We start from the raw sequence: 65723 nt of genomic DNA, 5'->3' as shown, positions 1-65723 counted from the left end.
TTTATCCATTTTAAAAGGTAAAAAAAAGAGAGAGAGAAAGGAAGGAAGGAAGGAAGGAAGGAAGGAAAGAAAGAAAGACCTCAGGTAGGACATATACAGAATGTTCATTAATTAAAAGACAAGCCTGTACCTGTAAGTAATAAAGTTTAGGCAAATTCAAACTGCAGCTGCTTCAAGAAAAGACAAAACTGTTCCAACAGAGTGTTTAATTGTTTGACGTAGGCCTACACCTTTCACCTTTGTTCACCCACCTTCACTCCTCCACAGCAGGGGACAAACGCACGAGACGACCTTGACCTTACGGTGACCCTGCGCACGCGGCGGATCTGGACACCTGCGCAAACCCAAAGGCCGGGCTTCAGTTTCTCGGGAAAGCAGCGTGGCGTTAGGAGAACGGCCTGAAAAGGATCCCGTCTGAAATAAGAGGACGCTGGTGTCATTTACAGAGGTGGCTTGCGTTCCAATCAGTGAGGTCAGTCAGGTGTGATTTACCTTCACATTAGTCAGAGTTTCTTTTCCTGAGCACGTAATACAATATTTCCTCACACAATAAAGGTCTAATTTCCTTTTTTCGTTTAGTTGAAATTATATTCGGATCTCACAAAAGGTTTTCTCAAGCATGAGCCAGTTTAAAGGGACCCCGCTCCTCACAGTCTCTGAGCAGCTCGACCTCACTTGTAGTTTCACTTTTGTCCACATGATGTCTCTTTTAACCAACATATCAGTTTGCCAGCCCCTTTAACCGCTATCGTCATCATTGCCCACAAAATGGATGACAGGCTTTAGAAATACCAGGGTGCGTCACGACTCTGAGGTGCACGCTGTGCCATTTATGTTCCACCTGTTTTCAAACCTCAGCAACTTAAAGCGGAGTGATCGCGCCCGCAGGAGCGCAGCACCCTTTACTTCAGACGCAACTTACTCCTCCTCCCCAGATAGCCAATATTTATTTGAGGCTCGAGGTATATTATTTTAAGATGAGTCATAACTTTTCAAAGGTTCTATAGAGGTCATCTGTGAGAGTGCTGTTGCCCTGTGGTTAAAGTAAATAACCAACCCTTTTGTTTAGTTTGATGTCCCATCTTCATTTTGCTCACATTAATGCTTTTCTTTCACCATTTGACTGTGACCAAACTTGTTTCTACAAACGTTTATAACAGAACTTGAATAGGTCTACTGCCTTATATATGTTTATTAAAACTTTTCCAAGTAAATATGGGTTTGGTCCGGATGAAAAACATAATTTACAGTAGCAGAGCAAACATTGTCTGGGCGCTTTATCTCAAGAGCCCTCCTTGTATAAATAGGAAATTATATAATTAAAACAAGACAACTATCACTGCAGTTTAGGCCTATCAGCACTTCAGCTTGATACCACTTAGTTTACACACTGCTCTGTCCAGTTGTTTAATTGACATTATGACATTAACAGAATGAATTGGATTTAGCATTGTTTAGCTGCCCTGGGGCAGAGTAACCGAAGCGAGGCAGCAAATTTGCACCTTTGGCTCCTTAGGCCACCTCCAACACTCATTCACACACCGTGTTAACTAAGCTTAGGACATAATGACAGTTTGCACCAGAGACACTGCTGCCCCCGCATCCTCCCATCCAAACACTGACCAGTCTGAGGTCAGACGAGCCTGGCCATGCAACATACTGATCTGACTTAAGAAATGCTGAAATAATAAACATGAACCTAATGAACCTAATCGGAATGTTAAGAGATTGGGCATTCTCAAGGTGGTATGGCATAGAACAAATAGGGCTATTAAAAGCCTGAACAGCTCACTGTCCTAACTCCTAAGTGTCTTTGTCCCTCCTCTGTGCAGCACTGCAGTGGAGCTCTGCACATGCCCAGACTGAAGAGAGCCACAGCCAGCCTGGACTCACTGAAGAAGCTCACATCCTGCACAAGGTCACTGTTTATCACGTGTAACATATCATTTATTACTAAATTATATAAATTCTATCATATGTACATTCAAAGAGCTGAAACACATAATTTCGACGGTTCCTCGCGTTGTATTTGACTTTATAAGACGCAGTGGATGCCCAGCAGGCTCAAATGGCACGCACCACTGACTGGGAAAATCCTTGGCTGTTACGACTGCAGGTTAAGGAGCAGTTTTCTGCTGTCATCTCTTGGGGAGAAGGATTTTGCCCACTGCCTGTCACTGCACCTCTGTGTCTGCTCAGCAGCACCAGCAGTTCAAAGGTTCAGTGGCGACTTGTGGGAGGTGCAAGAACATTCATGGACATTCTTTCTTCTCAGGCTCAAAATGTGCAATGTGTATTCCAGGAAAGTCAGTGCAATATGAGTTTAGAAATTAACATGTCATGAGCCTCTGCCAAACATATAATTTATCACACAATGAGAAATATGCTACATAGTTTGGCTTTTCATGTCTTTAAAAATACTAATACATTCAAACGGTGGTCATGGTGAATTGAGGTGCTTAAACATTGTGGAATCTATGGCACTGTCTGTCCTCCAAATATTGTGATCAATAAAAAACACCTCAGTGAGTGTCCTTGAGGTGGCCCCACCCCACCATTCATTAAGCCCTCGTGAATCTACTGCTCTCTGTGGCCTGACCCCAGACATACAGTCCTCTTTCAATTTGCTGTTCTATCCCACCTTTCTCTTTCTTATGCCTAAATAGAGAAATGAAGGAGTTTATGTCTGAGCGACTCAACTCGAGTGATTGCCAATCTCTCCAAGCAGAAAGCAATTACTGGAGTCAAAGATACCACTATAAAAGAAACATTCTTATAAGAGTTTTTTATCTGTTTTTTATTATTATACTGTACTTACTCTGTGTTGCAACACTGGAATTCCCCCATTGTGGAACAAATAAAGGCTTATATTAGCTTATTCAGAATCCCATCAGTGGAGTGCCCATTTGAAATAGGGAATACATGATGAACATTTCTTGGTTTATACCAGATGGTTTGTGGTCATTCATGCAGAAATGAGGCTTTCTTCAACTGCTGTGGTCCTCTACACTCCTGTGATATTATCTAAACCATATTAAATCAGATCCATTATGTAACTGCATTTTGCACCACATTTTATATGTCCAAACCAGTTTTAAATAAGAACATATTTTTCATTTTTTATCTGCTTCAGCGGTTTTACCTTACTTGAACTATCATACATACATATACTATTCATCCAGTTGGGTCTAACCCATTTATTGCTCATTACTATTTAAATGAGTTCTGCAACATTAGGCAGATTGGGTCCTGTGCATATGTGGATTTATAGCCAAGTTATGCTCAGATGTTCAACACTTGATGAAATACAGTGTGTTTGCTGGGGATTTCCAGGCATTTCAGATTTTGTATTAAATGCGGTGAGTGTATGCTCTCACATCTGCCATGACATTTGGGCAATGTTTCTTAAAGTACACAAATACAAAATTCAAAAACGTAAAAAAGGATTGGCTATTAATGTTGCTGTTTTATGTGTCGGTCTCGCATAACCTGCAGCTTGCCACGGTTCCTCGTTGATTGATTTCCTTTCAGAAATGTCACTGATTGGTTAGTCACGCTCCTGAAATGCCAGGACCATGACAACACAAAGTCAAACTCGGTGTGTAGTTGGTGACAACAGCTCAGATGAATCTGGATTAGCTGGTATCAGGCACGTTCTGCAAAACTATGTAACACGAGTAAAGCAAGTAATGTTATGGTTTTTTTAGGGTGTTTATTATTTATCCCAAATAATACAACATATGAATACATACAAAATAAACATAAACATCATTGCATTGTCAAATACCAGTATGCCCTAAAGTTCTTTTGAGTTACAGTTTTATGGCCCACAACACTTACAGTTAAAGCATTATAAATAACACTATCTTCTATTATTCATTTTTGGGGGCTTTACATATTGCATTAGGCATCCCTATGAGACAAGAGTAAATGCAGCATTCATGTATGCCCGCTATAAGTGGGGCAGAAGATGTTCGGGCCGCTGGGCTCTCTCTCACACCTCAGCATCGGCCATTTGAATATGTCTTGCATCCACACTCTTTATGCACAAGTCGCCCCTAAACTGAATATAAGGAGGGCTCTCATTACATACCACTCTGGCAGCTGCTGCATTATCATTTATTAATGCCTCCTCCAATGGCATCATTCACTGGGCCATGTGTAGGACAGCAATAATTCAGATGATATGCTAAAACATTAAGGAGAGAGGTGAAGTGGTGAGGACCCAGTCTACATGCCGTCTACACGGACCATGCAACGACAAAAATGTATTCAATACTTTTTATATTGTACAGAAATATATTTTGACTGATATTTTTTACATTCCAGTGAACCGTGTCAGCTCAAAGAGGGAATAGCAGAGAAGATATACATTAGAATATATTTTCATTGCCTTCACAAGTTGATTTATAGCAGCCATGTGCAGATGTGTAAGTCATGGTCGGTGCTACAGATGACAAATGTATCGGACAGAATACATAGAGTCTCAGGACTGCTTCATCCAATATGCGGCTGCCTCAAAGGTGGGTTCAACCAAAGAAGCTAAAATAAGGACAGGTAAAAAAAAACAAAAAAACAAAGCAAAAACCAAATGGGCAGGTAAATACAAGTTATTATTAGCCAGCTTCATTTTGAGAAATACAACTGCTGAAGAGAAGATGGTTCTCTACAAACATCGACACATAAACATTCAAACATTGGGCGAGTTTTTCTGAGTAGGCCTAATTCTTTTGTTGCACATGATGATTATATTGTGTCCATGAAGTTCCTGAGTTCATCTTCACGTATTTGCTGTTGAAACAATTCTTGTGTATTCTTGTATCTGAAATACTGCAAATGTACAATTTTAAGCCAAACCAAGAACTGTTTCCGTTCTTTGATGGCTGAATGGACTATTACTGATTCACTTTTGACAAGAGGTGAAATGTAAGCAAAAACATAATACATTGTTGCCTTATATAATGTATGCTTTATGGTTTGATTTAGCTTGTCTTTACTATGTCTAGGTCATCTAAGGTTGTAGCTTATACCTCACTGTACCATTTGTGAATGACCTTGGGGCTGTACATCTCAGTTAACCTTAATGTCCCCTCCCAAAATAGTTTCCCTAATGCCAGGACGGCACAGGGAACTTTCTAAAGCAGAGCACAGAATAGAGCTTTAAAAAAATGCAAACAATGCCACTGTACAAAATCAACATATGTTTAAGTTTTTTTCTATTTCCACAAAAACAAAAAGAGAAATATTTAGCGGAAGCTGTTTTAGATTTAGATGAAGCAGCTGTGCCATCAACCTCCTCAGCCTCTCCATTTTCTCTTTTCTACGTCGTCCTCTCTTTTCTACGTCTTCTTGACGTCCAGCCTCGAGAAGGATATACTGTATTTTCCCTCTTGATCACGGTCAGCGTCCAAGGTTCAACAAAAAAGATCAGTCCAGCGCATAACTTTGCTAATCTTTGACACAAACAAAATGCATTCGCTTAACGAGTAGGCAATGTCAAAAACATGTAGAAAGAAAGTGAAAATAGGATGAGGCTGTGCAGCGCGTGCCATTAGACCTTCAGCTGGTCATGGACGCTGCGCCGTACGGGAACGCTGCCTTATGTCATTAAGGGACAGAGTCTGAGCAACAAGGACATGACAAGGCCCATGTCGGCAACAACATACATTTATATAGGATGCCATTAAGATGATTATTTTCTATGCTGTACCCTTAAGTTGTTGTATGGCATGACATTGCAGATAACTTGAACTATGGTCCTAATTGTTTACTTCAGGTCAGATATCTGCCATAATGCATGCCTGATTATGTGGGATTAGCAAACATCTGTCTGACAGGTGGCTGAGTAAACTCGTTTAACTTAAGAAATTCATTTCGTGGCGGCAGGGGATGTTAAAATGTCAGTGATTGCTGTTAGTTGTTGGATGAAATATGCATTATTTGAAGGACACTGTGATATTATGGCACACAGTTGTCAGTGATTGCTGTTAGTTGTTGGATGAAATATGCATTATTTGAAGGACACTGTGATATTATGGCATTGGCCATGAGTGTATTAGACACAGAACTATATCATATAACCTCTCAAATAACACTGTGCTTTTTCCCTGAAAGCTGAGTCTGCAACCTTTCTGTGAGGACATCAGAACAATTAAAAAACTGCACATGTCAAAACCAAATTTAATAATAATAATAATAATTGTATTCATGTGGTTAAAATACATATTATAATTACATCAGATCACTTTCATATAACATTTAAAAAATAAAAATAAGAGCTTATTGCAGCGAACAGACTGTTGGGATTCCACGGCTTAACCTCAAAAGGCTACAACAGGTCATGCATCGTCAATCCAATAAATTACATATTTTAGGTTTAACTGTGCTTTATCGGTGCAGGGACATTGCTCTTTATTTGGTCAGGATTATACACATGGAACTGCTTGTATATACTTTAAAATATGAATATCAATTAAACAAAAGAAGTGTGAAGACAATTTTGTTAAGAGAACCACGCTGAGGGAACATTGTTTGTCTAGTAAAGGAGTTAAATTATGGAACAATTGTTGCGATGAATTATAAAATGCCATTTCTTTATTTCAGTTTAAAATGATCTTTAAGAAAATAATCATAGAAAAATATTTAGCAGAATAAAAATGCAGTGTTGTTGTTGTAAACTTGGAATGCTTGTGGAGGATACTTGTGAACATACTGTCCAGTGTTAGGTAGTGTTGTTTTTGTTGATGAACTGTCCCCTTGTGTACTATAAAATGACAAATGTCCACCAATGTTGAGAGTTTGAGAGAAGGGAAGCCACGATAAGCCTTGGCCTCTGCCTACACCTGGTCAAAAAACATGTATCTCTAATTTTGTTTTGTGCTTGAATGTTGAGTGCCTTTTGTTTTTGACCAAACCACAATAAATAAAAAAAATTATATTTATGGAAAGTACAACAAAATAGTTAATTCATAAGAGATTTGCTTTAATCTGGCTGGATTTAACGATGGTAGGATTATTTACTTTTACGCCGAAGGCTTTAGGTGTCACATGTCCACAGAGTCTGGGCCAGAGACTGACCGATCAAACTTTGGGAACAGTTTGACCTCCAGATAAACAGTTCAATGGACAAGCAGATTATGTGAAGTCAGACAAATGCACATACAGCACAGATGGAACAGTCCTGCCTGTGTGTCACTGCACTGCTGTAATATATTGCATGTTAATGGGAGTTCATAGCAGTTCACTGAATGACAAATACTACTCACATTGATTCACTAATGTATATAATTCCTTGCATTATGATTGTGTAATCCTCGAGCTATTCCCGATATTGAATTCAAAATTCTCATGCAACAGCACAAGTTAAAAAGTAATTGCAATCACATTTTGAATCATAAACCAATGACAATCTACCTTTTCATAGTGGTGTTTTGACATAGTTTAAGGGGAGTGTCTACAGAGCCGCGGCGCGCGGCCGAAACTGCCATGTTATTTTGTGCCGCGGCTTCTGAAACTGATGGGCTATTTGACCGCACCGTTTAAGACTGCGCCGGGTTAGGGTTAAGGTTAGGGTTAAGGTTAGGGTTAAGGTTAGGGTTAGGGTTAGGGTTAAGGTTAGGGTTAAGGTTAGGGTTAGGGTTAGGGTTAAGGTTAAGGTTAGGGTTAGGGTTAGGGTTAGGGTTAGGGTTAAGGTTAGGGTTAGGGTTAGGGTTAAGGTTAAGGTTAGGGTTAGGGTTAGGGTTAGGGTTAGGGTTAGGGTTAGAGTTAGGGTTAGGGTTAGCCATGAGGCCATTTGACCGCGCCGCGGCTCAGCAGCCACGGCCTAGTTTAAGACTGTTGATCTGTTATTTACTGTAGTCAATGGCTTTGGAACAATTTAAATAAGGTAATTTCAATACTTTGTTTTTTCACTTTCTTTAGTGATCATATGTATTCCCATATTATAATTATATAATGTAAAGACCATCATGATTGAATACATTTTGATGTACACAAGTAATGCCATTATGAGGAATGATCTGATCATAAATAATCCTGATTAAACAGAATACAGGAGTCAAGTGACGCATTCTGCCATTTATCAATACAATTAGGAACATAGGAATCTGCTGATAATTGGAATATGATGTTCAATTTCATTTATGTAGTTTATTATTTAAATCAGTGGTGTCCAAACCTTTTTTGAAATATATGTATGAAGCAATGAAGAGAATATTTCAAAAATGTTACATCTGACGTATGGGTTGACTGAGCCACCACACCTTTAAGACTTGGAACATTAATGTTAGGTCCATATACCGGTAACATCAAAATGCTTGTGGTTTAAGTTATGATAGCAGAATTTGTCAAAATCTTCATTAAGCAATCATAGTTTTGTTCATTTGGGTCAGTTTATTTAGCATGATCTCTGCTCTACATGCAGCTCATGAAACTCTCAACTTATGGCCGCGATTCTATACTTTTTGCCCACCTCTTGTCACATAACACACTTATACTTGATACTTACATATTTCAATAATTGATTTGATATGAGCCTAGACTCATTATACTATGTATGTGCAGGTAAAGAAGAGTCAGGACCACAACCTCCCGCAGTAAGTCACCCATCAATCAGCCTTTATTTATTCAGCTCTTTAGAACACTAGTGTGACCAAAGTGCTTCACAAAAAAAAAAAAAAGGTAATTCAAAAGCATAAAACTATGTAGAAATAAATATAAAACAAACTATAAACTATGTCGCTACATTATAAAGTGTTAAAAGCCAGTCTGAATGAATATGTTTTCAGCCGAGATCTATAAAGGCTAAAGTCTGGGATGGTGTGCATGTTGGAGGGCAGTTTGTTCCAGAGTCTGGGGTCAGCGACAAAGAAAGCTCCATCAAGTGTTTGTGAATACTGTTACTTGTTACTTATAATACTGACAGAAATATGCAGGATACAGTCTGTAGCCCTGACCAAGCCAGGTGCAGTTGGGGTAGGAGTGTTATCCACAGGTATTATTTACAGGATATTATGTAAGAGCCCTGGCTATAAGCAGAACATTGTTGTCAGATAACCCTATGCTGTGTGCTGTATATGATCTTATTCATCTGTGCATTGTACTTCTACACTGCCTTCTAGCCATAATATGGTACGATGTACTTTAATTGTACAGAGACACTGCACAACAAGGCATTGACTGTGTTGATATAGACCATATCCAGTTATGTCCTTCAAATAACACTCTAAATCCTCCAGTCTTACACGCACACATCCAATGCTGCAACACATCATGTCCACCTTTTAGAAAACAATGACAGCCCTCTCTCTTTCTCCTACATCTGCTGTTCATGTCCATCTCTGGACAAAATAAAAGCTGCTTCCAAAAAGAACTCTGTCCTCCTTCTGTGAGCAGCACCAAGACCCTCAAGGACGTGATCACACTTTATGTTCCCAGAATTCATCTGGCTCTCGTTTGTGATGTCTGTGATGTCCAGGACCGCCCTGGACATCACAGACATCTCAGAGTCTGTTACCCGTCTCAAAAAGACTGCCCTGAGGTGAAAGCCTGACTCCTCCTTCCTGATTCTGACCCATCCTGTTCAACAAGTATTATTATTATTATAATAATATATTATTATCATTATCATTATCATCTACATACATATTTATGAATACTGTATTACATATTTTTATATCAAACGTGTATTACTGCTGTGCCATATGTTCTGTTGGAGATTAGTACTGATTTTTTTATTCTTTATATTACGTTTTAGATTTATAATTGAATTATGCCAAATGCCTCTACTATATATTAAATAATACATTATATATATATATATATATATATATATATATATATATATATATATATATATATATATATATATATATATATATATATATATATATATATATATATATATATATATATAAATAAAACCTTTTTTTTTTTTCGATCCCGTTGTCCGTGCTGTCACTTCCTGTCTGGACATAAACAACCCTGATAAGTTAAACTCGTTTTTGTGAAGCATGAGGCTGTTATCATCAGAAAAGAGTTTTTTCCTGGATCTATTATACAAACTGGACATAAGTCTGGAACCACTGGAACTCGTGGTAAGTCCCATTTTTCACGTCTTGATTGATGTGTAATTTAGACCTGCAGGGGCGCTGTTTTGAGCTCGAACTTTGGATTTGGAGAACTTGTTGGTTTAATCATGAACAATGTAACAAAACCTATATTTCACTTGCTTCACTTCACTTATGTTTATAACAGATCGACTGAAAGCAACAAGCTTGATAAGCGTTTTGTGTAGATGAGTATGAAAACCAATCTAAAGGGTCCTCTATGTAGGTTTTAGCCTTTCGTGTGCGAATTGTTGACTCTTAGTTTATTTGTGAATCATACACTTAGAATTTATATAGGCTCCACTCACAATATGAAACAAGAATAATTGGCAGAAAAAGGAATTACTGCAGCCATGTGGAGAACACGCTGTGTGTGCCTCCTGATTGTGTTATTGTTGTAATAATGGTGATGAGGATGTACTGGTGATGCTGAATAAACATGTTAAACTTTGTTCTAATTTCACTTGACCAAAAAGTTGAAGTGATGGCAGTAACAATGTATTCTGATTGCCCATGTATTACCATTTTCAGTGATGTGTGTGCTCCTTCTTTCTACCTAGGAGTTTACAATGTTGCAACAAATGTGTATGTGGCAGTAGGCCCTCATAACCCCTGACAGCCTATGGCCTGTGACCTGGGCCTTTAAAAGGAGGCTTCCTCACCTGCGCTGGCCCTTCTCGCCTCTGACGTCACCCGCCACCTGGGAGCAATGCAAGCGGCACGAGGACCGGAGCATTCGCTCTGATCGCCCCAAAAACACCCCAAAGTTTAGGCTTAAAGCCAGCGATCACACCAGCGTGTTAACCAGGTTGGTTTGCGCATCGTGCGCTCACCAAACCCTGCTCAAACCTTGTATGACTCGTGCCGCACGCTCCCCAGGTTTAACGCCCCGGTAAGCTGTCTCTTCCATAGATTTATATTATTATATTATATTTATATTTATATTGCTCTAATTTAGCACCGTTTGTAGTGCGTGACGTTACGTGCAGGCTTTGTGCGCCGGGATTCCTCCCAGCCGCGGCGCGCATAGTGCACAGATTCGAGCACTGGTATGTATCTCTTTTCCTCTCTCCCTCCCTTGTTGCGCACGGTTCTGGACATCATCTGAGAGTTAATTTCCCAAAATATTGTACATTATAGGATTGGTAACCCCGCGGGTCTCTCCTCCGACCCAGAACGTCTCTCCTCCGACCCCAAACCCAGAACTTCCCTCCAAGTGCCCTTGGTGGGTTTGGGCACGTTCGCACCGGCCCCATTCTACATTGACAGACTGTAACATATCAAAGTTTGGAGTTTTTGAGTGTCGGCTCTGGCCCCCAGCTGGACTGTGGGACTGTACCGGGTCCCAGGCCTGCTGCTAAGGACCAGCGCCACCTCCTGGTAGGGTAATTGGGCTAAGTGCCTTAAGGGACAATCTGGGCTGCTGTTTTATTTTTCTCTTGTTATTTCGGTGAATTGTTTAAATGTGTCTACTGTTTTAGAGGTGTGAATGTGTGAATGAGAGTAGTAGTAGTTTTATTATTAAAAATACCAATGTTTCATTTATCCTGTCTTTAGATTTAATAAATTGTGAACTGCTTTCCTATATCTGAGTCTCCTGGTCCACTCAAAGAATTTGCGCTTGCCTTACTTGTGTATGTGTCCCTGGCACCAATCCAGGGTGGCGTTGTTGGAAACTAATAGTCAATAATTATTCATTTAACCCATAAATTGGAATTCATGTGGAAGACATCCACCTAAACATCATAGCCCTATCGTAGCCACGACATGTACACTGTTGTTTTTCAGCAGGATTTCCAACATGTACTCGCCGTGTTTCCTGGAACCACATTTGATTGTAATCCATGCAGGACACAGTGGATGCTCAGCTCTATATCGTTTGTCAGCAATATCTCTTGTAAGGCCTTGACCTGAGGTGGATCAGGGGAAGAGGCCACAGTCGCTCTTCATAACATGGACGGCCCTTTCTGGGAGGCATTAATCCCAGCCAGACAGATTAATATTGGACAGCGGGAGAGTGGGACTTCTACTCTACTTCTGCTTGATATTATATGTGCTTCTTGTTCGGTTATGAGAATCTGATCGCTGTTGTGTGTGTGTGTGTGTCAGGACAGCGGAGCACTTGACAAGGCGCTGTGTCCGGAAAGGAGACAAATATGTGCTGATTTAAAAAATAAGTAGAAATAGATATTAATAATAACAATAACAAGATATTTGAACAGTGTTAGCTCTGCCGTGGCCTAACATGCATGTTTGTTGCTTGACAAAGTGAAAAAGTGGTACTGTTTCAGACACTGCTGATGCTCCAGTGGCGACTGCGTCTCACCTCTCTGACCTGTAGATCTCGATGCTCCTCGACTGCTGCTGTGGCTCTGGGCATTACAAAATAAATTGAATTGAAAATGTATTGGCTTACACAGTATTCTTTTTTACATTGCACATACGAGGAATAGGGTTGTTTACTGAGGGGTAATTCTTACAGTACATTATGATTTTCTATTTGCTTCTATTTGTATTTGAACGACTGACAATCTGCTCTTGATATTAAAATACAGCGTAAGACGAGAAAGGCCAGTAAGTTGTACAATGAGAATAAAATGTAATGACATGCACAGTATTTTTCTGTGTTTTATTTTGTATGCTTTTGTTAGTCATTTGTCCATTTTCCAATACATTTATTTGCTTTTATAGTTTTTGGAGCATCTTACAGAAAACATGAGTCACCTTTTGGCTATGAAACACCAATTACGGTGTGTGAGAAGGTGTGTGCTACCTGCTCAGGGCCGGCCCAAGCCTTCAGGGGGCCCTAAGCGAAAACATTTTTGGGGGCCCCTCACCATGTCATCAGAATCAGTTTTATTGCCATTGTCGGTGAACAATTCACATATGGGAACTTTCTTCAACGCAAACAAAGCACCAAAACTCCAGGGCATCCAGGGCATCCGTTTGCCAGTTAGTTTATTCTCAACACCTCACAGGGTCAAATATTAACTTAAATCCCACAATGCAACTTGGTATTCCGCTGACATCACCTCTACTCCCTGTACAAATAACACCCGTCCCAGATATGTTTTTGGGCGTATTTGTGGGCGTTGAGGGTCTACAGCCACATTAGCACATTAGTTTAAATTAATGAACAGGGGGGTCTGGGGGAGATTTTCAGACCTTTTGTGTGTCTTCTGCTGCATTTTAATGTGGTCCAGCCGGCTAAAGTAAGAGTAAAATGTTGGTTGTAATGCTATAAAATGATGTGATGAAACTGTGCCAGGAGAAAATGACTAAAGCCAGTTATTAATACATTAGTGTGCTTAATTACTCAATACAATATTGGCTATGAAAAATAATTATGGTCAAATTGATTAATTTTAACTGAAAATGTAAAAGTAATTATCCTTACTAATTTATCTTTTACAGCTCCCAACTGTTCCTTCTTGCCAAAGTGACAAAACAAGATATATTAAATTAAATGGCATAAGCATTGCTTGATTAACAATTAACACTGATAAAACAGTGCAAACATGTTATTCCCAGAGAATGAACAGAACTAGAAGTGAAGGTCCAAACCTCGCTATTGTGAAGAGACTGCGTTTCTGCAACTTTGCCACTTTTGTATAAAAATATATAGTATTATTCTATAACAGACGTAATCATAATATGTCTGGTTATTTTTCACTATCAATTTATTATAATTTATAACATAGTCTAATGATGCTTTTTAAATAAATTTAAATGTTTTATTGCTCTATTAAAAGTTAATTACAATATAAATGTTTGTTCTGATCAGAACACCACACACTGGACTCCTGCATGAAACAATGCTGCGATGTGATTGGCTGATGGACCTTACGTGCATAAACCTTTACGTTCCTCTCATTGCACTTTAAGAAGTCAAAGTAAAACAGACATCAAGAGTCACGACTGATCTCACACATGGTGATGTGAGAGAGGGACGCAAACTCAAACCCGCTCATCTCTAACTGAGGCTGCACAGGGGCCCGGGACAGGGGCCCGGGACAGGGCCCTGTCCCGGGACAGGGGCCGCACACTGTTCACTCCAAAGTCTCACGTCAGAGGTTCTGGACGAGACGGCGCTCGTCCGGACCGGATCTCCGCCTCTTAGTGACCGGGGCACAGACGCCCCTCACCGGCCTCACCTGCAGCTAACACTACGGGGCTGGTGTAAATGTGAAGCTTATTATCTTTCATTCAGACACATATTATGCGCGGGGCAGAGCTCTCGTCGCCTCCAGCCTGAGCGAACTAACGTGACAGAATCGTGTTGTTTCAAACAGCAGCATTAACCGTCTCTTTGTAAGAGAAGTTCAATACCTGGAGAGTGTTGTTGAGTTTGCAGTTTCTTTACATCGTCAAGAAGTTTCTTCTTTCGTTTTTCGGCACCGGGAGATATATTCCTCTGGACATGAGGACCACGCAGGGACCACGTTGTGTTGTGTTTATGTTTTGCTCTTCTCCTCGCGCACATTGAAGTTGCCCAATCAGCGCAGGTTTGATGTCTCGGTTGCCAGATTGTCATTACAAATAAATGCGGTTTGTGCGTTATGTTACCGCTGTGTGCGCTGCCGCGCCAGCAGCGCTCCTACACTAGTGGCTCACGCTGCGCTTGCACTTCTCATAAGACGGGTTGCCAGATTGGGGGCCCTATTAAAGCCTCGGGGCCCTACGCGGCTGCTTAGTTCGCTTATAGGCTGGGCCGGCCCTGTACCTGCTAACAAAAGAGCACAACCTGTGAGCTGAGGCCATGGGGATGTCCAACAGTCATGTGTGAGGTTAAATGCTGTGTGAAGGCCAAGAGCAGCAGAGCTTAGAGTCACACTGTGCACATCTGAGGCCCACATAATATCAACACGACCGTATCGGACACAATAAGCTTCAGGCTGTTCTCTTCAGAGGGACAATAAAACAAATATATACTCAGTCAAAGTAGGTAAAGTCTATTGAATTTTATACTTTTAATGTCCTTATATTTTATGCATGACTTTTTTAATCTTATTTTATATTTTACTATTATTATTAATTTTCGTGTTGCACCATATCACCAAAGCATGTTCCTAATGAGAATTATGTTGAAATGTATTGTATATAGTTTGTAAATTTTGTATTGTTTTAATTCTAAAAGCCTCCTATGGACAGGTGTTGAAAATTAGAATATTTTGCTATAACATTTAAAACATTGCATCTGGTTCGTTAAATGGCTATGTCCATATTAATAAAAATAAGAAATAAATAAAAAATGTTGACACTAACAATGGCAATACAATTTCTGATTCTGATTGAATATTCATTGTCTTGAGTATTAGGCTATGGAAATGATATTGTCTGAAATGATTATGTAAGGATTAAATAAGGAGGAGCAGCATGTTGCACTGTTTTAACAAAGCAGTGTAATAAAGTATGGAACGCAAAGCTCTGAGTGGTTTAATCCACTTAAACCATGGCCATAGCCAACTGGTGATTGAATACAACACACAGTTTGTTGTCCGTTTGCTCTACGACCGAATTGTTATCTCTTTTAGTTGAAATAGTCCGCCCTAATAGCAGCTCCTTTGATTACCTGTTGCTATAGTGATGACCACAGCATAGTATAGATCTATTGTTAAATTGACTTTGACTTTCTGAATTCCACTGGTGAAAGACATTTTTTTCAATAATACATTCTTCCGTTTAAGTCCTTACCTTGCTACGTTTCATTGTTCAAAAGTGCAATAGAAGTTGTGTGGTTGTGTGCGCTTGAGCTCAAGAGGCCGTCCAGACAGAAACCTAGGCAAAGCAGCAGCCTTACATATTGTGCATTCAAATGCAGGCCAGAACATTGTGTGTCGGCTGTGCTCAAAGATACACAAAAACCCTCTCTGCCAGTGGTGCACATAGGCAAGACAAAGGACAAAGTAATCTGTCTGAAGAGCATTCTAGGACTCCTGTTTGATTAATCCCCAATCAGAGACGTAGTCAATGTTTCTCCTTGAAATTATTCATGATGAGGTTGTCATTGCACTGTGACTGTCCTCTGTAAAGTAAAAAGCAATGGAACGCACTGACACTTGGAGGACAGACAAGACATAAACAGATCTGTTAGATTATTATACATTAAGAGTCTGTGGTCTCAAACGATAGTATGTGAAAAACAACTGGTTCCCTTGGTGGAATTGGACTTCATACGAGTGACCTCAATATGTAATCCAGAACTAATTTAATCCATAGGATAACACTATCCTGAAGCACATATAAGGATAAAGGCTACAGAACCATGTCCTGCTGACCCAGGCATTTAAACTAGTACACAGATAGTGTACACATTATTTGCATTTAGCTTGTACCAATATAATAACCTTTGTCATAAAGACAAACAAAAACAGCTACATGGTACACTTGTGTGTGTATACATTAGTATACATTTGTAGAGGCGTAATCTTTGCCGTTCTATTGGGCAGGTCAAATTTTCCTGAGACTCATATCTACTGTGGTTCTTATTGTGTAAACATGGTAAAATGGTATTCATTCATGCCATTAGGTTAAGCTTTCTATATAATTAAGCACAAGATAAGCAATTTTACCATCCTAATGGAGGATGAATGGATTTGTTTTGTCTGGCTCTTGCGTGACTTAATCAAGAGCATCTAAGCTGTGCTCAGCAGAGCTCCCAGTGGCTGCTGAAGCAGGTAAGACATGCCAGTGTATCAAAAGGCTTTTACATGTTTGACCAGGATCACATCTCTCATCCACCTTGTGTATCATTACATGAATGTTAGACAGCCATATAACGAGGCCGATGTGGAGCTGATAACATTTCTTCACAACATGTGGAGCGTGTCTCACCCTGATCTGACCCTTGACTGAGGCTGCAAAGGAAACCTCAAACCACCTCTGCAACACGAGCTGGGTCCGACCTCTGTTTCAATTACACACTGCTGTCCAATCACCCATTCTGCCTTTCAGGATTAAACAAATACAATTCCAAATAAATATCTCTTCATTAACCATTCATTTTTCCTGTAGAAAGATGACTTGATTTAGCAGCTGAATTAACGTCTCCAGTGGCACACTTTAACAAATGTTGGTGATGTAAAAAGTAGTACAACCAAGTAGTTTCTGACCCTAAATTTGATAAATGAATCCATCAAAATTTCAATAAGCCCTGTAAAACATTTACAAAGCACGACACACATACTTAAATGACAATATGTCCTTTATTTTCTATATTTTAAAGGTTTATTATTTACAAACAAAAAATAAACAAAAATCAAAAAAAGGATTTTTTGACAAACACTGTTTGTCTGCATATTGTTGTAAGAAAGTTTACATTTACCCATCTTTCATCTGTCTCAAGTAACCAGCTAGTTAGTGTTTTCTAAGCATTGGTACATGAATGAGTTGCTAAACAATGACTGTGTGAGTGGTGAGTACCAGAGGATCAAACCCCTCTCCTCACTGCGCATCATCAGTAAACATTTGAAACCAGTTATCTTCAAAATCCAGTTTGGGCATTAATCTCAGTCCATTTGCATCACTTGTTTTCTCCGCTCAGATACAGAACAAACAAAGAAATATACAAATGTTGGGTGCTGGTTTGTTGAGAGTCTATATACTGCTTCATATGTAAGCTCATTGTATTGTACGTCACTAATAATGCCCATTCCAGTATGTTAGTGATTGGTACAGTGAAAAAAGCACATAGTTGGGAAGCTCTCCCTCTGAAGGCAAGTATAAAAAACAGCACAAACCAACAGTGCTGATATCCATCTCACTGTGTACGAATTCCTATACACTATGGCATATTCATGAGTAAGCGCTCTCTGTTAAATAGAACATCTCCGCCCTCTTTTAGAACTTTGTACAGGACCAGGACGATGCCCGCTCCTATGGATATTGCTCCCTTCAACATGTAACCTAATTGCAACATTTAGTTATTAGATTGGAAAGTGCAATTCAAAACAAGACTATGACTCAGTATGTTTGCTTTGGCCAGTTTCCTTCCACGCATCAAAAAAAAAAAAAAAACAACAACTCCAAACACTGGTGTCTAGCTATAAAGAAAGACAGAAAAGTGCTGCGATTTTATACAATGACTCACTGAATGTGTTATTACGGCAAAGATTGCACTTCTTTTAACTGTACATATAATGAGAAAATAAAACTTCCCCTTGAACTTAGCTTTGTTATATTGTTAAATGAGCTGAGATATTTGGCCATCATCACTGCATCCTCATTTCCAGTCTACATCACAGAGACACAGAGAACACACAGAGTATAGTAAGGATGAATGCGTAGTTGTGTGCAGACGTGCCTTCCCATTCACACAGCAGATCGCACTCATAACAAAGTGTGGAACATGGCTATAGTTTAGGCACAAATACTTAAGAACGTCATTGTGAAAAGTCAATGCTTCTGTTCCACACACAGATAACGTCTATAGGCAGACAGACAATGAACAACAGAATCTAACATTACATTTATCGTCAACATTGGAGATAGTATCTTTTAAGTAGTATCTGTGACAGCGCATGCTCTCATGACAGTGGCGGGTGACTGTACCGGTACAACAGTGACAAAGTCTGAACACGTACTGTATTCTTTTTGTGTCGTGATCGCCATAGCCACTTAAAAGAGGTTCACTCTAAAATTGAAATGAGCTTTTTGTTTTATTGTTGTTAATTTGCTGAACTTTGGTGGTCGAGTTATTGTACTTTTTTCAGACCAGTTTTAAGTGGCTGAGTGCACACTATCGAATTTGATGCAACAAACCTTAATGCAGCGATCACTGAACAAAGGCAGCACAATTCAGTAATCCTATATTATTTATGCAGAGTATCACATTTCAAAACTGCAAAAACATCCACCTTGATGTTGCAGAAAAAGGTAGTATCAAATATTTCCCCATAATATCCATATACAAAGTACTAAGCAGCAGAATATCCATTTTGATAATTTATGGGGTGGCTGGACTTTGATATGTCAGATTTTCAAGCTTTGATAAATATTCAAACAGAATACGGAAAAGGAAACGGCACTGAATATACAGAACACTTGCATGAAGGTTTGTTGATCACGTTTTGAGTGTTTTGTCACACAACATCAGTCACATATGATGACCCATGATAACCAGACTGCTGATAGAAGTAAGACATTGTTATGATAGAGAATGCACCACACAGTATCTGTAAATACTACATTAGATCTACAAAACTATTTACACACACATATAGGTATCTTTATGTCACAGTCTATTGCATAATGGTGGTAATCTTGACTTTATAAATATTATAAATATACAGATTTTTTAAGCATCATTACTTAACATCTCAGCCATTGGAAATCAGAAATACAAAACAATAGCATCCATCCTCGTGTCTCCACACTTGATTCACCTCAAAAATAAACCAAAAAAAGCAGCATTTTATTATCTATTCCCTTTGGGCCCATAACACTGTCATGGTTTGAATGTGAGCCTTTGTGGAGTATAGAGGCTCTGTAGACTATATTTCCATTGATGAGAAACAAAACACTTACACACGGACAGTATTCATGTGGACTTCTGACTGGATTCACTGATAGTTCTTCTAGCAGCGTGTGCTATGTTTGTCCCATCATTTTCTTGCATGTAATCTCCCACAGTGATATCTAAAGCTGCTAAGTAGGATAAGAAACTATTCCTCATCCTAAATGGTAAAAACGTTTCCCTCACATCCACAATGCATCTACCGGTAATAAAAAAACAACCATTGAAGCCATAATGAAAGCTAATGAAAAAACAAAAAACATACATTGTGTATATTAGTTTGAAAGGAAGACTCATGTTTATAATACAGCTTCAATTGCTGTTGCCATACAGTTTATTGTAGATTTATTTTGCACACACGCACTCTCTCTCAGGCTCACACATTCATACTTCATGTATATGGCGATAAAGAAAAGAAATGTAACTGTATAATATACATTCTTAAGTTTAGGGAGACAATCTGTCTAAAATATAATACAAGAACTGTATGTACAGGTTTTCTATGAGGTTATTGTAGACGAACGTCAGAGAGAAACAAACTTGTTAAGTTCAGTGTATTTTTCTCTTTTGTTTGATCTCCATCATTAAAAATGAATTGAATATAGTTCAAAAAATAAAAAAAAAGGATCATAAATTTGATGCAAAGCGCATTTTGTCCTGCTCCATCTCTGCACTGCTAAGAACAGAATCTCTTCTAGAGCCAGGAGACTCCCTGTGTTGGGCGGTGGCTGAAGGTGTGGTTGGAGCAGCTGCTGCTGCTGCAGCCGCCGCTACCGCTGCTGCAGCCGCTGCAGATGACGTGCGCACCGGAGGCAAGGCTCCGGACGACATCTGCCGGAACAGACTGACCCGCTGGGGCATGGTGGTGCGGATGCCCTGCAGACTCATTCCCTGGATGGTTGCTGCCGCTGTTGGTGGCACTCCGGAGACCAGTGAGTCTCCTGAAGCTAGGTGTGCTCTAGGCCCCAGGGATGTGTCGTGTGGCAGTGACGGTTGGGACGCTGATAAGTGTCGGAGGTCCCGACTCAAGCTGCCCGACTGAAGAGCCTGTGTGCTCTTGTGGATGTCCCCCCTCTGAGGGGAGGGGGCCTGCTGCTGCAGCGGCTGCTGTGCTGCAGGGGACACACTAGGCTGCTGAGGGAGCTGAGGCTGTGAGGGGAGTGAAGGTGCGGCAGGCTGACTGGGCTGCTGGATGAGGGAAAGCTGGGAGGCAGTGGGAGAACTGTACTGGAAGCTCCGACCTGCGAGGGGGGTCTGTACAGGAGGACTGCACATGGCAGCGGTAAAGGAGCAGGGCGACATGATGGACCCTGGCTGCTGCAGTGGTGTCTGAGGGTTGATGTTCAGGTTTCCCTGGGAAATACTGGGAGCAGGGAAAACCCCCTGTGCAGCAGCAGCCGCGGCGGCTGCAGCCACGGGCAGGATGCGGCCGGCGGAGGCATTGGCAATAGCTGAAGCACTATAGGTCAGAGGTACTGAGGACTGCTGGAGCTGACTGGTACCGAAGGCAGTGGAGTATGGCGGTTGAGCTGGTGAGTTAATGATGGAGTTTCCTGACATTGGAGTTGAGTTCATCCCGGTAACTGACTGCTTGCGATCCACCATCATCACCATCTCCCTGTCCTGACGAATGATCTGCTTCAAGATCTCGTTCTCCTGGGTGTTGAACACGCCGGCGTTCAGGTCCTTCTGAAACTTCTGCAGCAGCAAGGAATTCTTCTTCCCTGGAAACGCAGTCAGACAGGGTCAGTACAGACATTTGTGGTAGAACCAGACTAAATACTGACATTTTATGAAGATTCAGCTTGTATGTTTGTCTCAAAAGCCTCAGGTGGGGGTATGAATAGGAAAGCTTCAAATGGCTGGTGGTATTACGTTTTTTTGGACCTTACAAGCTGGATCTTTTTAATTCAGTAAAACTATTTAAGTTGTAAATAACATTCAATGGAAATGTCTATGGAGATGAAGACAGGTGAGGAACACAGACATAGAGATTAATGTGATTTGTGAGTCTATGCAGGTGCAGATGTGGACAGTGAAACACAGAAAATTCTAATGAGGTGGACAAATGTCACACCACTAGACACCAACAGTATTAATCTGCAATGTCTAAACTCTAAGGAGAAAGACACTTTGAAAACTGCCAAAACTAATCACACATCTTTATATCTAAAACAAAATTTACTGAAAGAATGTTGTTATTATTGTCACCTTATGTTTATTTTTCTACAGTGGAAGAACAAATCCCAGAGATGGTTTAGGTTAAGGCCAAACAAAAGTGCAACCCTTGTTGTGGTAAAAATATATTTTTGTGGAAAATGTTCAGTTGTAAAGTTGTATGCTAAGGACATGTCAATACTGTTGAACCAGTGTATTGACAGAGCGAGTGCACTAGAGGTTCAGCTACAGTCAGTTATTGACTGCAACTGTCATTCAAGCCAGAGGAGTTCTCCTGGTCTTACCTTTTATTAACTGTATGTCTCCATAATCTAGTATTTCTCAATGGCGGCACATATTTTAAGTATATTTTTTACTTGAGTTCACAATAATTTCTACAGGGATTACAGGAATTCTATTCTATCTATCATCACATACAAACCATTATTACGTTCCACTTACAAGGATGCTTTCATTGCATTTTTGAAGGTGACAAGGTTAAATTCTGTAGAGTGAAAATTCATTATAGACTTTTTGAGACTTGTTTACTGTATAAACACTTCCATTTTATTATCACACTAAACATAATAGTAATCACCGCTGTTACTTATATCATTTCTGGCACAAGAACGTCAGAAAACAATGTGTTTTTAGATGGAATTAAAAACATCTCAATCATGGATTTCACCCAACTAAGGTTTTTATTTTTTTGTACATATAATTGTAAATAAAGTATTCCTTGACACTTGTGTTCTAGATTTAAAAATGAACACAAAACAAATTGACCCTTTTATCATATTATTGTATATTGTTACTGTAAAAAAGAACTTGAATATTGTGATTGAAAAAATATCCTTTTTTTAAAAACAGACAATCAGAAACAAATGTTCTTGACTGGTGGAAACACAAATAAATACATAAACAAAAATGACATTTTGTGACATTACATTCGTAAGATCTTAAAAATGAATTACTTTGTGAATGCACTTTAAACAAAATATTAAAATTATCTAGTTGTGTGCATAAATAATCAGTATGATTATTCTGTGAAGTCAGTGAGACAAAACAAGATGAAGCCTTTGTTTCCTTGATTGTCTTGTATGGGTTGAAGTTATGTGTCACTGATGCAGTAGTTAAACAGTTAAAATAACATTGTGCGTAAGACTCTGGATGAATTTAAGACCAGATCCATTAGCTGAAGGTCACTTTGCCCCGTTGGAACACTAGAGTTGGAATAAAGTGTTTACCTGATGCCTACTCGTCGGCCAGGACACTCTTGAAAACGAGATGTGCTCGTCTCAAGACGGACTCCTGGTCAAATAATTTTTAGATAGATAAAAGATAGTGTCAAATGTGCAATATGTCATTTGCTTCAAAGCATGGTTACGTTTTTTTCTTTTAGTTTGTTGCAAGACAAGCATGTAACCAAATGCATTTCCAGAAATAGAAACGATACAACCAGCACTGATCATGACAAAGTATCTTCCCTTGTATGAGACAAAAACCCCAGCACAATTAGTCTCAAAAAGGGCATATGTTTCTGTTCAAGGGCATTAATGAAAAGATACAAAGAAAACAAATGTATGGCAATGTTATAATACTTAAACTTAGCTATATTAAGGGGTGTACTTATGGTAATAAATAAGGCATTTATAGAAGCAGTATAATAAGCTTGGTTATATCTTAGAAAAAATCATATTGGTGATTTTTGACACAATGACTGCAAAGCAAAGGCAAACTGCTACAAAAATAAAACCATGGCAAAACAACCACAACAAATGAACCAATTTTTTTTTTTTTTCTTCTTTTTTTTTTGCATAGATATAGATCTTGATAAACACAAATTACTCTCATTACTCTCTAAGCTACATTGTACAGGTATCTTACTGATTGACTTCTCTGATGACTATACATACAACAATTCTACGGGTCTTATACTGGTTATTCCAAATCTGTAACAGAAAATACAAGACCTGAACAAGCCTTTGAGTTGTACTGTAACAGGTACTGTACTGTTACATTGGGTAACTCTATTTTATATTAATTTGTCCAACAATTATTATTATTATTATTATTTTTTCACTGCTCAAGTGTGACACTGACATTTTGATAATACATAACCAAAAATAAAAATCATTATAAAAAAAATGTTTTAGGGATGTTAATAGTTATTGCCCTTTTGGTGCTCCATACATGTGCCCCTTTTAAAAAATATCAAGTTTAAAAAAATATATATATAAAATTATTTTTGAAACTTTGTTGTGTGGGATGGCCATTGCAGATGACAGACTTTAGTGGTGTGCTTGAAACCACTCTGGCATCTTTGACCTGCTAAGTTGCCTGAAATGGGGTGCTGCTCATACCCAGGATTGCAGATGAGTGGAAGAAGGCTGACAAACATGCATGTTAGATTAGCTTCTAACCACTCGCTGGTATCCAGTGGGGGGTCAACACCAAACCGACGAGGGGGCGGCCTGACTCCCTCCCGGACAGGAACATGCACTGCCTTCCAGTTAATCCAACCACAAAAACGCTGCTTTGGTTCTTTAGAAGGATTAATGCTGGTTTCAACAAATTCAGAGGCTACAGGATAAATATTGAGTTGCATACAGGTCATGCAGCACAGAATGGCAGACACAATGCTTGTGTACAGAATGAAGGCAAACAAATATTGATAAGGACAAAAAAAAAAAAAAGCAAAACAACAGGCTATCAGACAGTGAGGAGGAGGAGAAGGTCTTACCAATTCTGTCCAGCCGGTCAATGGCAACAGTTTCAAATGCCCTTCTCATCATTGGGTACTCCTCCAACACCTCATTGAAATGGTCCACAGACAGGGAGAAGAGACGGCAGTAAGTGTCTGCACGCACACTGGCTGTGCGCCTGCCCTTGGTCAGCAGACAGATCTCTGTAAGGCAAGGATTAACAAGGTATAAGATGTGATTAAACTTCATGATTAAAACATGGAGCAATAAAAGCAATAAACAGAAATGACAAAAACATTCTAACAGAAATGAACTATGATCTGAAGAGTGACTGCTGCCACTTCTGGTACGCTGAGATGATCTATCAGAGAGTGAACTCACTTATTAAAACATATTTCAGCTCTACATTAGACTGTGGAGTATATGGAGTGGCAATGGAAGGTTTCTGGCAAATTGTACCTTTCATATATAACTGAAGATAGAATCATCACATATTGTGAACATGCAAACATGTTTGAAATTAGAATGTAAAGTGACAGCTCTCTTAACACTTCCCTTGATGCAGTTTGACACGTGTCTGTCTCCCTGTCACAGACAATCACTGCTGACTTCAGGACCATTACTGCCCATAACAGCCATCTTAAACTTGTAGATCAATGTGTCCGTATAAAACATTTAAGATAACAAGTATTCTCAAGACTATGACTCTTGTGTTCATTTCCAACAAGCAACAAACAAATGTCTGTTTTTTAAGCATTAAAAAAAAGTCTTAACAATTTCCCCATGTGGGACAATAAAGGATTATCTTATCTTATCTTAAAGGAATAAACACTCGTTGATTTGCTCCGATCAAGAGGCTGCCATAAGAACAATAAGATACTATATACTAATGTTATTAAAAACACATTGAACTCTTGGTAAAAAAATAAATCTTAATAATAGCATCCAACTCAATTTTAAGTAAACATGCACAGCCTCTGTTGGCTTGTGCCAAGAGAGCACAGAGCATACTGCTCCATACTGTACTGTATCCTGGGTGGGGGAGGGACCTCCAAGCTTCCTCAGGGATGCCTGCTCTAAGCCTTGGCCTACCCCAACTACCAGATGATAGCTTATATAATCACAGGAGCTGACTAATGTCCAACACTGATAATGAGAATCTACACTGACAACAACTAAACAAAAAGCACCAAGCACTAAACCACAGAATAAAGTTTGTTAAAGAGACATTAGACCAGTGCAGGAAGGTGCATTTGTTTATCTTACCTCCAAAATAAGAGCCGTCCGTGAGCTTCATCTCCTTGCTAAACTTGGTGATGACACTGGCCACTCCATGTTGAATAAAATACATCTTCTTCCCCACTGTGCCTTCCCTTATTATGTAGTCATTAGGTTGAAAAACTTCAAACTTTAATTTGCTCAGCATTGCTGTCACAAAGTTGGGGTCAGCGTTGGCAAACAATGGCATGGTGGCTACGAGCTTACGACAGTTGAAGTTGACAATTTCCTGGTGGAAGACATGAACATTTTTAAAATTAGAATTACATTAGATAGCACAGTTTAGCACATAATGAGTTATCCCCATGGCGACACTGCAGGCCAAATCAGAGAGAACAACAGAGAGAGAGAGAGAGAGACCCTCAAAATAAGGTTACATAGAAGTTTTCAGGTTGAAAAGGAAAAGTTAAACAAGATTACTACTGTATGTATTCCCTTCAAGAAATGCTACACATTTCTTTCATTTTGACTTTGCTTTTTTGGGTCACCGCACAAATAATCTACAGAGATTTAATGAACACACAGAGGACATTCTTGACTCTGGAACTATAATCTTTCAGATGGGACAGGTTGGAATGGAAGTGTGAACCACCAGGTGTTTTTCCCCACACTTTCTGGGCATGTCCTTGTTCACACAATGCATTCACAAAGCAGATTCTAGCTCTGCGTGCTGTGAAGTCTGAGCTATGCTGGGAGCATTCTTTGTGTGTGAAGTAAGTCATCCTAAAATACCCTGCAACCTGTGAACGTCTACAGCAGCGGCAGCAACATCCCACACCTCAGCGTTTCAACACTGCAGTCTGACTTAATGGGGCTGCGTGAGAAATGGTCATGATTACTGTGCCTGTCTGCCTCTGAGAGCGCTCCTCCTAGTTTCCTATTTGCAATTATTAATGTCATGCAAGTTAATCTGCTTAAACCGGGAGGTCAGCTGAGTGGAAATGGCATGTTTTTGTCACAACTCACTACACATGGTACTTTATTTTGAGTCTCAATTCAATGGTTAAAATAAATATAAGTAGTTAGTTGAGTCTTTGTACTATGTTTGAATCAAGGACAGATCAGAACAACACAGCCAGATGTTGGGTTTGGCCATGCGTACATTTAGCCACTTTTGTCCTTGACCTAATGCGATAACATAACAGCTGTTTCACTTGTACTTGTGTTACATGATGGTTTTGAACTACTTTGTCAAAAGTAGCAAAGAGCAGTAATATGCTGAAATGTTAGATTAAAAAAGGGAAATAATTTACAACAAAATACAATTTTATTTCATTTTTTGAAAAAAAATACAATTCCAGACCTACACTCAACAATCTTTTAGTTCAGTCCCTGAAAAACAGACGACCTGGAACTGTAATCTGGTAAACTTCTAATTAGTCACTTTGGCCTATTGAGTTTTTTCAAATGGAATTATTAAGTTCTGAATCTACAATAGCTTTCTCAGAAATGTACACTCCACAAAAGTACCACACAGTGACAGTAAAATTAGTTCCGATAAGCTTTGAAAGCCTCACCTCTTTGAGCGGGTCATTGAGCTCACTCAAGATGTTCTCCTCGTCAAAAATCTTCCCTTGGTACCGGTGCTCGTAATAGTCGTGGATTTTCTGCCGCATGTCTGCTGGAAGCTTGTGGAAGGACATGTATTGCTCCACTTGTTTGTACTGCAAAGAAAATGTACAAAATATTTGTCATCAAATTTGAGAATCATACAGGATTGATACGTCGATTTAAATAGCTTTTAGCTAATAAGGAACAGCGAGTAATGCATTCATGGCCTGTTTGTGCCACTGCTGAGGACAAAGCGAGCATCCTGCGCTGTGGCCTGTCCCGGTTGTGTGTGTGTTGGTATGCAGAAGGCAGGTGGTGAAGGAAAGTAGGAACAAGCACAAGCCCTGGGCTATGTCAGACCAAGGTAGCAGCGCTGATTATCTCATAGGTCCAATAGGAAAAACAAGTCATGATCTGATATGAATCACAACATACAAGAGCAATGACCACAAGCCAAAATGTGTGAGATGGTGGTGGAAGAAGGATTGTTTACTGTGATTCACAAACTTGGCAGTATTAAATATGAAATCTGATGTAAATTTGAGTTATCTAATATGCTTCAAACGATGGACTGTCATGTTGTTTGTGTGCGTTACATAAACTGAATTTGAATTAAAAAAAACAACAACACAAATATCATGTACAGATAATGTACAGAAGATATTCTACAGTAGCTTATTGTTTCTAATTGAGTCACACACACATTCTCATGGCTCGCTACAGCTAAAGCCTTTGTTTTTGTTCAGAGAATTCCCGCACTTCTAGATGTTGTCTAACCTTTTACATTACATATATATAATAATAATTATCATCAAGAGTTTAGAATGTTCTGAATGTTTTTTGTTTTGTTTACTTTGTTAAAGGCATACGTCTTCCTGCACTTCACATCGGTCATATTATTCCAAGAGCCACAGTTGATGTTTTTTCTCCTGTTGTTTTTACACGTTGTTCAGGCACTAAATACATATTTTGTTATTCAATTGTGACTTTATTGTGTTCTGTGATTAAAACATAAAATGAATGTCCTCATATGTGCACATTATTTTTTTCTAAACTACATAATGTAAAAAGATAATTCTTTGTTTTACAATCATCAGCCCAAATAACAAAGATAAATAAATACATCATGCCATGCAAGAGGTTGGGTCCTAGGAGGCTATCTACAATTTACTTTAATGAGAAAAATGTATACAAAATGTTTGATTACATCTGTATAAGTGGGAGAGCACATTTATCAGAAAACAAGCTATGATTCACATGAACATGGAAAACATGTTGAGCTCATCTACATTGATCCCTGATGTGCTCCAGACTCAAAGCTGAACACCAGTCGACACCTAGACGAACACCTGCAAGGATCTGAGTCCGGCATTGCCTTTGGTAATCAGCAGTATCTGAGAGCCCACTGCACCTGCGAGGGCCGGGGCCCAGAGGACAGCTCTTGGGCCCACTAAATGGAAATTGTCAGCGAGAGGAGAGACTCTGGACTCACAATGGCTCTATCATTGATTCTCCGGCTGGCTGCAGAAAGGTGATAAGAGGAGAGGTTTTGTTTGCGGGAAATTGATTTATTTTGAGCAGTTGGGCAGCGTCTCGAGCAGAGTATCCAAGACATCTACAGAGGTCAAGGTTTTCTGAGCCAGAAGTGACATATTCTAATTTAAAACATTTTAAAGAGATGTGCCGTGCCAAAAGCTTTATTGGACAGAGCAAATCTAGCAAAAAATGGGGAGAGAGGGCCAAGACATTCAGCAAATGTTCGAGGCTGGGAAGCGAACCCACAAAGACGAGGTGGTAACAAACAGACGTGTAATTAGTAGACGTGGAACTATGGAGTCAATCCCCTGTATTTTTGCGGGAATTCAAGTTATGAATAATCAAGCAGGGTTTGTCTCTTAAAAGTCATTGTTGCATGTGTAAACCTTTTGTTTTTTTATTTTAGATAGTTAGCCTTTAGCTCATTGACTTAAGATTTCTGATCTTGTGTGCTTCTGGTGAGAATTCAGTGACCACTGGACTTCCTCTTTTGTTCGTTATGAATGAGGAGACAAATAAGCTACATAAACATAATGAAATAAACATCTATGTGTATGTGAAGAATTGTTTGATTTGACATGACTCCAGTTAACATCAATCAAGTGAGCGAGTCTGAGAAACGGACAGAGAAAGGAGAATTTCACGTCAATAAATAAATATATTCTATGGTAACAACAACCTATGTGCAAAGCCAAACCACTACACCACCAGAGAGCACATGGAGGCCTTTTTGAGGACTTTTGACCATTTAAAAGACTGAATATTTAGTTGAATTGTCAATTGCTATGACAAACCAATACTAAATAACCTTTTATTATAATCCACCAAACTTCATTCTTTGAAGAAACATTTCAAAATTAAAGGAATGGCATAGAGATCTAACAAAAAAATTGAAAAGAACAACATATGACAGTGATGAGTGTCCAATACAAAAATGAGTAATGAGCAGGGACCTTCTTTGTCACCTAATATTAACCCAGACCTTATGATTTATGATTTATGATAACCCAGGATTTATGATCAGCTTGTGTGGCTGCAGCCTCCACTATCATTGGGCATCACTAAATGACTCCTGAACATCAGTATGTGACAGAGCCCACAGATTAATGTCAGCGGGTACACATGCTCGACAGACAGGTAATCAATAAAAGAAGATCGTTCTACTTTATTCAAACGCAGCATGCAGACAGGCTAACTCGAACAAACTCAGAGTTCTGAAATGGTACCCGAGTTTGCCAAGTAGGAATTCCGAGATTTGAGGGTGTTCAAATGTGAATTTAAATGCCGAAACTCTGAAAATCCGACCTCCGAAGACGACTGAAACGCAGCATTGTATCCTCGCTGTTATTGATTGCTTGTTGCTGTCTTCAAAGCACAACATATAACACACAACAAACAGTAACAGAATATCTAGCTAAAATGTTTTAATGACATTTTAGCAAGATATTCTGTTGCAGTTTATTTTCTGCTTTGATCACAAACATAGGAACATGCTTTGGTGATTTGATGCAACATAAAACAATGAACAATGATAAAACAATCTATATAAAATCAAGAAGGGCATGCGTTAAAGAAAAACAATTTAAATCTGCTTTGTGACAAAAATAGGTTTACTATACACACAAAATGTACAGTTAAATTTGCAGATATTGTGCAGAAAGTGATCAGTGCAGTGACTGATTAAATTGGTCAAAGTGAAAGGTGTTTAAGAAGTGTTAATGAGTCCAACGGCAGAGGAAAAGAAACTGTTCTTGTGGTGGGAGGTTCTGGTCCGGATGGACCGTGGCCTCCTGTCTGAGGGGAGTGGCCTCCGGCTCAAATAGTCACTGGGTGAGAAGGGTCGGCTGTGGGTCTCACTGGGTGAGAAGGGTGTGATCCGACCAGCTCGTTCCAGTCCTGGAAACGTATGGGTCCTGTGGAGAGATCACCTTCTCAGCAGAGCGCACAATGCGCTGTAGTCTGTTTGTCCCTGGCTCCAGTGTAACACACGATGATGGAGGAGGTGAGAATGGACTGGGTTAGAACTGCACCATCATCTGTCGCAGGAATAAAATAGAGTTACCCAATGTACATCCTCTGCTGGGCCTTCTTGATGAGGAAGCTGATGGTGGGCTCCCACTTGAGGTCTTGGGTGATGATGCCGAGGAAGTGAAAGGAGTCATCTCTACTGTCTTCTGGGCATTGAGCTCCAGGTTGTTACAAGGGTTGTGTATAAAATATCAATACGGCGATATATCGTCACGGACTCCGTATCAATACGAGTCCCAGTATCAATATATATATATATATATATATATATATATATTTTAAGATTATTGTGGCCCATAGGCTTTAAACGAGGTGGAATAGTACTTTTGATATGCTGTTTGTGCTGCGCTCCTCTGGGTCGAGGTGAGAAGGAGCTGTGGACCTGATCAGAAGCTGATCTGTGCTGAAGATGCTGCTGCAGCATGTTCAGACCATTAAACATGCAATACTTTACTAGAATGTGTTCCTTATATTTCTATTTGGATCAGTTGGTTGGATGTATGAAGTTATTAGAGCAGAATGGATTTATAAATACGTGCTTTGTGGAAAAACATGAAGTTTCATACATTTTCTTATCCAGAGTAAATTATCCATTTGGACCTTTTTTTCAAAAATGTATCCGGATACGTATCATAATGAGGTAATTGTATCGGAATATACCAGAATATACGTGACCCTGTATCAGGATACGTATCGTATCGCGAGGATCTTGGCAATATCCAGCCCTAGTTGTTACTGCTGCACCAGGACACCAGCCAGTCCACCTTCCTCCTGTAGACAGACTCATCCCCGTCCGAGATGAGCCCGATGAGGCTAGATGCACTCTGCATCTAATTATTGAGCGTTTTATTCTCCGTGAAGCAGAAAGTGCACTGTTAAACTGCTAGTTTCTGTTAGCTTTATCATGACAACAAAACTTGCCATTTGTCATTAATATAATGCACTAATAAAGGATTAATAGGCGGCTCCCTGTTACATGTTGTTCTCATGCTCTGTCCTTAGATAACTCATATCCCCTGCAGCCACATGTCCCACCCTCTGGCCCCCTCACCACTACCAGCTGTGACTGATGTACAGACTCCAGGCTGAGTATGTTCCATCCATCCCTGCTGCTGCTCAGGCTGTTCTGCACAACCAGCAACCATACATTCACCATTCTGGCTCCTCTCTGGGGCTCTGTTACCACATGCAAAACAAATGCAAAACAAAGGCACTGTATTTCTGTTACCTTTTTAAATCACTTTATACAGAAATAGAATATTTTAATATTTCTAAGGGTGGCTCAAATTTTCTAATGTTTTTAATTTTCAAAATATGAATTTAGTAACTAATATTTAATTGCTGTCTTAAAATAGATTTTAATCAATAAACTAATTTAGTTTTTAATGAATAAATAAATACATTGTTTTAGTAGTTTTATCATTTGGTCTGGATGAATGGAACCTAAATAAAGTAGATCGATCTAAATGGTCTTTAAGGTTAAATAACTATTTAAATTTGTATTGTTATTAATTAGGGTAAATCACCACATTACAGCACTTAACTACAAGCCTATCAATTATACAATTTGATGATTTTACTAAAACGTAAGATGAGGTCAACTTATCATGACTTTAATCTCCTACAGATAGAAACTATGTAACTGCCCCCAGCCAACTTATACTAACTAAATACACTGCCTAGGGCTCTAATATTGTTTTGGACAGGTTTAATGAAACGAAAACTATTTTTACAGATAAATCCACTCAGCGGTGCATCTTTGTGTTTTCCTGTGCCCTGCTCACCTGTATACCTGAGCCAAATTTGTGCTGCAGCTTAACCTGCCCAGGGCCACATCTGCTAGCTAGATTGGAGAAAGCCTATGGACTAGGAATGAATTTAAAATAAATAGGAGACTAAACCCTGCGACGAGCTGGCCCCTGTCTAAAGTCACTGGGATAGGCTCAAGCCACCCGCCACCCCTGATGGGAACAAGCGGTAGAAAATGAATGAATTAATAAATAGGAGAGGAGAAGAGAAGAGTGTGAAGAAAGACATGAGAAGTAGGGCAGGGCTGTTAGCCTTAACAGTGTGGAGCCTACAGGGATGTTGAATGTGTAGAGAGGGATGTGGATTAAGCAGATTTGCTGTGAAACAGCTGTATAGTACATCACATCCTGAGCAAGAGGCATGTGTCGCTAATAAAAATGTCGCTCATGTTTGCTGTGGGCTACTTCATGACATTCATTTCCCCAGGGCTGTCTTGTGACATTTAGGTGTCTGCTTGTGCATGTTCAATCATAACATTATTTTAGCAATTAAAAGAATACTGCACCATGTAACAAAACATTTCCTACTGTTCATCAATTACCAAGCTCCTGAGTCCCTGACATTTGATAAACTTGATGATGGTTGTTGATCTAAATATATTATTCATGACTTTTACAGCCATGTTAAGTGTTTAACAGCTTAGTGAGAATATACATTTTCCCTAGCATTAATGCACTGTACACAAATATATTCATAGTCCATATGTACATAACCATGGTCAGGTCCACTTATTGTACATAGAAAGTGCTGTTGCCTTGTATTTTGATTGATGATTGCATGTTTCTATTCTCCTGCTCTTTGTATTGTAGCACTTAACATTTTGAAATAGTGGGACAAAAAAGGTTCTCTTATTCAAACTTATAAAACGGCTCTGCACCTCCACTGCACAGAACAAGTGGAGGTTGTGTGTCTAAATGACTTCGACCATGAGACGGATGGGCAAGGTCATCAGAGTAATGGTGTGGACAGAAGCACGGTGTAAATTAATAAACTGGTATTTATGTGTGTCCTGTAATGGTGAAGGTGACTTGCCTGACGCCATGATCATTAAAGATGTCCAGAATATAATAAATGTGTTTCCGTATATGGAAAACAACACTACTATGTCTACTATTACCATAACTAGACTTCATTATTATCATATAGTAAGTTTATTAAAAGATAAGTATGTTTTGCTTTACATTTGTATGTAGTCAAATGTAACTGTATACGTTTATTGTCATTATTCTAATCATTACACATTATTCTGAAGTTGATCATAAAGTACAGTATCTAACTATAGTGTCCAGCACCACACTTACAAGGATGTAACAATAGTCACAAATCTCTCAGTAATATTGTCACAATATATTAAATTGTAAGCTGCTTTGCTTAAATGCATTGCTTTGTTGTAGCAGCAACTAAAGAAACAGAGATAACTGCATAGACCATGATCCTTTGCCCTATTTTATCATGAAAATATAAGTTATTGAGTACTGTTGTATTCCAAATAATTAAGAAATAAAAGTAATGAGTCACAGCAAAGTCTTGTCAAGGCATTTTAAAAGGAAAAAAGGCACCATATCTGCTATTCAGTTTCCACAATATCGCAATAAATATGGTACCGTGAAATTAATATCGTGATAATATGGTACCGTGAGATTTACATATAGGTACAGCCCTACTTTATACACAATCAGATCTTCACAAAAGGTGGGGAAAAGGTTTGATGCTTATAAACGGCTGCTTGCGTGCAAACGTCGAGCGCATCAGTCATTCTCTGTTATGGGAATAGCCCTGCGCGCTCAACGGAAACACAGATGGTGGCCTGTCTGAAACACTGGATAATCACCCTCTGTGTAGAAAACAAAATTATGTAATAGAGCTTTAACTGAAAAGGAAGAGTAAAAATGTAACCGATGGCAGCACAGACACATGTCACGGATCTTTTCAACCCGGTGGCCCTATGTGATTGGATGTGTGCTGGGAGAGGAAATCCTCTTTCCCTCTCATCAGCCGGATATTGTGATGTGAGAGAACCCAATAGTTCAAAGGGCCAGCAAGAAAAGAACTAATTTAAGTATAAGTCAAGCTGAATAAGCAGGATTCTGTGTTGTCAGAAAGAGCAATCATCACTATCGACTCTAGAATAGCGGTTAGTTTTAAGATATAGAAACTGGGCATTTCCCATTTGAATTTTCCTCCGTGTCATGATGTGGTCTGAGGAAGCAAAGGATACAAGTGAGACTTGGCCAGAGGTCTCCAACCTTTTTCCCCTGGAAAGCTGATTTTACAAAACTAAAGTGGCACAGCTATACTTCTTTCAGCAGTTGCAAGGAATTGAGTCTAAATTGAGTCCTGTTGTACCCGATCTAAGAGCAAGCCTTAGATCGGGTACAACTAGATTCTTCATGTATTAGTGCACAAATAGAGTAAAGCATTTTAAGTATACATTTACAAATTTACACTTTTCATTTCATTGGGTGCACTTTACAGACCCAATGACCCAAAGATGCCAGAACCCTTTGAGAGCTTAACAGGAATACGTGGAATAAGATGAACAATTACCTATGTTCTCACCAGTTCATTCACAACACGACAACATACCATATCTATAGTGTTCTCACCTTCTCTTGGTATTGTCTGCGTGAGGAATCCAGTGATTGGATTAGTGCTGTTGCGTGGCCCACAAACATGGCGTAGCATGTGGCTCCGACAATCATACTGAGCATGGTGATCCACAGGTCGGACATGCTAACGGGAGCCCGAGCACCGTACCCAATGCACAACATGTGGCTCATGGCTTTGAAGAGGGCGTAGGAGTACTGCTTACCCCAGGAAACGTTCTGAAAAAAACACACAACAAAAAGGGGGAGGAGAGCAAAGAGACAAGGGGGGTTACTGCCAGGCAAAGCAAAAGAAACTGCTCTTCAATGCGCAGAATGGAGACAGGCTTTCCTTTGATGGATCACTGAACCTCCAGCACTCATGCTGCTTGTGCCCTCGCTGCCTAATGCCCCGTGCTTAGAGCTGTGCCCTCTCGATGTGCTGTTCTCGTCTCCATTTTACCATTTGCCAGTGGGAGAGAGTTTAGACAGTGACAAATAAAAGCTAAAACCTGCATTATTTACAGACGTTCGAGGATTCGTCTTTCTTCCTTACTCAGAACACAAACTCAAGCCCAGGATCTGTCTGAATTTAAAATTGTGAAATAGCTTTTTTTCATCAATACATTTAAGGGAGTGCAAGGCTAATTAATAAAATAAAGACAGTTTCTCATGTTGTTGTGCTGTTATTTGCCTCAGGATATAAGGGTGACAGTCTGGTTTTGTTAACACACCACATGTCCGTCCAGGGTCGGAGTAATCCCACTGAGGCTGGGGCTGGAGAGGGTTCGTACCATTGTCCTTTTAGCTGAGTCCCTAACCTGTCAAATCTCTTCACCTCTGCACAAATAAGCACAAAAGCTGCACTCATGTTACACTGTAGTATATACGTAGACTTCCAGTGAAAACATGTTTCTCCCTATTGTTTATCAAAGTTAGTTCAGTAAATTCAGGAAAATTATAATGGAGATTAAGAGTTCTTGTTGAGTTGCCTAAAGGTACCTCTAAGTGAAGCAGTCTCAATCTATTCAAAGTAAAAACCATATTTCTGAATTATCTTTATTCATGTCACTTTTGTATCGCAATTGGTCAACTGTGTATGAGCACAAGTCAAAGCATAGCTCAGTCAAACTACTGCATTAATAATGTGATTACTCGATCATATAACGCTAAAACCCAACCAGCTGTTCCATGGAAAGAAATGTGATTCACAAAATTCATTTTGAGTTATATAATCTAACTACAAGCTGTTCTTCTTGTGACAGAAGGGACGCGATCCTTACATCATGCGTCCTATGGACCCAAGGCCATATTGACCAGAACTGCGCACGTTTTCATTTGTTTTGTTAAATCCAATCTATAGCCTCTCACATTCCTAGTGCATTTTTAACATGCAGAACGTACAGTGCATTACATCCTGATAACAATGACTCATATGGCCTTATTAAGTTTGCTTGCACATACAAAAATAATACAAAAATGTCTCATTCTTACATTCGATGTTGATTATGTCTTTTAACATGAGCAAATAATCCATGAAATAACATTTTACGGTAGTCAGTTCAAAAAATTAAGATGAAAATTATATGTAAACAACAGAATTATTTTTGATTATGATCTCTCTGATTACTCACATCAAATTTGGCATTTTTCCTGTCATTTATATAAAGTAATAATCAGATTTTGGTGTCGATGTATACATGGCCACTGATGACTGATATCCCTTGTTCATGCTCAGTGGATATGTGATTCATGTTGAGCAAACCACAGAGTAAGAGTTCAAACTGTGGTTGTATAACCATCATTTAATCAATGTATGAGAAGTCTGCATGGGAAAGTGGTGGGCGGTCCCAGGCCTAACCCTTCTGTGTCTGTCTACCTGCTCAAGCACCTACTCCACATGCCAGTCTGAGACACCATCACACATGTAAAGTCACATATATCCTTCACTGCAGAGAGGTAGTGAGTGTCTCCATTGTCAGCGTGCGGCAGTGCGTCAGTCTCTCACCAACACTAACATCGTGACAGCCCCGCTATCTCAGCGGCTGATTAAGTAAATGCTGCACCAAAGAGTAAGAAGCCTCTCAGGCCATTAGTCGAGCAGATAAACAGGCCTTCTCCATGTACTGTGCCACTCAGCAGTATATCTACAACCTCTGTTTGCCCCACGCTCTCATTTACCAAGGCAACAACAGGAAAATATCTAACACAATTTGAATGCCGAAGTCATCACTGATGCATCTTGCAGCTGAATGTGCTTCCCAGGAAATACACGGATCACATTATGCATTTATTACCTGGGATGGTGAACACTAATGCATTGTGATGGCGCGAGAGAATCACACGAGGGCTGGGCTTTTCACTTTAGATTTATCAAAAGGCATTTAATACACAGGCATCTGTTTCTGGAGAGCCCATAAAGGGCCTTCATGTGGACTTGTGCTGCACATATTGTTTATGGTTTGGGGCTAAACTAATAATAGTGGTTCACATTAATTTAACTTTCATGCCTTTTCCCCTGGATATGTAGTATTAAACTATAACATACTTGGGTCATTATTTCATGTAGCATCAAATTTAGTTTTAAATTTAGTTTTAGGTTAGGTTTATTTATTTTACATTTTACATTTTCTGTAACGTTTTTGATGCATTCATCACTGCTGTTGTATCATTGTATTGTTATATAATTTTATTAATGATTAAATGAAATTGTCCAAAGACATGCATGTGTTAGGTAAAATTGGTGACTCTAAATTAGCCTTAGGGAATGAACGTGAGAGTGAACTGTCTGTAATGTCTATGTCTCTGTGTTGGCCCTGCAACGAGTTGGCCACTGTCCAGGATGTACCCCGCCTAAGGCCCGAAGTCACTGGGATAGGCTCCAGTCACCCGCGACCCCGAAAGGGAACAAGCGGTAGAAAATGGATGGATGGATGGATGGATGAAATTGTATGGGATATGATTGTTTTTTAATAAATTAATTAATAGTCCTTTGGCTAATTCTAATACATTTATAAATATTTATAAATAAATACATTCTGTCCATTGTAATTACAAAGCAGTGGGAAGAATATTTCAAAGCACCCAAACCTCAAATACAGGACAAATGAGGAAAACAACCATGTGTATTTATCTAGCTTTGAGTGACTAATGATGAGGGATCATTGTTATAACAAGTGTATTTTACATATTTGTCCCCACTATTCATCTCGACGACAGGACACTCCCAGATGTTTATGTTTATGCCCTTGGAGTCCTGCCTGCTAAGAGCTTAGCTACTGTTTACTGTTTCTCTCAGAGCCAACTGTGATTGACAAGATTATGTGCCCTCTGTGGGGCAGACAAGCCTCAACAGGGACTTACTTTAGTCTTCTAATGGAATGTAGAATTGTGGTCCAACCAATCAAGCATATAGTTCCTAAATCATCTCTTTCACTTTCAATGAATGAGCAGCTTTTTTTTGCTCTTAGTAAGAATGAGTTGTGACAGCAATGTGAGAAATTATATCCTTTTAGCACAAACACTTCTCGGTAATGTCTGTTTACATGAATACCACATGGTTGCTGGGATAGCCTGCAAGTAAAAATAAGATTAGGACAGTGCTTCGTGATGATGAGCGGAGCTGACATTTGCACCTCAAGCCTGATGCCCTGCGTGTGCATGTGGCAAATGTGCGTCAGAGAAAAAATGAGAAAAGTTCATTGTTCATTGTTTTATGTTGCAAGTTCCTATGTTTATGAATTCTGTTCATTAGCAATGGCAATACACCTTTTCTGATTCTGAGAAATGTTCCAGAGGTGAAAAATTACAACAGACTTTACTCTGTACACTGTAGTGTCGTGATACTGGGAGACTTGCACATTCCATTTGACCAACGCACCAAGAATTGACTGACGAGGCCCACTAGCAAACAGGACTGTTATTAATGGTTCTCTGTTCGTAGTATTTGTGTTTTTTTCATGTTGCTCTAATGAATAACACAACCTACCAGTGTTTTCACAGCAAATATACCTATTAATGCATAAATCCATGCATCACTTTAAGTTTAATGTCAAATCACAAATACCAACACAAAAAAATATGAAATAAAAATATGCAATACTTACAACCATACCGTTTAGGGACACCCAGCAGTCAGGGGGAAACTCTTGTAGGAGAGGCACCAAATACTGCAGACAGCCATCCCAGTGACATAGAAGCAGCATCATTCCTATCAAATTAAATATTCTTACCACAGCACTAGCCAGGTCATAGGTCATATGGAAAATCTGTGGAGAGAGAAAAAGAAAGACAGTTGGGTTGGACCACATAGGTATCACTTACTTTTAATTCTAGTACAGTAGCTTCTATGATCAGTAGCACACGATGGGACAAAGGAGACCAAACAGAAAGAAAAACCAGGGACTGTTCGCAGAAAGTCACCTTTGAAGTGGACAACATAGTGTGTCTGTGTGGCCCACTGGAAGTCTGTGTGTTCGTGTTTGAGGCACTCACAGATGCCGAGTGGTTCATAATTTATCATGGCTTCTATCCAAAGCAAACAAACACAGAGCAGGGTACACAGACCGAGCTGTAGTGGTCAGTGCTCACACATTTATAGAGTTAAAAGGTAATCATGTGTGGCTACAGTGGAATTGCACTGAATAAGTGGTTAAGGTTTCAGGGGTAGAAAGTCGTTAGTGAAGTAGCCACAATGAGAAGCAGTTTTGGGATTGATGGGATTTGGAGTCAATATATCTTTTTGCCCATTACTGTTTTCTGAAAGAGAAAAATCGAATGAGTAATGCTCGAATCAAAGGAACACTTTTAAAGCACATTGAGGGGGAATGCTGCATAAGCTACAGGGTGGTTTTGAGGTATGTCCTCCCAGTTTTCTATTGACTTCAGACCAGGGCGCATGGATGGTGGTCTGTTGAACCAGTTTCCTCATCCTCCTTGAACTACCTGCATTCTCTCACCACATACTGTCACCAGAAGGTACCAGGAACTCACTTCTCCAGCGTAAGACCTAACAATGTGTCTGAGGATTTTTGTGTAGCGCCTCATGCAACAGTGATACTAAACTACTTCAAGAGTATAGTCCGTTTCATCACCAACCAATTTTTAGTCAAGATATATTCAATTCGTATATCTAGTTTTAGTTGACAAAAATGTCATGCTTAGTCGACTAAATCCGTTATAGTTTTAGTCAACCATTTATTCAAGCATCCATGAATTGTTTGGTCCATAGACAATATACTACTCAAGACAACAATAATAATCAAATCTGCAGCAATGCTGCCTGGGACATGTATGTGTTCCCTGCACGTTGAGTTTGTATATGGCTCTAGGTTGGAAAATGTTTAGTTTTTATTTTTTGACGGAAATATAAGTACTTTCAGTCGACTTATAGTCATAGTTGACAGAAATGTGTATGACAATTTCATTTAGTTTTACTCAGAAATAATGAACACTGATCTGAGCAAGTTGTCTTTCTGTTTATGCTTCCTTTTGTTCGATTTTACTAAACATTTCCAATAAGGATTTTCATTCATCATTATGTAAAACATGCCAATATCAAGGATGGAAGAGTTTTGCCCAAATAGTCATAGAATGGTGTTCTTTGCCTGCTTTGTTTGCATTTAAAAATAAAGGTTCAGGACAAAAAAATAAAAAAAAATAAACCCCAGGCCAGATGATGAATCACACATTTCTGTAAGTTGAAGGACATACTCTGTTTTAATGCACTTTACTTGCCAATCACTGCATCCACATTGTTCATAGCAATATTATCATGCACACAACCAGTGTGTGTACAGGCTGTACCAGCTGTGTCGCACTCATCTCTCTCAAACCACAGTGAACCCAGGTGTGTTAGAAGTGCTTTGAATGAACACAACTCCACCCAGGCCCATTGTAAGTGGCCTGCAACCTTTCTGCTCAAAAGACAGAGTCCACCCACAAAGAGGCAGAGAACAAGAGGCAGAGCAGGAGCTCGTGTGCAGCACCGGGACGTCCAGAGCACTGCCCTGAGAGGCTAAAATTAGAGGCATCTTACAGGACGGCTGTCTCAGTGCACTCACTCCTCCGCCGCTTCCCATTAGCATGAATGTAGCAAGTGCAAGTCTACTTACTAATCAATAACTGTATGAAAATGATCACAAGTAGAATGCATAGATTCTTAAATTTAGACTTAATTTCAACGTATGCTGTATTTAAAAAAAGAACATTATGAATACATAATACAAATACATGCCTCATTCCATAATCATTTAGTTTTACCAACTATTTAACATGTGTAGGGTTGATTTTTCAGGTGTTTTCATCATTTAGTTTACTTGCAGACAGTTCAAGTAGAAACTTCATGTTACTAGAAAGACTGTGTAACCTTTGGGTCACACTGAGTCGGAGACTACAGAGAAAACACTTGTTATTGTAATTGGATTTAGAGCAAAGGCTATACTGTACCAGGCAGCTAATGAGATAGTATTAAATGCCTTTGTCTTTGTCTTTTTCAACCGAGTTTTTCAAGATTCAGGGTCGTATTCAGGGATTGCACTGGATAATCTGCATTACAAAGCGGAACACTGGGACCTTGTGTTTGCTTTATCACTGTACAAAACATTCAAATGTGATGTCACCAAAATACATGCCTGTAAATATTAGTAAATGATGGAAGTAATCAGATTCACTCACATGTGAGTGTGAATGAGGCAAGTGAAAAGGTCATGAGCAGCATGAAATCCCTGCCATCCATCTACAGTTGTGGTGTCGATTACAGTTTTCCTTTTTCATAATCCAATTTGATTTGGTAACTAAATATATTTTTGGTTGCATTCACTTAGTTTACTGTTGTGTCCTTTGCCAAACACCCTTGACAACTATGAGTGTGGTATGTGAATGGTTGGTGGTGGTCAGAAAGGGCTGATGGCACGGATTGACAATCTCACTTCTGACAGTCTGCCTCGGAGCAGTTGTGGCAACATAAGTAATCTACCATGAGCAGGAGTGGAGAGAATGAATTGTACCTTTTTTGTCTTTAATGTTTTGCCTGTTTCTTTTTCAAACTTTGTACCAAAAAACGATTCCACCAAATTGTGTATGTGGTCATTGGTAAAGATTCTGAAATTCTAAGACGTAAAGCATCTTTGAGTGCATTAGTATAATACATAAAACCTATACACTTGGTCTGATTCAGAAATTACTTTTCTTCAAAATACAATACAAGCAAAAGCACTAAAATCATTATATTATGGTCAGCAAATAGTCACAGCATAGGTACCGAAAGTCTCTCAGCAGGCACCGGCACGATGCACCACAATTAAACATATTACGCTTAGATTTGAGCAGAGACAGGGGTATAGGTCAGCATAATCCTTTAATACGAGGGACAACAAGCCAAGAAGTGATGTGATAGTGGCACAGGTCACACGCTGCAGTATCCGGCCAGCTGGGTGTGCACATTATCTGTTCAGAATGCAGTAGAAGGGAGGATGAACCCCAATTTACAGCAATACAGTACATTTATCAGATAAAAGATCACCCAGACAGGTGAAGTGAGGTGACCTCTTCCTAAAAGCAGATGTAAATTGGGGAGACATACTGTATTTGACTCAGATCATCAGATCATGGCTGACAGGTAATTTTCATGGTGTGCCTTGGTAACAAACCTTGGTTATATATGGTTTGAAGTATAAGGTGTCTGTGGAATATGGAGTTTTAAAATTTGCTTTTGATAAAGTTGGACTAGTCTGGTCTGGTGTATGAGCTGAGTGCTTGTCCTTCAGGCGTGTGCTTAGTTGACATTTGGAACAAAACCAAAACGCACACAAGAGAATTACACTACATCAAACATGAAGATACAACATGTTCTTTATACATATATACATATATATATATATATATATATATATATATATATATATATATATATATATATATATATATATATATATATTCAAATTGAACACAGTGACCTCTGCATGAGGTTAGCCAGGATTAGTGAGCGACTAATTTGAGGGGATTAAATAAACCACTGACTATTACATTGAAGGATGACAAACTGCTTCCAGGAAAATCTGGAGTTTTCCTGCTTAACGGCGTCTTCCTAATCTCTTTTTGGATCTTTTTTAGGGGTTTAGTTAATGGGGACGTTGAAGTTAAAAATGTTCTTTTAGTTGTACTTTAGTTTGTCCTTTTGCGAGAAAATGAGTGCAATACAAGATTATATAATAACTTATTTGGTCGTGCTTTATGTGCTCCCATATTCATAATGCAACAACAATACCATCCTTACTTCCCCAAGAAAGGCAGCCAGCTGGAAATAATACGAATTCATGCAACCGTACTCATGCTGATAGATGAATAGTTCAGCAATAAATAAACATAAATCGAGTTGGCATTGTTTCAAAGCTACAGGCAACATACTGTATGCTCCAAAACACTAATCAGCCAGCAGAGCAGATTAGAATGGGCCAGAGGAGGAGAAGGAAACTATAACAATCTAGAAATATATTCATTATTCAAAGAGAAAACATCCAGGCCATTGGTTTACCTGCACCAATATAATGGATCCAGGTTGTGCAGCTGAACGACAGCACATTTAGGTAATGAGGCCCAACAGTAATTTGTAGCCAGAGACTTAATTAAATACAAGAGGTGATCGATGGGATCTTTACCCAGACAGAAAACCAGTGGAGATCCCAATGTAACAAGGGATGCTTTAAAGACAAGATCATCATTGTTTCAAAGCACACACTCCTGCCTTTTGCTCGGTGTGATATCCATACATACATCTGACGGCTAATCCATCAGAGAAAACAAAGAATGTCGGCTGGCTCCTCCCACAGACCGCCACCTTATCTGCTCTGGTTAACGGCGCTATATTGTTGCCTTGCACAAACTCCAAAAACACTGCTATCTTCATCATTCTGAGTCAAAGAATCACAGTATTAAGAGGAGGACTTTGCTTCTGCAGCACTCTATCACAGTATCTTCTGCAATGATAATGGAGTGTGGGGAGACTGATGTATGTTTCTATTTTCAGCATGTCTGCTTTGGTATCAAATATTCCACATAACCCCAGTTGACATTTTAATAAAAGCAATAAATAAGGCTGTAGTGATTAATTGACTAATTGTGACTAGTCAACTATAAAAAAAATCCTCGTAATAGCTTTTTTTTTGATAAATTGCTATCTTGAGAACAGACTCTAAAACACATACAAAAATACCTTTTTATAACGATGACAGTGACATTATTAAAACAAAATGTAAAAATAAATAAATAAATAAAAACATTTCTGATAATCATCTATAATAAACATTATTTGTCTAGAAGCCTTCAGTCACCATATCCCAACCTTTCCTTGGTTGATACCGTATTCAAAAAGTCTCAAAAAGTACAATAATAACAATTGTTTGACTAGTCGTCTTATAGAAAAAAATCATTGCTGACTTGTCAAGAACCAAAATGATAATTAGTGACAGTCCTACAGTAAACTACAGTTAAATAAAACAGCTAAAAAAAAAGAAAAAAAGCACAGTGTACACAGAGGCTACGAAGCACTAATCAAAGGATAGCTTTAATTGGATAATTTAGCCGTGTTAATGTGTCAATCACAAGAGGAGAGAAAGACAGTGCGGTGTTCTCCGGTTCTTCCGGTGGGATCACTGCTGTTCATCATTTCCATGTCCGTCAGCAGGATTCTCTTGTTCTCGCGCTGAGCACATCACAGTGGAGTGCGAGCCTCACTCCCTGCCCGCTGTCTCACCCGCTCTGCATCTATTTTGGTCGTGTGAGTGTGATAACCTCAACACTTGCGCGCTCCCTTAATCTGTGCTCCACCATTCTTGCAGCACCGGCTTCTCCTGCGGGACTCGGGGCCCACGCACACAAGGGTCATGTTTACGGTGCTCTCTATGCAGATCAAGATTAAATTATATACATCTACTTGCGCTGAAACGTGAGCAGTCAGGGGCAGTTTGAGACCTCATGTTTTGAGACCTCATGTGGGCTTTGTGAAGACACTTGAAAGGGATTAACACAGGCACTGAGGAGCAGAAACTGTGGGTTATGCAAGGCCCAGAGCACGAGAGGGCATCAAGGGATCAAATCCACATATTTATGGATGAGAAGGAGGTTAAAAGTTCTATTGATTTGTACCTGGAACCTGAGCCACAGCACCAAAAAAACAACAGCTTTGCTCAAAGAAAGCATGTCCAGAACTGAAATCTCTAAACACTGGGCAGCAGCACCTCCATCACACACTCATCATCATTTCTGGCAGAACTAGCCACAACATGAACATGTGTACATATTTTTATGAACAACTGTTTTATCACTTGAAAGTGTTTTCGCTCAAAATACCAGGTTATTCAGGCCTGTTTCAGAGCAACAGTCAACAACACTGTTCCTGGAATGAAATCAACATCTCTTTTCACTGGATATATAAGTGAGAGCATGCAAACATAATGCTACCGAATAGGAATTTTGCTAGTTTAGTTTTTCCTGTTGCATATGTTACAACATTGGTCGAGTCTTACAAAAAGTCACTTACCTGAACTAATTAATTAATTTATCAAATCTATCTCATTTGCAGCAAAATTGCTATATATATACAAACATACACTCAAATAATTACTGTATAATAACATGTCAAAAGTGTGTCGCTGTACTTTAAATGAGCAGTCAACATGTCTCCTTAATACATTTTTATATAAATACTGTACATATTATTATCTTATCTTATTATTATCTATCCAGTTTCACCTCAGCGGCTTATTTTCTGGTTGTTTATATTCATTCACATTTGTATAGTCTGGGCAGGCTGCAGGTTATGGGGTATGTACTGCCTAGAAGAGACACTGCAAAACAAGCAGAAAACAACTGAGATGGACATTAATTAGGAACAATGTAAGAAGATGGGTCGGCCTTTTGCAGATGTCTGGGGAGCTGGCGGGAGCAGGCGGGAGCGAGCGGGAGCGTGCAGAGCTGAAGAGTGCAGTGAGCAGTGCTAAGAAGGCAGTCAGGAAGATTAGGGCCATGTGAGAGCAGAGGGGATTTGGCTGAATCGCACACTGGGCTTGCTGCTCTCATGTCAACACAACACAAGATGGACCCTGAACATTGCACAATTAGTTAGAAATAAAATTGAGATAACCCCGGAAATAGAACGTATACACTGGTTTATGCAGCCTACAATGTTTCTTTAAAAAGTAATCAATTGGCTATAAGACATAATATACCGGTTATTACCATTGAATTTATTAAAAAAAGGCACAAAATATTTAAGTCAATAGTAATAGCCCGTATCTAGAGGCCGTTGCTGCGATAGACACATGCTGTCTTCAGCTACCAGCCAGTGGTGCATATCCAAGGTATGAAGCACTCACAAGGGTCACACACGCTGACCTTGGACACACGCTATCCTCCATTCACAGGTTGAATGCCTAAAACACTTACAATAAAGTGCTAAATTCCTTTCTAATTCATTAATTTGTTTGATCTTTGCCCCTTTTCCATTAGTACCTACTTGGCTCTACTCTACTCTACCATTTGATGGTACCTCCTCAGACCAGGTACTTTTTTAGGACCCTCTTCCCCCTTAGGCCAAGTCAAGCCAAGCAGAGTGAGTTTACTGTATCCATCTATAATCTGCAGCAGCTTCACAAACTCTTTCAGTGTGATTTTATAAACAAACTCACATGTGGATCTACATTTGCTTAAATGTTTAAATGTTTTTTTTAGTGTTCCAGTTTGAACACTTCAAACTGGATAAACAGTGACGTTTTGTGGACTTGGTGCCATTGAATTGCAATGAAAAATACGTTAAGCTCATAGATGATGATGATGTAGTTAACTTAATTAATTATTATTCACCATTGGTGAGTAATAAAATAATTGTTTGTCCCTTTCACTAGTCCCTGTGTTTGCATCCTTTCTCTGTGTCTATAATCCTAATTGTTTACGATCGACTGTAGCGGTGATGTTTTATGGTTACAATATCATAGTGTGTAGCAGCTGTCATGTGTTATGGCGTCTGTCTTTGACCAAATCCCTTTTCTTTTACTCCAAATCCCTTTTCTTCAGCTCTGTTTTACACAGCGCAACTGAGCATCATTTGTTTAGAAATGCAACCAGGCCTAAGTAAGGCCACGAGCTCAGAGCTGAGCCGAGCAGAGACGAATCAAGCTGAGCCGAGCAGAGACGAGGAGGGACTAATGGAAAAGGGGCCATAGTGACACAAATTTGCGACCCGTGTCTGTTGTGTTGTTATGAAAGGTAGGGTATGCCAGATACTAATCAATACTATTTGTAGTACTTTTTAGTATCAAAACTATATATAATTGTATTAATACTGAAAAGAATTACATAGTTAGAATATTTTTTTAAATGGCCTTTATCAATATAAAAGAAATACTGGTGGGACTACTATTATTTTGTGTTCAGAATTACATTCTGCTGTATTTAGTGATTTGATACTGAGCCTTATTTTTGAATCAAATTTGAAATTGTAGTATTGTGACAACAATAGTAAGAAGAACACCGTTAATATTGGGTGCACTTTGGCTTGCTTTACACTGAAACCGCAACTTCAAGAGTGAAATATTGATTCTTTCTCTTAAAACATTGGTTTTAAACTTTACTTGTTTGTATGCACTGCCTACATCACCAGATGCCCTTTAATCTACTCACTGACTGTAATAAAATGACTGGCCCACCTGATCTGCTGCTTTGCCTCCACTCTTCTTAGCAATGCTCATCTATGATGTCAGTGTACTTTATAGCAGCAATGATGACACAGGAGGATATGAATCAATGTGTTTACGGACAGTCACATTGTTGGCCGAGCTGTGGTTGTGACAGATGTGCATGTGCTGTGCATTTCAGCCAATCCATCACCTCTGTACAACTCTGGGGAAGTGAGGAAGGAGAGGCTTTAATGCTTGGGTGCTTACAAATTAATTCATTAGCACCGGGCATCATTTCAGGAAGTCTGCCATAAGTAGTTTTACTCTGCCTATTAAAACTATCTCAAAGTCCACCAGGGAAGGTTAATTTAAGACTTTTCTTTCTAGTAAATGATTTAAACTGGTGAATCCCAGCCCCCTAGCAGCAGAGCATTTAACAAAAATAACCCAGATTAGCCTAATCTCTGTACTTATCACATAGCCTGACCCAACTGTGTATCTTCTGTCTGAGGGTACACAAGATCTACAACCCCTTGTAGATCTACAACCAGGGGATCTACAAACAGGGGTTGTACATTATTTCGTTCGGGAATTGGTTTGGGAATTCCCGTCTGGCTTTGATGTCATTGACTGCATTTTAGAGTCAATTTCCACGTGGACTAGCAGAGACGTACTAGTGCAAGGGTTCTTTTTCACACCAAGTACCACTTTTAAAAAGTTTGGCTCCACCAAATGGAAATCAGGTCTATAACAGGACTATTTATGGTCTAAGATAGGAATCTTTCTAAATTGGGTCTAAAACAGAACCACAGGTTTTCAACAGAAGATCTAACTAACCCAAAAGAGGAAGAAAATGTGGATGAAAGAGACTTAGAAGTGGAGAGGAATCCGCCTACCACCTGAAAGAGCTCGAGCATCACTGTCCTAGTTTATTTAACTAACTGCAACTCTTCCTCTTACAAAACAAAACAAAACAAAACAGATGAATAAGGATGGTTAAAGCACAGGACAAATGCAGCCGCAGTGTTGTGAGATCGAATCCCGACTCCAAAACTTTACTGCATGTCCACCCCTCTCTCTCATCCCACATTTCAAAAAATCATAAAAAATATAATAGAAAAAGCTTCAGTTGTAGTCATCTGGTATGGAACACGCCTGGACGAATGCGGGATTACACCGACATAAAAAATATAAATAAACCAGACTTCTCTGGTCATCATGTTTGTTTGAGTTTGTGTCGATATAATAATAAGAAGCACATAATTATTTACATTAGATGTCCAACCAGTAAAATGTGAATATGGCGTATCAGGTGCACCATCTACACCATAAAATGTAACAAGTTTGCAGACAACTCCATTGGGTTCATCTCAGACTGTGATCTGTCAGCTTCAGGAGGGAGGTGCACTGGCTGGTGCAGTGGCAACAACCTGGAGCTCAACGTCCAGAAGAATTTATTTTTGTACACTTTTTAGAAGGTAATCAACATCTCCCCGGGGGGTTCCTTCTCACCCTGGACCCTTTCTTGGCTGCGACGGCCCTTTTGGACCAGATCCTCTCTGTGGCAAGGTTTAGTTGAAATACAAATCTAAAAGACAATACTTAACTGTGCTTGCGTGAATGAAGAAAGATACCTGCACACATAGTGATTACATTATTTTCTATCTTACTTGTACAAGGTACTTACTGGAATAGCAACATAATTTTGTCGGTTTTGATTGCTGGCTGCTGTGTGTCTGCTTATATTGTATCCACAACAAGATCAGGGAAGACATTCTGTCAGTGACAGTAAAAGCTGAGCAAGGGCCAGACAATGACACTGAGGGATTCCAAATGGATGTGGATGGAATTTACCAACTGTCACAGAGCCACACCATGATTCTGAGAGAGCCAAGACACTAGCAGCCAATATCTATGAGCATCTGCCTCTGCACAAAATGATGAGCTACAAAGTTTAAGATACACAGTATGAAGCTGTAACATGTGAAAGTAGTGATCTTAATGCTATTTTAGGGCACTTTTCATGCTATTTTTAGGGCACTTTTCCTGTTTGCATGTTTTTTTTATGATAGGCTGAAATGTACTAAAAAATAGCAGGATACTGAAATTGGATTTTACAACCCATTCAAATTTGCTGAATCGGGATATTGGTGCATCAATATTGGTTCTACTGATATCAGGGCCTATACATTGATGTAATATGATTATTTACTGGTCATTATTGTTGACCCAGATCATCTCAAAATGTTTTATTAATACCAATATTTTCTGTTGTTACTTGATATTGTTTAAACAATTGTTTGATTTCGGCCGTTACAAAAATAAATTGAATTGAATAGAAATATCTATTACATAACTAATTTGTATCCGGTCTGTCATATGTTTTGTATGTTTTAAGGAAAAGAAACTGTTCTGTATCTGTTATTCTATCAGTTGTTATTGGGTATTGGTTGATATCAGTATCAAAACTGAAATGAGGAATGAAAGTATGCCATTTGACTGAGCTGGAAGAGGCTAAGCTGAAAGTGTGGAAGGAGAATTGATTTAGAATACACAGAGAGACACCTAATATTTTGGCGCTAATGTCAGAGGCCCAACACAGATGGCTTCAGTAGAAAAGTGACAAACTGGTTAAAAAAAATAGATGAATCCATCATACAAGACGCCTAGAGGAAAACCTTATTTGGTTTTAGGTTTTTCATATCCAATGTGAACAATATTGCTACAAAACAGAAAAAAAAGAAAGAAAAGCTTACTCTTTCCAAAGTGACGGTCCCATCTTATTTCTGGCAATTTTCTCTGTACACTAAACCATATGGTCAACCAATTATCACTCTCTAGCAGAGTTAACAAGACCAAACTGCAGCAGAAGGACCGCTCAGTGACTTGGCTGCAGAATATGGGTTAAATCTACAGGGGATGTGGAAAAGAGAAAACAATTCTGTCAGTGGATTTTCCACCCCGTGGGCCGACAGAGAGGCTCCCTCTACTCGATAAGCAGAACGCCGAGGCACGATGTGTTCTTCAACAAATATGTTCCCGAGAGTATACAAACCCAAGACCGGGGTTGGGATTTGTTGGTCATGATTTTAGTATTAGCACCATACAAGAGTAATTCATTAGGAGTACGTATTACTCAGCAGCAATGAGAGGTTTGAGGGGAAAAAACATAATTCAAAGTACATTACATAGGAGTGAAATGGTAGGATAGTAATGTCTATAAATATAAGAACTTAAAAATGTATAATGTATTTATCATATCAATACAGTATATATAAAATAACTAATCAGCTGGAAAGGCAGGACCAAGCTCAAAATCTGGAGTTGGTTTCCTAACGCTGCACTACAGTTCCCCACTGCTCCTGATGTGTTCCCCCCCAGCGGCAGTGAAGGATGGGACAAATACTGATGATACATTTTGCTATGGACAAAATTAAGCAGAATACTTTCACCAATTTACTCTCAGTACAGTGCAATTTCTACTACAACACCCACTTCTGAAGCTTCTCCCAGTCCAATGTATTTTGTTTGTGTCCTCAAGAGAGAAAGCATATTGATGAGATAATGTGCTTTAAGTCTCCACTTGAGGACTGCTGTATTTAATTGCGATGGTGGCTGTAATAAGACACAAGGATGTAAATTAACTCGGGGGATGTGATTGGACAGTGAGAAGTGACTGGACAAGACACAGTAAACAGAGATGACACAAGAGCTGAGGCTGAACAAGAAGCCCAGATACAGTTAACGTCTGTCAAGTAACTGAAGCCAAACACACACTGGAATGTCTTATACAAACTCACTGAAAGTTGAATCCTGTACATATTACATAAGTGACTGCAACACAATGCAAGCACTCCTCCGTGTGCTCCTGGAGTTTAAAGTGGATCGCATCACGTTTGGGCCTTTACATTTGTGGTTAGAAGGACATTTTGTCATTTTGAAGACAATGTGAGATGTAAGCTGGCCAAAATCCATATTGCCGGTACTTTTTGTTGTTGTTGGAAGCCTCTGAAAGGGAACAGCCGAAAGTTAAGAAAGAAAGCCTTAAAATAAACAGTTGTGTTCTCTGGGAAAAAAAACTGTTTTTCTTATATGGGCATTAAATATATACAACCAGCTGCACGGCCCAAGCTATGTGTGTGCTTCAGCGAATCCAAATCTAGGCTAATGCACACCTGCTCCCAAACTGAGGTGCCTCCACCACTGCACTACTTTACACAAGTCTGGACACGCCAGCTAATCCAGGGCAGGGTCGTCTATTCCTTCAATCATAATCATAACTTTCACTGCGTAGTCACTATTTGCAACTTTTACTTCAGATAGAAGAAGCCAAACTTATTTTTTTGACCTCCACAAATATGTTATTATATATATATTTTGCAATCCAAAACCTCAACTGTCTTCTTTTAAAACCCATTTGTATTTACTTCATTATACAACATGCTGCAATTACAAGAAGAGAAACAAGGTCGACACTACAGGAAATCAATCAGGGTTACACGAGAATCACTGCACTGCGATGTGTCTTTTATCTCTTTCTGTTCCCCTCTTCAATCCCCCATGATTCAGTGCTTCATGAGTCAGCATTCTTTTGGTGTGTTTGTATGTGGGAGGCACACCTGTGTCCCTGCCTGGCCTGTGACGTTAGCCCCGAGGCACAGAGGACTTGGCATGGCCTATTCTAAGACAGGTGAGTCTAGTCTGCAGGACTCCAGTCCAGCTAATCTTCTTTGGCACCACAGACTCTGTGCTGAGGTAGCAATTTACACGATTTAATCATTATTCCTCCCTTGCGGCACAGTGTCAGGCTGCCCTCGCACAACAGTTGCTTGACTTGTCAATAAAACAATACAAGGCAATACTTGCTTGGTCAAAATCCAGTGGGTTTCATGTGATTTTGATTGCACAGGGCCATATTTATTTTCTTAATTGTGGGGACCAATGAAACATCTTTCATAAGAGTTTGGATTGAGTATCTTCTTGACCTTATCCTGTTTCTTCAGTTTGCTTTCAGAACATTATTTGAAATCTAGTATAAATCTACCAGACAAAAATATTTGTAATTTGCAACTGCACACATGTAATTTTTCACTAGCAAGGACCACAGAAATCAAGACGGTGCTCCGCACATCAGATTCTGTGGCAGGACAAAGGCGTACATGACGCTAAATGTACTAAGGGGGAAAATCCCGCACACTGTCTTACTTGCAAGTGAAATTTATTTACAGGTGAAGAGGCAACGTTTTGGCAACTGGGCCTTCGTCAGGCAAAAAAAAAAACTAGCAAGGACCACGCTACAACAATGGAATATGAGAGAATGTTTATTAGTGATGATGACGATGATAGATCTATGATAGATCTATGATAGATCAATGATAGAGCCATGATAGAGCCATGATAGAGCCATGATAGAGCCATGATGGATCAATGATAGATCGACAATGATGGATCAATGATGGATCAATGATGGATCGATGAGAGTTGGCTGGGTAGAGACTCAGGATGGGGGTTTCATCTCAGGTGATCAGCCCCCCCTTCCTTTAGATGGTGATGTGTTAAGGTGAAGATGACAGAGACGGTGGGTCGAGAGAACAGAGACAACAAGAAATGCTGGGATAGACCTGTATAAGTAGGGCTTCTGGGTAATTAGAGGTGTGATTTAAGAGTGGAGGAGTGGTGGGGGAGGAGTAGGAGGTTGAGGCGTGGTCCACCTCCTTAACCTCAGTCAATGTTTAACAATCATTAACTACATTTGTATTAGTTTTTTTTTTTTTTTTAACTCAACAAGGGCTGGGCAATATGGTGACAAAAATCAAATCAGATGTGTCGATCTGCTATTTAGGTGCAATCGTCATCATGATTCACTTTTCTCTGTGTAACGCAGCTGCTCAAACACAGACACTTTTTCCCACTCACTTCTCCATTTGGTTAGCCTCATTTCATCTTCTGAATGAGTGACACAATGAAGTGTTAACTGTCAGTGCCTGCAACAGCATCATCTCTTACAGGCAGGTAACAACCTGTAATGTATTCTCTGTTGCATGTGGGTCCATCAGATGTGCATCAGATGTGCAGACAAACAGTACACCTGACGGACACGAGCTGTTTACACTATGTTACTAAACATGGATCAGAGGAGAAGAGCGAACGCTGCTGACACATAATAGTGGCATCTGTTCCACAGCAGACCACATTCAGCCGATGTGTCCATGTCGCTACGGTTTCCTCTGGTGCTCCCACGCAGTAAACTCGACACCCAGGTCAGTCGGCTCACTTTTTTCCCCTTTCAGATCAATTTACCAACTGTGAACTGTGAACAAACCACGTGCCTATACTTAGACCAAAGGACACTAGTTAAACAGCTCACTTGCTTCTGCCATAATCTACATTTAACAAGTCAGTTGTTGCTTTTAAAGTTTGGGATGTTGGATAGAAGGCACTATGTCAGTGCACAAATATATGTATTAGAGCATTATGTAAATTAAGTGTTTTGCAATGATTTTGTGCTGTAATTGAGTCATTACTGAGTTTGATTTGGAGAACATACAACTTGTGGGCATCATTAAATTCTGAATATTGTTATTAGTGTTTTAATATCTCATAACATGAACGAGAACACACATTGGTGGCTAGACATGCTTCTTGAGCACATCAAATTGACTTACATTGTTTTCCAGGAGACCTTAATCATAGTTACTAATTGCCTAGCCTTAAAATAAGCCTTAACATAATTGAACTCATATCTGAACTTTAAATCATATTGTTAATCTAATAAAATATTTGCATCATTGCTTTTTGTCCCCATAAGAGAAGCAAGTCTGCATGAATTGAGTGTGTATACAGTTTTTATTCCCCACAATGTGATACAAATATCCGCCCACAATGCATTAGAGTGTGAAAAAACACACACGCGCGCACGCACGCGCGCACGCACACGCACGCACACGCACACACACACGGACACGCACGCACACGCACGCACGCACACGCACGCACACGCACACACGCACACACACGCACACACACGCACACACGCACACACACGCACACACGCACACACACGCACACACGCACACACGCGCGCACACACGCACACACGCACGCACACGCACGCACACGCACGCACACACACATACACACACAGACACACACACGCGCGCACACGCACACGCACGCACACGCACGCACACGCACGCACACGCACACGCACACACACATACACACACACACACACACACCCTAAATATTGCCCTTGGTATCTCAGCATTTCAAGTAGTTTTCACTATCCAGTATAGAAGGTGTAAAAAAGGCCATGACCGATTATCTCTTTAACTCATTATAGAACGGGAGTAAACACAAAACAGTAGTGACATCGTACTGATAAGCAGAAGCAAACATTGGGTAAATGAGTGGTTGGTCCCAGGGGCAGTGAGCTGCCACAAGCCCAACCTGGGCCTTGGCTCTGGGCTGGGATTTGGCACAGACCTGGTGGCGCTGATGAACCAGATGTGGCCCACTGTTCTTTTGGGATTACCCATGTGAGGCTGTTGTTTTACACAATACAAATACAAGAACTCTCAAAGGACGCGCATAGAAAGGCCATTTATGTAACATGGATATAAATTTAGCCTTTCCACAGCCACCAACAGAAGGTGATAAAAAGCAGACACTGAGGTCATGGGGATAATTAGTCCAAAATCCGAGAGGGCATGGAATAATAAGAGAAACATAAACAAAAATAAGCCTTGAACTGAGGGGGAGCAGAGAGTAAAACGCCCTTGAAAGTTACCAACACTGAAAAACAACCAAGAACCATTGTTGCTCTCATTATTCTCAATGAAATATGTAAATCCTACAATATACTAAGTCAACTTTCATCTGAGAAAATTATGAAGGAAAAACCGTATTAATCGGTTTATATCACTATTTTTTTTTGCAATAGTATGGCAACCGTTGTAATAATTCACTTTGAATAAATCTTTATGTGCATAATTATATAGATCAGAGGTGGGCAATTATTTTCCTCCGAGGGCCATATTCGAATCCAGGCAAGTAGCAGAGGGTGGGCCGCGATCATTGGTGTGAATAAAATATCTAATGAAATATCACTTTTCTGTCAAATATAGGCTATTTAATTCATTTCACATAATCTTTATTAAGGATACAAGTGCTGACAGATGCCTAAGGGCAAACACATTTTTTTTATATTACTTGCATATTTGGCAGGCCACATAAGGCCCGTTTGTCGGGCCATAGTTTGCCCACCCCTGATATAGAAAGTGAACTTATCCAAAACACCTCCAAAAGCACAATAGGTTTTATAAAGAAGTTATGCAATAAGGCTTGATTACTTTTTGCCTGCTGTTTCTCTAGGTTCCATTCAAACAATAAACATAAACATACAATGTTTTGTCCAGAAGGGAAAGTGTTCCATTTTTTTTATTTGCTTTCAACAAAATTCTCCCTAAAACTCTCAAAGTGCCCACAGTCTCCTCCAGACGCTGAGCGGGTTGGCCTGCCGCACACACCGTGTTTACGGTGTGACCTTCACACAGTATGCTGCTACTTCACTGAGCACAAAGGAACGCACAATTATGTGTGAGAAAACAAATTAATGAATGGTTGAACAAACATACGGACAATTCCAGGCAAACACAGCAACATCACCTAACCAGACAAGCCAAGCTCAGGCTTTTGCACAGCGTGTTCCTAATGGAAGCTTATACAACAAACGTGTTTAAAGTAGCGTCAGTGGCATGTGTATTCTCAGTCACACAAGAAGACATAGAACAGCTCCATTCTAGCTTTAAAAAGTCATGAGCAATTACAGGCCCATGATCATGATCTAAGTCACAATCTGTCATGGCCTTTTGACTAATTCTGGCATATTTATAATATAAATATAATGTATAATATAATTAATATGCAGTGTAAATAAATACATAAATAAATAAATACATAAGTATAGTGTTGCAGCGTCTAATTATATTATATGCTTTTCAAATTGGCAAAACATATATGTTAATTACTTCACCATTAATACAGGGGTTCATTGTATTTCATTGTATTTTAAGTTTATTTTTATTTTTTTATAACTTTGTACGTTAATTATAATTTCCCCTCCGGATTTAATATAAGTAATTCTGATTTGATTCTAGAAGTGTTTTTAAATCAGATTTCTTTCAAAACCTGAATCGCAAATCAAATCTCAATCACAATGCTTGTCAGGAAAAACCCAATTTGACATTCATTAATTATTTTTACAAAATCTGGTTGCCTGATCGACTCGATTAATAATTCTATTCAAACAGAGCGCCACTGTTCATCTAACAACATTAGTCTTGAAAGACCCCACTACAAAAACAAAACCTAGCTCTGTGCTCTCAAAACTCAAACCACTCAATATGAAACAGTTTAAACTATTTGTATTTGAGAGTGTCCACCGCGCTCTGCAGAAAGCAGCATGTGGTCGCCTCACAGATGGAGAGCAGAGAGAGCGACAAAGATGGAGGGGGCAGGGAACACATGACAGATGAAGGACTGACGGACGTTGGCGCTCGGAGATGACTTATTGTAGAGGCCGAAGTGACTGAATAACTTAGTCCAAACCCGGAGCCAATGGTAACGAGGCCTCACAGCTCCAAAGTCATTACACTGGAGAGAGTCTGCGCTTGTTCGTCCATTACAGCACTAATACCACACTTTACATCTAACTTGTGACAGGAAACACTGTGATTTTACGTTTGGTCACAATTACATGATGAACAGAGAACAGAGAAATCCCAAATTCACGTTAATTCTCTATTAGATCAAACATTCTGAATAGTATGAAGAAGTAAGAATAAAAAACATTTTACATTTTAATGTTTTGTTTTTGTAGAATACATTTAATCAATGTTGAGTTAATTTTCCTGTGAAAATTAAACCAACCATAAAACAAAATGAAGTTAGATAACAAAAAGTTGAAAAGGGACGAAACCCTCAGCTGAGCTGTGAATTGAGTTTGGTACATTCTGTCTAATGTGGCTCACGCCGTCCACAATGGTGACCTCTTTAAATTGACTTAATGTGAGACTCAAACATTCATTGTCAGAAAAATAATAATAAGACATAATAAGAGCTGACAAAATGCTTTTCACATTCTACAACACTATATAATCACTGCTTCAGGGCATGAGATCACGCACCTCCTCGTGGCCCATAACGTGAGGGCAGATATACAACTTGCCTCCGACTATTCACCACCAATATTTTTTTTTTCCATGAATATCTGTAGTTTTTGTGAATATGTATAATTAATTTGAACGGTACAAATTAGAGTGCTATATTACAGATGAAATTGCCACAAAGCGGTGAACATGATAAAATTCATAACTGACTAATATGCGAGAATTGCGGCGTTGTTGTGACCTTGAATTTTGGGACATGCCATTGCTTTGCAGGATTTCTTTAACCATCTATTTCAAAGCCATAAACCTTGTGCTCTTGTTTCACTTAAACACACAGTTCCAAAACATGTATAATAATCCTTCTGTATATTTTCTATTACAGGCACGGAAATATTCATTAAACAAGGTCCATATGGAAGAGTCTTTAGGATGGTGGTTTGGGATGTGTGGGTGGGCTGCTTTCATAAGGGAGGAATATATCTTACTGATAATATGTCACTGCGCTATAATGATGTTCCGCCTGCTTTTATAAATGGTCATTGATCCATAACACAACAGATTATTGGCTGCCTGTTCCACTTTTAAGATTTGTTCATAATTAAACTATAAGAAGCCGCTGATCTCTTCAGGCTTCACTAATGCAACAGTATAATTTCCGTCTGTGCTAAGTAACCAGTACAGTGAAATGACGAGTGCAGACAGAGACAAGAGGATGACTAGATTTGAAATAGATAGATATAATAGACTATTTATAACTGACACCATTCTCTAAAGCTAGCCTGAAACCACATGTTTTTTTTTTTACAAATTCTATTTTAACTAGTTTATTTTTTTATTGTATTTTTTAAGGACATAGCATTTACATTTACATGTAGCAGAATATGCTAATTTTCAACACCTGTCCATTGGGCCAATTTAGAGTTGCCAATTTTACCTAACAAATGCATGTCTTTGGACGGTGGGAGGAGCCGGAGAACCCGGAGAGAACCCACGGTAATACGGGGAGAACATGCAGACTGACCATGATCTCCTTCTTGAGAGGCAAGAGCGCTAACCGCCTTTGCCACCGTGCACCCCACAGTAACTGTTAATAGGAAATTGTTCAATTTAAAAATAAGAAAAGTGAGAAGATACGGTAGCAAAGATAAGAAGCCAAAACGGAAACATAATGTCAATGAAAGGCACACATCAGGAAGTCATACTCTCTTTGTATTTATAGTTACAGACCATTCCTTACATGGGGGTTTGAATAAGTATAGCAGCCAGTGGACATAATTAGGACAGTTCTAACAGTCATTTCGTTTTAGATATTGATATAGAATTAAATTGAATTTACTCAACTCATCCATAGCACTGTTTAACCACAAATCTATAAGGGAACACTGCTGTCCCATATGATGCAGTGCCCTCTGCACTCACGTGTTTTAAAATAAGGCTTAATTTATAATCTTTAGGCAGCAAGTCGGCCAAATGTGTGTGTTTTTCTAATGTTGCCTCCCTTTAAAGGTACACTTAAATAGTTTTAGAACTGGGGGTAATTATATCTTGAAATGTTACTGATTCTGAATTAATTTCACTCTCCAGTGAGCTGAAACAGACAATAGCACTTGTTATCCAGCGATAAGACTTTGACCACTGATGATTGACAGCCCCTATTAGTGCTATTGAGAGATACCATTATAGACCTGCAAAATAACCTTTCAAGGTTGTTACCATGTGGCCACGACAAAACCTGGAGAATCCTATTGAAATGCAATAGTAATAATGAAACACAAATAAGCATACCTCCTCCCATTGATGAATGTATCTGATGAGACGGGACAGTCTTAGGAGGCGGAGGAGACTGAGAATCTTGGTGAAGCGGACAATTCGCAGGGCTCTGGCTGTTTTATACACCTCAGAATCAAAGCCTTTCTCCACTATTAAAAATATATAATCCACTGGGATGGAGGATAGGAAGTCCACAACAAACCAGCTCTTCAGATAATTCATCTTGATTACTTTTGGATCGAGGATGATCTCAGAGCTCTCCTCATTGACAATCCCAGTCCTGAAGTTCATGACCAGGTCCACCAGAAAGATGGTGTCCGAGGCCACATTGAAAACCAGCCAGGTGGTAGTAGTCTGCTCTGAGAAGAAGGTTATTCCGACAGGAATGATGATTAGATTTCCCATCATCATGATGAGCATTATCAAGTCCCAGTAGAACCTGCCAAGAAAAGACATAGTCAGACACTGCTGGACATTTGTTTGAGAGCTTGGCTTACAATATAATGAATACAATGTACTTTTATTCATAATTAAAGTCCAGTGAGTGTTGCTGCCTAGTACAGTGTATTTCTGTATTTCCATTACCAAGCCATCAAGTTATGTTTCTTTTCTGTACATTTGTATGAAGCCCATAAGTGTAAAGTTAAGGGCCAAGGAGTGACCGTCTCCTTGAGCCTGTCAGTATGAATGTCACATCTAATGATGGACTGCATGATTCATCTGCAGCAGGCCAAAGTTTTTATACAGTCTAGGTAGCACCATCCTCAAATGAAAACAGATGCTTCCAGCAGTTATCCACCACATGATAAACTGAATCTGACGCCACTCCTGTTGTTGCCCATGTGTCCGTCTGCTCTGTGCTGTTGCAGGGGACTGAGATGCAGTGACTGGTTTGTTGGCAACATGCCGGACCTGGTGGCAGAACAGCCACCAAGTAATATATTTGTTTGAATAAATTAAGCCTGGACCTTGGCTTTAAAAAATCCCCTTAGATTATATCTCCAATAATTGTGTTTGTCTAAAGTGTGATCAACTGGATGAATGGTAATCAGTACTTTTACAAAAGCAGGCAATGAACAGGGGCCAGTGGAGTCGGTCCTTGACAATAAGAGCCTTGATTCAGCAACTCAAGGGCCTCATCATAACAAACTAAGCAAAGCCACATGGATTTTATTATACTAATTTGCACCTACGTGAAGCATATTTCTGTATATTAAACAGAACACATATAATATTACTTGACTAGCAGAGGAAACTACTACATTTTAGGTTGGAATTTATGATTAGGCTTCTTTGAAAACCCAGCTTGTCTTTCAGTCCATGGTGAGACAAGTAAAAATGATGCGTAAGTATTCAAGGACATCCTGTAACATTCAGGGAAAGCATGACTCATCTTTCAAATGCATTGTAATGTGACGTGGGTATGACTTGATGGATGATGAATAGATACAGTATGTAACTGTACAGTGAAATTCCATACAGATGATGTGTTAGTTCATTTTAAGTTATTCCAATTGTGTCTGTCAGCACTGCCGGGAAACGGTTCAGATATGAACAAAAATACCAGGTGGTGATGCAGTGGAAATTCATTCAAAACAATTCCAACTTTGTGGTGGGTAGTTTTTAAATATTTCTAGATGGTCAGACCTCTATCCATCATAGAGGTCAGAGGTCAATGAAATAACTCAAATGCATGAGAAAAATGCAGCGCAGAGCAGGAAGCGTCACCTGCTCTTATCGCTCTTTCCTCATGCAGTGGTCAGTTTATGCTTGAGTGTGCTCATTCTGGGCTATAAAAGTATAATCCTTCCTGGAAACCTTAAGATACACTACAATTTTATGAAATGTAATTTAATTTCAAGGTATACTTATATATTTACTCAATAAGATAGAGGCGAAAATAACATCTCACTCACTGAAGCAGGAAGTGAGAACCTTTATTTTATCCCATCCAATCCTTTCCTCTCAATGGACTCCTTTACTGCATAAACAATTACTTACTGAAAACTGAGAGTGTTTCTTTGTAAATTTGTGAATTTTGTCTTTTCCCCCAAATCTTATATTGTAAAAGTGACACTTTGTGACAAAATGAGACCACTGTGCAATGTCTAAACCTAATAAAAAAGTATTTTATGTCTTGACTGCAAAAGGACTATTGCAGTATTGACTGCAGTGATTATGGGGGATACAATTATCCTAATGGCCCCCTTTGTTTACATGGAGTTGATGACCAATATGACTGGACTCGTACTTACTTGAATAAAGCTTATTGGAAAAATGTCAGTGGAGAGTCTATAAAAAGAACAAAACAAAAGAAAAACTCCTCAGCCCTTGTATGAGTCCTCTCCAAAATATATAAATAATGGATTTTACTAACCTGTCATTAATCTTTAAGCAGGCACTGTGTTCAAAGAATATACATATTAAGTTTTAAACACTCCTACAACGCATCACGGAGCCCGAGTGAATGGTGCTGCCATTTATGAGCAGGGATGAATTATGTAAGGCTCGTCATTAATGCATTTTAGGCCTTTAAATATGTTTACATTTGCAGGAAAACAAATGATAATAGGGTAATTGACTGATGATGCAATGTGGAAGCCATGTTTACTTTGTCTAAATCTTAGGGTCAAAGACATGGGCTTAAGAAGACATTACTATCAACTGTGGAAACCTTTACAGGGTGGTCAAAACTACATTCTTAATGAAAAACTAAACAGTAAAGTTTCACAAAGGGCATTTCTAGCAGAGCACAGAGCCTGTTAACATATTAATTTATGTTTTTTCCCTGCTCTGAGAGGGGCTTGAATATTGTACAGTTCTGCCTGGCCTTTGGTTTGTTTCCATTAGTCCAATTTAGTCTTTGGGAGTTGGGACTTTCCTGGAAAGTTTGGATATAGGTGTGTAGTTGAGTCTGGGGTTTATATTAGTTTGATTTCGGTGTAATCATTTTTGGTATTTTGATATTTTCCTGTGCTATTGCCCATTTATGAAGCCAAAAAGAGCCTACAGTGCCGAAAAAGCCCAGTTTTCTATAGCGTCATCTTGAAACAGCAAATCCTAAATCAGTATCAGTCCCATTGTGCAGGTCATGCTCCGCAGCTGGCTTTTAGAAAGGGTCAGAGCTGTGTGCTAATCCATTGACCACTGTCCTTGAACATCTCTTGGCCATGTGCTTGGGCCTTTGTGGGTGTGTGTGATGGATATCCCAGCCAGTGTCATGTGTGACGATAAAGCATGGGTCCTTCTGTCTCACAGTGTAGAGAGTGACGCGGTGGGACACATTGCATTTGCAAACAACAAAGGTGCTCCAGACGATGTGAACAGGTCCTTGAAAGAGAAAACTTTAAGCTTTAACTAAGGTGGCCAAACTAAACACTTAAAACACTTTGAAAGGCATGGATTTGTAATTGGACAGTTGCAACAAACAACCCTGAAGTTGTTTGTCTAGGTCTAAAACTGGTGCAGGGTTAAGACATATCACTGCGTCGGAGGCCCGAGATCAGCACCATGGACAGCGCTATGTCAGACGCAGGGTTAGAACATGGCCCTGGCATTAAAGAAGACTGAGCTGTGCCAGAGGGCAACGGACCACTTCCCTTCCCCTAAATAATGCGTTTACAAATATGATGGCATAAGGAAGTTCATCAGACTTGCAAGAATGAATAGGCTAATTGTAAATATGACTAATGGGTGTTCAGTAAGTGTCAGAGAAGCACTGTGGCATCTGCAGCTTCTCAATAACCAACGCATTCCATCACATTTAGAGCGGCAGCTAATAATCACTACGCATTAGCGATGATTCAGCACCATTCAAACCGTGTCTCGCTCCATAACTCACAACACGACCGTCCGTGCCTCCTTTTCGACAGTCTGACCCGCTTATCTGTGCCGCTACCTTTACCGCATTTCGTGTGTTTTTCACGCCTAGGCCCCGTGTCTCCTCGCCACCTTCACCGAATGTTTACACCGTGATGCTGCAAAGGCATTGTCACGTTGAGTCTGAACGAGTGTGTCCCTGCGCACGGAGCGCGTTGTGTCGCATTGAGCCCAATGTTTGTGGCGTGACATTCAGCATGCTTTGGCCAAGGACATCTCACTGGAGCACCTATCCGCGCGCGCGTGTCTGTTGATACGGGAAAATGCCGCAATGAGAAGCCCTGGGTGCGCGTGAGAGTGCGTGCAGCCTCACGGATTGTTTAGGCACAGGTGAAGGCGCGGTGGGATGAGCGTGCGTGTTGTGTGAAGTGTACATCTCGCTCAGCCCGGTAAGAAGGAGGAAGGGGGGCTTACCTAAAATCGCTATATGGATGAATGATCCAATATCCGGCCGTTTGCACTCGCTCTTGTTCCTTCTCCACGGCTTTCTGGCTGCCAAACATCCGCAAGGAGAACTTATTGACTCCGGGCTGCATCATAGCCCCAAACTGCCTGTGCATAAACCCGTGTTGCCTGGACGCCCCTTCCAAGTCGTCAAAGCCCACCATGGCCTCTTCCCGCTCCCCCTTGAAGCCCACTGAGTTGCTGTGCTCCTTCTGGCTGCCCGTGTTATTTTTCTGTATCGAGTCTTGCCTTTGAAAGACATTATTCCCATCCGCCTTCTCCTCCTTGTTGGAGAACGAGTTGGATTTGTCTTCCATGGCGCAATGACTTTGGAAGTCCCGTGGTCGCGCAAAACTCAAGAGGAGCCGCCGTCAGCTCTCCGGTTCTCCGCGTTTTGGTTCCCTTCACAAGTGCTCAGCTCCTTAGCCCTGGACGCGAGTGCTGCAAACTGAGACAGGGTGGCCAAGAAGCCGCTGGATCAGGTTTCCTTGGGTTACCGCCATCTACCGACGGCTCCTGTATCTCTGGCGGCGCTGCACGCTGCTCAAAGCCTGCTCTCACGCCGCACAGCACTGCGGTTTCACTGGAACATGAGCCTCCTGAACCTTATTTACATAATGTGGTTTAGGGAAGAGAGACCCCGCCCCACACAGCGGTCATCAATGTGAACACGGCTCTATATGAAGATGAGAGAGCGCGACAGGGACACAGACACACGGTTTGGATTGTTTTGTTTTATTATAATCTCATTTGATTTCTATTATGTTTGTATATACACACACACACTGTTAAGTAAAACAGTGAAGCATCTTAGATCAGGCCCTTTTGGAATCTAAAAATATTAATCCCTTCGTAATACAGTTAGGCTACACGGTTTATGTGGGAATAAACAGTAAAACATAATAAATATCACTTAACAATTGCTAAATCATTTGATTAGTGACAATAAACAATTGTATCAATATTCAGCATCACATGGTGAAATAATTGTATGAATTATGGGAACTTTTGGCAATTATAGAAATAAGTCTTACTTTTAAAATGCCCTAATTACAAAAACTATTAGTTCTAAAAATGTTAGCTGGGAATTATTATGACAAAGCTGGCAACAGACTTCATGGAGAGGAGCTCAGATATTTAGATGATCATCATTATTAGGACTGTAATGATTGTTTTGCTAATTGTTTTGCAATTGGATCGCAAATTACCTGTTTATATGAGACTTTTACAACATTTTGTCCCGATAAAGCTAAAGAGATGCCGGTTGAGGCATCCTGAATTACAGGTAAAACTATTAAAAAAGCCATAAATGATTTTGCTGAGTCATAAAACCACTTTCTTAGTTGAAAATAATCAATTGGTTGCAAATAATTGGTTCATGTGTTTTAGCTTTATTCTGCATTAAGCTAAATGTTACAGACAATGAACCTGATATGGCTAGATTCTCAGTATCAAGTCGGTGTAATCCCTCATTTGTCCAGGAGTGTTCCATTAGAGGAAGATCCAGTTGTAGTCATCTAG

The 65723-nt window shown here is 39.6% G+C and overlaps 1 protein-coding gene across 1 annotated transcript; it reads right to left on the bottom strand.

Moving 5' to 3' along the window:
* Positions 1-17292: 17292 nt before the first annotated feature.
* On the bottom strand, positions 17293-64806 carry hcn1 (hyperpolarization activated cyclic nucleotide-gated potassium channel 1). Its single transcript, XM_072454797.1, has 8 exons — positions 64173-64806; positions 59895-60318; positions 39376-39537; positions 35291-35509; positions 27278-27424; positions 25749-25989; positions 24521-24685; positions 17293-21344 (listed from the first exon to the last, which is right to left on the bottom strand). Exons 1-8 carry the CDS (start codon positions 64517-64519, stop codon positions 20248-20250), a joined length of 2802 nt encoding a protein of 933 aa, XP_072310898.1. The 5' UTR covers positions 64520-64806; the 3' UTR covers positions 17293-20247.
* Between the last annotated feature and the right edge of the window lie 917 nt (positions 64807-65723).

Source organism: Eucyclogobius newberryi, unplaced genomic scaffold, assembly GCF_026437365.1.
Source record: "Eucyclogobius newberryi isolate DKJ021-1_F unplaced genomic scaffold, fEucNew1.0.hap1 SCAF_2, whole genome shotgun sequence".
NCBI lineage: Eukaryota > Metazoa > Chordata > Actinopteri > Gobiiformes > Gobiidae > Eucyclogobius > Eucyclogobius newberryi.
The sequence above is the reverse complement of the archived record's forward strand: the minus strand, read 5'-3'. Positions and strand labels throughout refer to the sequence as shown.

Coding starts and splice junctions, on each gene's coding strand:
- hcn1 (XM_072454797.1), bottom strand. CDS start 64,519: ATGGAAGACAAATCCAACTCGTTCTCCAACAAGGAGGAGAAGGCGGAT. Junction 39,538..59,894: donor ACATTCATCAATGGGAGGAG/GTATGCTTATTT, acceptor CTCTCTCCACAG/ATTTTCCATATGACCTATGA. Junction 25,990..27,277: donor TCAATGACCCGCTCAAAGAG/GTGAGGCTTTCA, acceptor GTCTTCCACCAG/GAAATTGTCAACTTCAACTG.